This window comes from Cenococcum geophilum (assembly GCF_001692895.1).
Source record: "Cenococcum geophilum 1.58 unplaced genomic scaffold K441scaffold_22, whole genome shotgun sequence".
Taxonomy (NCBI): domain Eukaryota; kingdom Fungi; phylum Ascomycota; class Dothideomycetes; order Gloniales; family Gloniaceae; genus Cenococcum; species Cenococcum geophilum.
In genome coordinates this window covers 1,365,313-1,437,401 of record NW_027137580.1, presented here as the reverse complement: position 1 = coordinate 1,437,401, position 72,089 = coordinate 1,365,313, and the positions used below count along the sequence as shown (strand labels likewise).

At 38.0% G+C, this 72,089-nt stretch overlaps 6 protein-coding genes across 6 annotated transcripts; 3 read left to right on the top strand and 3 right to left on the bottom strand.

Annotated features, from left to right (window-relative positions):
* Positions 1–20,561: 20,561 nt before the first annotated feature.
* K441DRAFT_561201 (uncharacterized protein) lies at positions 20,562–20,735 on the top strand (the record flags this gene model as incomplete). Its single annotated transcript, XM_067643527.1, has 1 exon — positions 20,562–20,735. A coding segment is annotated over one exon (174 nt), but the record flags the coding sequence as incomplete, so codon positions are not given.
* A 21,384-nt stretch (positions 20,736–42,119) lies between these two features.
* K441DRAFT_687299 (FAS1 domain-containing protein) lies at positions 42,120–43,321 on the bottom strand (the record flags this gene model as incomplete). The annotated part of the gene is made up of 3 exons (XM_067652083.1): positions 42,120–42,227; positions 42,349–42,742; positions 42,798–43,321. 3 exons carry the CDS (start codon positions 43,319–43,321, stop codon positions 42,120–42,122), a joined length of 1,026 nt encoding a protein of 341 aa, XP_067503892.1.
* Positions 43,322–43,954: 633 nt separating this feature from the next.
* K441DRAFT_660255 (uncharacterized protein) lies at positions 43,955–46,130 on the top strand. Its single transcript, XM_067648678.1, has one exon. It carries the CDS (start codon positions 44,381–44,383, stop codon positions 46,124–46,126), a length of 1,746 nt encoding a protein of 581 aa, XP_067503891.1. The 5' UTR covers positions 43,955–44,380; the 3' UTR covers positions 46,127–46,130.
* Positions 46,131–46,579: 449 nt separating this feature from the next.
* K441DRAFT_677593 (uncharacterized protein) lies at positions 46,580–47,482 on the bottom strand (the record flags this gene model as incomplete). The annotated part of the gene is made up of 1 exon (XM_067651083.1): positions 46,580–47,482. One exon carries the CDS (start codon positions 47,480–47,482, stop codon positions 46,580–46,582), a length of 903 nt encoding a protein of 300 aa, XP_067503890.1.
* Positions 47,483–48,276: 794 nt separating this feature from the next.
* On the top strand, positions 48,277–50,877 carry K441DRAFT_660251 (uncharacterized protein). Its single transcript, XM_067648677.1, has one exon. The coding sequence runs from the start codon at positions 48,575–48,577 to the stop codon at positions 50,612–50,614; it is 2,040 nt and encodes a 679-aa protein (XP_067503889.1). The 5' UTR covers positions 48,277–48,574; the 3' UTR covers positions 50,615–50,877.
* An 18,921-nt stretch (positions 50,878–69,798) lies between these two features.
* On the bottom strand, positions 69,799–71,277 carry K441DRAFT_660247 (uncharacterized protein). Its single transcript, XM_067648676.1, has 4 exons — positions 70,839–71,277; positions 70,629–70,783; positions 70,276–70,571; positions 69,799–70,211 (listed from the first exon to the last, which is right to left on the bottom strand). Exons 1-4 carry the CDS (start codon positions 71,030–71,032, stop codon positions 70,026–70,028), a joined length of 831 nt encoding a protein of 276 aa, XP_067503888.1. The 5' UTR covers positions 71,033–71,277; the 3' UTR covers positions 69,799–70,025.
* Positions 71,278–72,089: the final 812 nt, after the last annotated feature.

The window sequence follows — 72,089 nt, the reverse complement described above, 5'->3', positions numbered from 1 at the left end:
TAAAAAATAAGGGGGCTACATAGGCAGAGACATGTGTAGACGCTATGGGAATATAGCGGGGACCCGATGCAGAGCTTCGTGTAGGCCTCCGTACGCAGAGCTTACGTAGAGCTTCGCGCAGAGCCTTGTGCAGAGCCTCTGTACGGTAGAGCTTTGTATAGAGCTTCGTGTAGAGCTTCGTGTAGAGCCTCCGTATGCAGAGCTTCGCGCAGAGCCTCGTGCAGAGCTTCGTGTAGAGCCTCCGTACGCAGAGCTTCGCGCAGAGCCTCGTGCAGAGCTTCGTGTAGAGCCTCCGTACGCAGAGCTTCGCGCAGAGCCTCGTGCAGAGCTTCGTGCAGAGCTTCGTGCAGAGCCTCCGTACGCCAGAGCCTCGCGCAGAGCCTCGTGCAGAGCCTCTGTACGTAGAGCTTCGTGCAGAGCTTCGTGCAGAGCTTCGTGCAGAGCCTCTATGCGCAGAGCTTCGTGCAGAGCCTCTATGCGCAGAGCTTCGTGCAGAGCCTCTGTACGCAGAGCTTCGTGTAGAGCTTTGTGTAGAGCCTCGTGCAGAGCCTATGCAGAGCCTTTAAGTAATAAGACTATATAAGATTGTATAAGATTATATTAGATAATATTAATAGTTAAATATATTAGCATATAACTTTACACCTTAATTATATGTTAAGAAATATACAGTTACCTTTAAAGTTGCTAAGTAGGTTAACTGCGTATTATTTAACTTTTAAATATATTAAGTTAGTTTAATTGCGTGTTAATTACGTGTTAAGTTAGTTAAATTGCGTGTTAAGTTAGTTAATTGCGTATTAAGTTGGTCGAATTACGTGTTAAGTTGGTTAATTACATATTAAATTAGTTAAATTGCGTGTTAAGTTAGTTAATTGCGTATTAAGTTAGTTGAATTATATATTAAGTTGGTCAATTGCGTATTAAGTTAGTTGAATTATGTGTTAAGTTAGTTAATTGCGTGTTAAGTTAGTTGAATTGCGTGTTAAGTTAGTTAATTGCGTATTAAGTTAGTCGAATTGCGTATTAAGTTAGTTAATTGCGTATTAAGTTGGTCGAATTGCGTATTAAGTTAGTTAATTGCGTGTTAAGTTAGTTAAATGCGTGTTAAGTTGGTTAATTGCGTGTCGAGTTAGTTAAATTGCATGTTAATTACGTGAAACGCGAAAATCAAAGTCTACTTAAATCTCATCCTGCGAATATTTTCCCGATGACGTAAGTAGGTAATAAGAGAGTTTAAGAAGTAGAAGAGTTTACTATAAGAAGGCTTATAAGAAGCTCGTTTAAATATATACCTGTCCTTTAACTTATAGACGTTACCGACTTATTTTGCTATTATTACGATAGTCGCCTATTATATTAATCGCAATGGAGCTCGCTAGACGAAGCTTCTTATATTATAGCAGCTTAAGGGAGAGTATAGTGGCGCTAATATAGTTAATAAGTATAGAATTAGAAGTTAAATTAGGCATTTTATACTTAATAACGTATTAAGTAATAATATAGCTATTAACTTAATTCTAAGAACATTTTACCCCTAAATAATAGAGAAGTAGCGGAAACGTTATTACTTTTAGTATCTTAGCTATATAGTTAACCTAGCTACCTAAGCCTATTACGGTATTAGCGGAATTTAGTAGAACTTAGTAGAACTTGGTAAAGAGATATAGTTACGTAACTAGAGAACCGCATAAAAGGACCCTACTTTAAATAGCACTACTCCTTTGTTTTTCCTTTCCTTTCCCTAGCTTTAGATCCTCATTTATAGATAATCTAATTGTATAGGCATATGTGCCTACCCTTGCCGCGCTTATGCCTTAATTAACTAAGTTACTAATATTATCTAAAGCTTAACTACCTTTTTTTCCTAAGAAGGAACTTAAATATATTTATAAAAAAGAATAGAATAAGAGCTAAACTAAGAATATAAACCCTAAGAACTGGATACGTATGGACTAAAAGCCCTAAAAGAACCTACTAAAAATTACCTAATATCCTTACTGCTGTACTAAGAAATATAATAGCCGGCAATGTAGCTATAGGACGCTCAAATACCTCTAATGGTAAACAATTAATATCTTAACCCCCTAGGTAGAGCTTATAGCAGCTAATACTAAAATTAAATAACTATAAGAGCTGGTTAAAACTGGAAATATTCCTATATCTAATTATAAGTTTTCCTTAAATACCTAAAGATTTACTATAGTCCTATAAGCCCTATTCTAGAGCCTTAATAGATTCTCTAAGGCCTATATAGTATAGTTGCAATTAATAAAGATCGCGGACCCCTATTATTTATAAATAGAATAAACCCTATATTTAATAACTAGAAGCTCTAATTATAGGATAAGCTTAAAGTTAATACTAACTACTTCTTTATACCCCAGGCTAGAATAGCTTATATCTTTAGCTATACTAGTAGAGATGCCTAGACGTATTTACGCCTATAATATACTAAGGACTTAATAAACCCCTTTATCTCTAAAGAAATAATTAACTATTTATCTTTTATTTATAAAGACCCCTTTAAGGTATAGAACGCCCGCCTTAGCTATAAAGGCCTAAATATAAAAATAGCGGAGACCTTCTAAGCCCTCTAGACTAGCTTTTTATACCTAGTAGGCTAGGCCTATATCTCCTAGAAAGACTTACTACTAAACCTCTTTAATAAGCTTACCCTAAACCTATAGTAGGCCTTACTACTAGTTCTTACTACTATATAGACATTAAAGGAACTTATAGACTAATATCTAGCTATTAACTAAGGCCTGTATTAAATTAAAGCATGCACTAATTAGCTAAGAACTAAAAACCTCTTAAACTAGGCCGTAAGTACTATAAAAACGGCCTATAGTGCCCTAATATAATCTATAGCTCCTATAATACCGGCCGAATAGCCTATAGTTAACCTAATAGGAAATTGTATAGCTAGTCCTACTCTAAATCTAGGGTATACTTAGCCTATATATAGAAGTCCCTATATATAGGCCCTAAGCCATTAAGGAGCTTATTTTTTATATAGTTTAAAAAGGCTATACTATAAAGAACTGCCCTATAGCAGTAAAGGCAGATAAGATTTTACTAATTTAGGAGAATATTATAGAGTTAATAAAAAAAAGAGGAACTTTAGGGGGAAAACTCCTCTTTAGGATTAAAAGGGATTAATATATTATAGATTAATCTAGGCTAGCTAGTTAGTAAAAGAAGCTATACTATTCCCTATACTTTATTCTATAATAGATATTAAGTTTTAACCTCTACTTTGGCTAACTTAAAAGTAAATACCTTTACCCTAATTAACACTAAGTATATATAAAACTTGCTAGCTTTTTAAATATACTTATAGAAGAACTACCTAAACTAATTCTTATTTATAGGTATAATAGATAGGTAGAATAACCTACTATAACTATCTTATAGATCTACCTTTATATTAATAGATATAGGTAGTATAATATCCCCTTTTTTATTATAGACCTCGGAAACTCTAATATAATTTTTAAAAAAAAATAGCCAGCCTATATAGACTTATAGCTTAATATATAAAATAGACGGCTTATTTAGTCTAAAACTATACGCCTAAAACCTTCCTTTATAAAAGAAATTAGGACTATAATAAAAACCTTATACAGCTACGGATATATACTACTTATTAGGTCAATGCTATATATAGAGACTAAGCTTTTAAGAAAGATATATAGCTTAACCTATAACAGATCTGTATATTATACTGCCCCTAGACTACCTATATTATACCACCTATACTAAAAATTAAGAAAGTTAAGAAAAGGCTAGCTAAACTACCTATAGGTAGCTTAGGCCCTATATAGCTATAAAAGATAGTAAGAAATATTAGATGCTATACTAAACTAATAAATTAAGAAGATAACTTATAGAATATAGAATATAAGCTAAGGATAATTATAAACCTAAGGCTATAAGTTATAGTTTAGTAAATAGCCGTAAAGAAATCTGTAAACCTTTTACTAGTTAATATTTACTGCCTTAACGCTATAGTATTTTACTAAAACTTAGTCTAGTCTAATACTATTGCCTTTGTAAGTAGCTTTATATAAAATTAATTAAATAATTAAGGATAAGGAACCTCTAGCCTATAGCTAGCTTAGTAGAAAGGAAAGTAAGCTTATAGATAAGATGCTAGTAGAATAGAAACTGCCTATTAATACTGGAAATTTAGGGATATATTCTTTAAGGTAGTATATAATATACTTCCGCCTTATTAACTATACAACTATAAGATCAAAATTAAACTAGATAAGGAAAACTTCCTTAACTATACCCCTATTTATAAGTAATCTACTACTAAATTATAGGCCACTAAATAGTAACTTATTAATAACCTGTATAAGGGATTTTTTGAGCCTAGTTAAGCCTCTTTTACTATACTAATTCTCTTTATTAAAAAGCTAAACCGGGGGCTTAATTTTTATATTAACTACTATAAGTTAAATAACATAACCTATAAGGACTACTATCTATTACCTCTACTTAATAAAACACTAACCCAAATTAATAGAGCTAAGGTTTTTATAGGGCTTAATATCTATTAGGCCTTTTACTATATTTAAGACCTATTACGGATTATATAAATATAAAGTACTTTCTTTTAAACTAGCTAACGGACTAGCTACGTACTAGCAATATATAAATAATATACTTAAGATCATATTATAATCTTATCCAATTGGAGAGAAAGGAGCTCTTGCTACACCTGGCCTAAAAAGACTAAAACTAACCAAAAGAACCCTGAAAAACACCCAGAGAATCCCCCTGAGATGCATGCATCGCAGGGGAGGCACACGTCAAACGACGGTGGCTCGCACTCGCGCGTGACCGCTAGAACTACGCCTAGTAATAGCCCTCCACAACAAAGATGGGCGAATACCACACTATAAAGTAGAAATACCTCTATTAAAAAGATATCTAATAAAATATAAAGCCTATTAGACGTATCTAGTATTTAAAATTATAGGGGAGTAACTATTAGCTATAACAAACTAATATAGCTAGTAGAATAGCTCCGCTAGTCTAGTAAACCTTAGGCGCCCCTTTAGTAAACCCTTAATTAAATCCTCTAACGGCTAAGCAAAATTAAAAATAAGTATAACCCCCCCTTACTAGTGAACCGCACCTAAGCCGCTATAGCTATACTTTTACAGCATAGGGAACCTACCCCCCTTAAGTTAATAACTAGGTATATAATTATAATATAACCAAATATAGAATAAGTAGAGGGGTTTAGGGGATAATTAGAAATAGAAGTCCTTATAGAGATACGTAAAGAGGTTTATAANNCTATTATAGTCTAATACCTTAAGAGCGGAAATATTAGAGTTACCCTAAAGAACTAATAGGTAAAGGAATAAGCCGTAAGGGTAGGGGATAGGCTAGGAGAACGTATTAGCATAAAAGTACTCTATAAGGATTACCTAGTTAAAGTCCTAGCGGTTCCTATAAGCCTTAGGGTAAAAAAGGNACNCTAGGTAGANAATANAGNAATTATATAGGANATAGTAAGANAAACGNAANNCCTTATANTANGACTNNAAATNACCTAAATCTAATAGCTTTAATAGGAAAATATAAACTAAGTATATAATGAAAATAATAAGAGGATATAAGGGTCGCCGGAGACTTACTAGGGAGACGCTAGATGAACGTATAGCTCCCTTATTGTTAGCATACATATACTAGGAATGTAAAAACTCCTTATCTAAAAAGGAATAATTATAAATGGCCTTATATATAATATAAGGCTCTATAACTATAGACTACGCCTAAAATAATACTATCGCTATATATAATAGGGACATACCTAATCTATATACGCAGTATAGGTGTGCTGCGGCCACTATATAGGCCCCTACAATACAAGATATTGCTTAAATTAAGACTAAATAAAATACGCGAACTGCCACCAAAGTGTATATAAGGCGTAGGAGAGAGAAGACTGTATTAAATACAGGAGATGGAAGGTAAGGGCTTAATAGCTGCGGGAATAACTATACGCTAGGTCATACAAATAGAAACAATAGGCGATAAGCTAGGGGGACGTAAGCGCCTTTCTAGCGTTTTCTACCTTTAATACTAAAGGGCTAGGCTAGCTATCCTAAGCCTTAACGGGCCAGAAGCGACGCCGTATGACATTACTAGACTAATTAGGGATATAAGGGTCACAGGGGATACAAGGGAGAGGATGCCCCGTAGGAAGACCCCTATAGACAGCGATAGTAGGCTTAAAACTAGAATAATTAAGAATTAGACTTAATGCGGCAAATATAATATTCGCAGCCAACCTATAAAGGGTATATAGCCGACTAGTAAGAATAGGGGAAGAACTAGTAATAATAATAGATTTAGATATAGAAGCGCTAATAGGAACACAAGATATAGGAATAGAAAGCTCTATATAAAATAAGTAGTAACTAGGGTATAGATATAAGAAACAGAAGCTCTAAATATTCTAGAGAAAGTAGAAATAGAAGAAGTAAGGAATAAAAAAGAGTTAAAGGACCCTCGCTGGGGGTCCGCCACCTATCCATTATATAGTATAACTACGGTAATATAAACTACTGCCTTATAAGGCCCCTACTAGACAGTTTAGACCTAGAAAAACACTATATCCTTGCTATATAAGAACCATATTATAATACCTTTATATAATTAATATACTACCCCTAAGGATTCCAGCTTCTATATAAACTAAAAGCAGCCATACACGTGTGCTTTATAATTAGCAAGGCTATTAGCCTGTCCTTATAGTTATAGCAGGCAGTTAACCTAGATATTGCAGTTATAATAATCTAAACATATAGGGGACCGGTATAAATTATTAATGTATATAACCCTAGGCTTAAAGGGGTCCTATAAACAGAGAATATTATATTAGTAATAAGCTTACTAGAAACCAAAGGTATAGAGTCTATCCTACTAGGAGATATAAACCTCTACTACCTACGGTAGGGGGGTATTTATATTGCTGTAAATTAACAGTTAAAGTGCCTACTAAGAGCTATGGATATCTAGGGCCTTAAGCTAACCACCCCCCTAGAAGCAATTATATGGTAATAAAGCACCGCTAGAAGCATAATTAACCTTATATTTATAGACGAAGGCCTATACTAGAAACTTAAAAGGTATAACCCTAAAGAAGAATGGGCACTTACCCTAGACTATATTCCTATCTAGATATAGCTAAACCTAGATACTAAAGCGTAACTAAATAGAAAAAGATATATAATAAGGAAGCTTAAGATAGATAGTTTCCTTAATATAGTTAAACAATAATTCTAAAACCTAGAAGAAATCTACCTAATACCAAACAAGCGAGGCTTATTGGCCACCCCTAAGGAAATCGACTAAAGACTAGAAAGGATCTAAGCAGTAATTAAAAATAGGCTAAAAGAGTACTGCCCAATCTTAAAACTGGGCCCCTATGCGTGATATGTATAGTCCATATAATACGCAGTTCTGGTTACCAGCTAATAATAAGCAAGAAGGAAATATATAAGCAGCTATAACCCTAAAGATAAGAGACGATATAAAGACATAAGAAACTAGCTAAAGAATACCCTAAAAAAAGAAGCAAGGAATAACTAGAGACGGTTTATAAATAAGTATACTTCTAACCTAAGCCTCCCCTATAATAAGGGCCTTTGGGCTATAGCAAAATGGGTAAAAAAAAAGGTAGGGCGTCTAGTAGAAGACTTATACCTACTACCCCTATAAAGAGCAGGAGAATTATAGGCTATAAATAATAACGATAAGAAGGTAAAGATCCTTATAGAAAGGTTCTTCCCCTAACCGGCTCCAGTAAACCTTAGTAATATTATAGGCAAAACACCGGTAACTCGCCTGCGGGTTAATAGCGATATAATAACAAAGGAAATGGCTAGAACTATTAGCCGCCTTTTAAATAATATAGTATTAGGACCAGATGGGATTTTAAATAAGGCCCTAAAAACCTATAGGCTATTTATAGCACCTTAGCTTATAGATATAGCTAGAGTATACTTTACTATAGGCTACTACCCGCGACTCGGAAGATCTATAATAACGGTTATCCTATAAAAAAAAGGTAAAGCAGATTACTTAATCCTAGGAAGCTACCGCCCTATTGCCTTAAAAAACACCCTTAGCAAGATCTTAGAAAGGGTAATAGCGGAATATATAGCAGATATAGTAGAGGAACACGCCCTACTACTATAAAGCTAAATAGGGGCAAGAAAGAACCGCTTAACACTATTAGCACTTACGCTACTCACTACTACTATTAAATCTGCATAGGCGATGCTAAAGGACTTTGTAGTATTAATGCTTAGCCTAGATATTAGTAGTGCCTACAATAATATACCCTATAAGCGTCTTCTATATATCCTTAGGGCAAAGGGCTTCCTAAAATGGATTATATAATTTGTTTAAGGGTTTACAGGCCAGAAAGAAATATTATTGGTCTTTAGCGGATACTAGAGCCCCCTTATTGTAGTTGTAACAGGAATACTATAAGGATTACCCCTCTTACCTATACTTTTCCTTTTCTTTATAAGCAACCTGCTTAACTTCTTTAAGGAAGGGGCAACCTAGGGGATAGGCTTTATTAATAATATAAACCTAATTATATACGGGCTAACAGCCGTAGAGAATTGCAGAATATTAGAGAAAGCCTATAATACTTATATAGAATGGGCAAAACGTTATAAAGTCCAATTCTTACTAGAGAAATACTAGCTAATCTATTTTATAAGAAAACGTAACTAATCTACAGATCTCTAGTATATAATTCGCATCTAAGGCTTTAGGGGTTAACTAGTTTAGGGCCTAAGGGTATTAGGAGTATGGGTAGATAGTAAGCTCTGGTGGAGCATATATACGGCGTAAGCGGCCTATAAAGGCCAAGTATAGTTTATCGCTTTATTTAGGATTATTAACTCTATATAGGGTCCATGCTTCTAGAGGTTACGCCTACTATATATAGCAGTTGTTTGGCTAACCATAATATATAGATCTAGTATTTAGGCCATTGGAGAAACTAAGAAGGGCCCCCCTAAATCACTCCTTAAACTACTTTAAAAGGTTTAAATAGCCTACCTCTAGAGTATTATAGGCGGGTATAAGCGAATAGCTACAGCACTGCTTAAGAAGGAATCTAATATTCCCCCCCTATAGTTATATATTAAAGCCGCTGTAATATAAAGAATGTAAAATAAACGCAACTCTAATATTATAAAGTATATTAAGATATACCTAAGTAAACTATAGAGGGACCCTAGGGTGCCCTATAGGAAAACAAACCAATAACCCTAAAGTAGGGAAGAGATATTAGAGAAACAGGTGAAGAAAGTAGAAGAAAAATAGTGCCGCTTTAGGGCCCAGGCCTATATAGAGGAGGAAGGGAGATATATAAGAGGTTAGTAAAAACAATAGCAAAATAGAGAAAGGAGCTAAAGTAGAATATATAAGAACGCTAAGAAACCATCTACCGTAATATAATACTGGTTGGACTAACGCTAGAGAGGTAAATAGGAGTTAAAGGTACAGAGGCTGACTTAGGTAAGACAAANCTAAGCTATAGCATAGTTAACGCTATAGGGGGTAAATACCTAAGGGCTCCGAGAAGGCCTAATAAAGGCAGAAAATATAATAGCAACACTCTTAAGAACAGGAATAATAGGACTAAAAGATTGGCTTTACTGGGTGGGTGTCCTAGTAGGTAACCCAAGATGTAAATATAGCTGGCTAAGATAGACACCAAAACACGTAATACTGCTATGCCCCCTACATACTAATTAAGAAATAATGCTCTTAGCAGCTGGTACAAAGAACTATAATACACTGCTCTTAATATAAAAAGGCCTTAAGGCGGTTACCTAGTGGCTTATTAGTTAAAATATACTAAATTAGTTCTGGGTTATAAGGGAAATGGTAATAGAAGGTAAGGGGGCGAGTAGCAGGTGCCCCCTAGTAACTCTATAGTAGTAGAGTAATAGTTTATAATACTAGCGCGTCCATAGGCTTGTTATAGCAGCAGTGGTTTTTAAGGAGGTTAAATAGTAAGGTAGTAGAGTACTATAGGCAACTTATAGGCGCTAAGTAGGCGAGTCCCAAAAGGCGGGGAGATGGATCACGGGGTTTTCTCATTTTTCTTAAATAGAGTTTTCTCCCTATATATAAATAAGGAGTAGTCCGCGTGGGCCTAATAGGGATCTAAATCGGACGTTAAGCAATGAATTATTATTATTATTATTAAATAATATACTTTTTAACTACCTTAATAATTTCTACACGGGCTATCTAGATAATATTATAATCTACACTAAAAATAAGTTGGAATATAAAAAGCATATCTATAAGGTTTTATAACGGCTCTATAAAACTAGCCTTTAGGCCAATATTAAGAATTTAGAATATAGTATTAAGCATATAAAGTATCTAGGGTTTGTTATTAATATAAACGGAATTAAGGTAGACCTAAAAAAGACAGCCATAATTAACTAGTAGGTGTAATGGCACTTGGGTACGTTATCTAAATAAGGACCTAGTTAGGGGTTCGTTAAAGGGCTTGGCGCCCTAACACGTATATAGTACGTCTCTCCCTCCTATACATACCTCTCCTTCTTCTCCTTGGCTTAATATCTTCGTAATACAGCATTTATTCGCTTTATCTTACAAGTGTTTATTTAATAGTTCGAGCTATTATAGTAGGTACTTCTAAGGACTATAAAGAGGGTATAATTATTTTTAGGTTTCTATAACTTCTACTAACGCTTTATTAAGAACTATAGTAAGATTACTTAGCCCCTTAACTACTTTACTAATAAGGACCAGCCTTTCTACTTTAACACTATATATAGATAGACTTTTAATAAGCTTAAGAAATAACTAGTCTCCGCTCCCTTGCTCGCCTACTTTAACCTAGAGTAGCCCTTAATACTAAAAACCGACGCCTTAAATAGTATTATAGCTAGCGTTTATTCCTAAAAGTAAATAGACGGAAAATAGCACCCTATTACTTATTATTTAAAGACTACAGGAGATACTAAGCCAAAATACTTAATTTATAATAAAGAAATTATAATAAAGTCTTATAGGAAATACTACAGTAGACTAATTAATAGGCTAGGTATATAGGAAAATATAAAGTTAATAATATAAATATAACTAATAGAGTAGATTGTCTAATAGATTAACTTTAATTATATTCTAAGATTTACTATAAAGAGAACTATCTAGGTAGGGACTGTAGTCCTTTAAATATATAATACTGCGCCTAAGAAATATACTAAGTAAGAGTATGCAGTATAAAAACTACATATAGGGAACTTTGATTTTCGCGATTTTCGCTAAGTCCTACTAAGGATACAAAAGGGGATACTATATTAGCGTTGTCCGTTAAAAGCAATATACAACTTTAAGATATAGGTAATAGGCCAACCGGCTCAGCCGTTATAGCCTTTTACCTAGATAGGCTTCTCTAGTTAGATAGCTTCTATATTTAGAAACTTAGCAATATTATTTATATAGGTAGTATTTATAAAAGTAAGGCTATTTACTCTAGTGTTAATAAGGGCGGTTATATTAACTCTATATCCATTTTAAGATACTATATATAAAACTATAAAATGCTTTCTACCTATTAACTAACTAAAATTAATCTCTTTAAAATTAATAGGGTACCCTAGGGGGAAGTCTTTCCCTAGGGTTCTTCTTTTCCTAACTTATCGGACGTTTCTCCTTCCTTTATCTCCTTAATATCGCCTAAATCCTTTAGCTCCGGGCAAGACAAGACAAAGTAACCCTCCTTATCGTAGTTATAGTACATAGCCGAGGTAAAGTTAATCGGAGTATTACGGCAAATACTAGTTAATAGTGTAGTACGTAGCTAGTCGGGCGAGGCTCGCCAGTGCGTAGTTATAACCGCTTTTAGTATAAAAGCAGTTATAGCTTATCTTCCTACTCTAGCTCCTATAGGTATAGCTAGTAAGTTTTAATTACCATAGAGTTGCTTTTACCGATTAGGGTAGGTATTAATCCGCTTTAGTTCTAAGTCTAATAATAGGCAATAAGCTATAAGTCTATTATAAGTCGGTAAGTTATCTAAAGTTATAGCGATCTTCTCTTATAGCTAAAGTATTAGCTTATTATATAGGTCTAATTGGTAGTTTTTAAGGGGAACCTAGCCTTCTTCTATAAGGTATAGGAATTAAGTCTAGAATTTAGTAAAGGGTTAGTTTAGTTTTTTTATTAGGCAATTATAGTTATACCAGGCGTCCTGTACTTTATTTAGGTTAATATAAATAGCCGCTAGGTGCCGTATTATCTTATTAATAGATATAAATTNGATAGNGGACTNGTCCTTAAACTTNGCTTAAAGGTACCGTTAGGCGTCCCNANTAGTTTNACTAAANAGGTAGAGNATTTTNGCTTCTTTAGAANGGAAATAGTTATAGTTAACGCGGAGCTTTCCTTATACTTAAATCCTCTAATTCTTAAAGGTAGGGTCTATCCTATTAGATAGTAGTAGGGGGTTAAGGAGCTTAACGGACTTTAATTACTTCGTTATTATATTTATACTCCCTAGTATATTACATTTAGTAAAGTAAACAGGTTGGCCAGGGCTTTAAAAAGGGGAAGCTAAGCTATTTTATAGGGCTGTAAGGCTTTCTAGAACCTCTTATAGGGTCTCTTATATATTTCTTACTTTAAGACAATTAGCTTTCTAGCTAGCTGCAAGGGCATAAATCTGCTCGCGTACGTCTATAACGTTATTATTATATTTAATTTCTAATCCTAATTAGATCTTAGGTTCCTCTTAAGTAGAGGCAGCTCTCTTAAATAAGCTTACTTTAGGTGCCATCGTTAGCTTTTTAAGGTTTATCGGTATTATATACTTTAGTTTTAATTCTGGGGGTATAGGTCCAGTCCTATTTAGCTTATAAGGTGGGATATTATTTAGGCCTTCTTAGGCAATATAGAGTTATTTTAGTGTCTAAGTATAGCGTATTAACACATTGTTGCAGACGAAGTTTCTTTTAGGGTGGGATATTATTAAGGCCTTCCCAGGCAGGGTAAGGTAAGCTTAGTATAATATTACGGCTTAAATAAATGCCTCTAAACCGAAGCTTAAACGAATGCTATATTATAAAGATACTAAGCTAAAGAGAAGGAAAAAGGGGTTGCTAGGACCGATATAAATAAATATATAGGGTAAGCCGCCAAGGCGCTAGCTTTGGGCGAGCTAATTATAGGTCGGCAGAATATAGCAGAATTTAGTAGGTAACGTGCGATAGCGCCGTTACAACTAAGGGGTTAGGTAATTATTTAGATCGTTACGGTGTAGTAGCCGGTTTAGGGTAAATAGCTATTATAGGTTTAGCGCTTACATTCCGTGTATTTATCTCTAGAGATAGTATTCGGTCTTAAGGCTCTAACGTAGGTATCTTAAGTATGCGGATTTCTTCTTAGAGGTCCTTAATTAATCGCTAGTACCATACTTCTTATTTAGCTTATCATTAATTTAAAGTAGCTTAATTTTATATAAGGGCGTCTATAAAAGACTTCTATATCTCTACTAGTTATTCTTAGAGTATAGATATAATACCAGCGGCCGTTACGGGAGCTTTAGGGTCGTTCTATATTTTGGAGGTTATATATAAAGTTAACGTAATGTAGTATTACGGAGTAAGTATAAGCGGCGGTAATATATAGCAAAGTAGATATTATTAAACTATGTATATAAACTGTGTAAGAAGTTAAAACGTTATATAAGGGAAGAAGGTAGGAAAATGGGAAGAAGGGGTATATATTATGGACTTAGTTACTTAGTTAATATATACACGGGGCAGAATAGGATTTAGGTAGTAGTCTTAGCGGGACTTAGTAGGATTTAGTGGAACTTAGTAAAACTTAGTGGAATATGGTAGAATATAGCAAGTTGCCGTTAGATTGCCGCAGATTACTATTAAATTGCCATCTTGTAGTCAGTCTCTAGTTGCTAAGTTGGTGGAAATAGGTGGATGTGTATAAGGTATTACGGGAATGTCCCGTAACAATTATATAGCTTATTATTAAATAAGGATTAGTTCTTTAATTAATCAATTAAGGCCTTAAATTTAGGTAAAGAATTAGTAAGCTTCTACTCTACTAACTATATTTTTAAATTATTTAGTTTTTAACCTAATATTTAAACTAACTTAATAAGGTAGTAGCAGTTTCTATATAGGTGTAGCATTCCGCATAGGCATAGCTTCATCTATTCCTTCTTATATATTCTTTTTAAAGAATCTACTTTTAGTTTAGTTTCTAATTTATTTTCTAATCTAGGTTTATTAATTAGCTTTTCTTTAAAGCTAGCCGTATAGGATCCTTACTAGCTCCTTGCCTTCTAAGCTAACTCTAAATAATAGTAATTTTTAGTAGACTTCGATAATATTATAAAGGGTAGGTAGACGTTCCTTTTTCTACTTAAGTTTCTATAGCTTATACCCCTAGTACTCTAACTAACTTAATAAGATAGATTTAATAGTATATATAAAGTCTTTAACTAGTTAATCGCTATCTACCTTAGGTAGATTAATCTTCTTATAATTTTTATATACCCTCTCCTATTTACGGAGCTACTTTTTAATATTTTAATTCTTTAGGGCCCTTCTTATTTTAAGATATTAGGTAGCTAGGTTAACCTTTTAAGTATTACCTATTAGAGTAACTGCCTGCTTAAATAATATAAGAATATTATAAACAGTATTGCCTTTAAAAATATAGTTAATATAGTTATAAGAGATTATACTAATAATATAGGTACGTAGAGATCTAACGGCGGCTTCCTCTTCCTTATACTGCTTATAGATATAGTTATAGTATTTCTATAGAGCTTAAAGCTCTTCCTTTTTATTCTTATTAAGAGTTAAGAACGTAGTCTTTTAAGGGTTAATAACTAATAGTAATAGCTCTAACGGGGCTCTATATTTAGGTAGATCCTACTTCCTATATATTCCTACCGTTAGCTCTATACTTAATAACTCTAATCTATTAGTCCTAATTATTTGGGCTTGTAAGGATTATAGTATAGGTGGTAATAAGCGTTTTAGGTTATTAAGAGGGCATATTTAAGGCCTCTACTATGCGGTTAATAATAAGGTGATTAAGGCTTCAAATTAAAGACAATGTAGTAGATGTCCCGGACTTATAACTGTTGGACGGACAAGTTACTTATAAGAACTCTGTCGATTGAAGCTGGCTCTAGAAGCTCTCTATATACATAAGGAAAGGGTAGTAGACTAAGTCGGTGACCGAGATGGTGACCGTGTTGATGACCGAGTCGATGACCGAGTCAAAGGGTATGTAAGATAGCAAGAAACAGGGTGGTAAGTCATAAGGTGGTACCTGACAGTGACCTCGACGGTCGACAGTTTCCAAATAAACCACCGGGTAGGAGGAAAGATCGGAACTCCCCAGAAATAGCAGATTAAATTTTCTAAATTCTCGTAAAGGGCGAGTATGCCTAATATTCCATTTAATGAGTTGATGTCGTAAGTCATGGGTCGTTTTGGATAGGCTTTTACCGTCTCCCACACTTTCCATGGATCAATTTCGCGTTCAACGGGCTGAAAGAGTCCAGAGTGGAATTCAGGGCGTAATCGCTAATTGTTCGCAGAAGGTGGTATTCCGGCGGCAGCGAAATTGCTTCGCTGCATTGCATGGCTTGGCACTGGAAGTAAACCTGTCAACCTATAAAATACGTCCTATTTGGCTTCGCCGAAAGGACCGGCTTTTTTGGGTCAATTGGGCGTCGACAAAACCTGACTTTCTGTGAAGAAAATAAGCCGCCTTGAGAGCATCGCTTCTTTCCCCGAGACATCCATTTGGATCTCGAGATGGCAAACTTCGGATCTGGAGGCGTTGAGCACAAGGTGTGCCGTTTGACGATAACGTTCGGCTGCCACTGACGATTGCGAAATCCAGCTCCCGGGAGACCAAAGTTTGAATCGATTCCTGCTGCCACAACTATGGTGGCTTGGGCATTTTATATACGGACCCCCATTAGCCGAATTTGGACATGCTTTTCGTCATGATTGTCTTGTGTGGAACAACAACGATCGACCCACAAGTATCGATACTGAAGTTTCCGTGTCATTTCGATAGCGTCATTGATGACCTGGGGGATATTATCTGGTAGGGTGGAGTCGACCTAATAACTGGGTTCGCCAGACAACATAGAGCCCCATACGTAGCTCAACGCCAGATATTCCAGGTTTTCTGCTGCGTAGGCAATACGTCTTGTTTCGCAATCGGTGACTTGCAATCCTGGTAGAGGTGCCGGCTTTTGTAACCCACATAGTCGCGTGTGATTTCTTCGACAGAATTCCAACCAAGCCTTAATGAGGCCAAAGTCAGCAACTTCGGGTTTGTCGGACACAGGGTTTGAAATGTAGTTGATCCGAATCATTCAGCCAAGAAATGATGCATGTCTTTCTGAGTCTTCTGTAAATCTCTTCGGGTGGTGGCGAAGATGCTATTGTCTTTGGACTACAGCTAGAAATACCCTATCGCGTAGACCGAGGCCGAATTTATCTGCCAATACTTTATAACCCTTAACTTGGAAAAACCTGCTCGAGTATGCGTTGAGATCAAAGGCCCAGCTGAACCAAGTCGTACTTCCTCCAAAAGGCGGCATAATACGCATGATGACCTTGCCTAGGTCTCGTTAAAGTATCCCAGTTTAGTGATCAAGGAACCGTAACTTTTCTCGATTAGAGCATTAAATGAAGAATCGAGATCGATTGCCAGACATTTGGAATAAACATAGTCGCCATTACGGCACTCCAAGTAAAACTGTTTCGGGGGCCTGGAGTAGTATTATCGATATCGCTTATTAATAAGATCGATATCAATTAAATTTATTATTAATAATTCTTGGCACCCACACAAATTTTAAAACCACTTTAAAAATCTACCTTTTTCCGGCATTATATGAAATATAGATTCTGAAATTAATTTATCTTCTCTTACCCCTTTAACTACTTAAGACTTAATTAAAACTATATTAAAGAGTAAAAAACGCACGACTACGGCTACTAAGACTTGGGCCTATATACGCAAGCTAAAGAATAGAGAGCTAAAAAAATAAGAAAAAAACCGCATTTTTTACTACAAATACTGTTTAGATCTACTATATACTACTCTCGTTAGTAATAGCTTCTAAGCTTACCTTAATAGTAAATATAAAATTAAGGCTAAATTAACTCTAGGCCGCGTTTAATCAGTAACTCTTAATTAATTATAATAGCTATATATTAGAGTAATATCTATAGGCTAAATATAACAGCTTAATATCCAAGTTCTTTAGAAAGTTTTAGATAAAGATATTATTAATAAGGCGCTAGTCACTATAATTATTATAGGAAATCTTCCGTTTTGTATTATTAAACGGCCGGAGTTTTATGCCTTTTATTAAGTTCTTAACCCTAAAGTAAAAGGTAATATTATAACTACACACTCTAAAGTTATAAAGAAAATTAGAAAATTATAGTTATTCTATAAAAACTTTATATAAAAGAAGCTTTAGTTAGCAATAATAAGCGTTTATCTTTTACTTAATATCTAGACCTCTCTAAATAAACTTCTTCTTCTTAGGATTTACGTCCACTTTATTAAAGCAATTAGTAAAAAAGCTGTTAAATATTCTTATTACGCTTTATTTAGTTATAAATTATAGTAAAAATAAGTAATTCTCTACTCTTCTTTTAGTCCTTTAAGAGTATAGAATTATATAAAAAATTAGTGCTATTATTTCTAATAACGCTTCTTTAAATAATACTGTTGGACTCATAAGGGGATATTACGTAGCTACGGTTCGTAGATAGTATGATAATTGTTCTTCTTGTTTTAATGATATTATAGGAATAAGGAAAGGGGTAAGGAACTAAAGGTTCCTTACCGCGCTAGGGCCACGTTAACACGTAACAACCGCTTGCCTTATTCCCAACACTAGCAACTCTTCTTTTATAGTTGCTATCTATATACACTTATAGATTGCCACTATATAAAGATATAGAGCTAAAGAAAAGAAGAAGATAAAGAAGGACGTTAGGTTTAATAAGAATATAAAGGGAGTCGCTAAGACGTTAGTAGTAAGCGAGCTAATAGCGATTTTCCATACCGGGCATAGAAAATCCTAATTAGCTAGTAGAAGTTAGGGTCGGCAGAGTATAGTAGGAATTTGGCAGGTAGTACGCCCTAGGAAACTGTGTTATTAAAATAGGGTTGTGGAGCTAGCGGAGCGTAACTAGATATGGCTAGCTTGAGTAAATGGGAACGATAGTTAACTAATAGGAATGCTCTTAAATTGCCTTTGTTATCGTATCTGCCGGGTTGTCTTAGCCACTAATCTATTAAATCCTAAAGAGTTTTTAATACTCTATGAGGACCTCTATGAGGACCTCCATAAGGACCTCTATGAGAATCTCCACGAGGATCTCTACGAGGACCTCTACGAGAATCTCTACGAGGATCTCCACTAGGACCTCTACGAGGACCTCTATAAGGACCTCCACGATTGCTTTATAGTTGATATTGATTGTACCCTCTGCCGTATTCTAATTCCTCGCTGAACTTCTTCTTCTAATCTTGCTGTGGTAGGGTTTGGAGGTTATTAGATCTTGAAGTAAGGGGATCTTGCGCTTGCTTACGTTGCGGGGGTTGTTGTGGAGGTTGCTGCGGATGTTGCCGCGGAGGTTGCTGCGGATATTGCTGCGGAGGTTGTTGCGGATATTGCTGCGGATCTTGCTGCGGATATTGCTGCGGAGGTTGTTGCGGATATTGCTGCGGATCTTGCTGTGGAGGTTTTTGCGGAGCTTGAGGTATAGGTTGAGATGCGGCAGCCTGAGGAACTTAAGGTGTTTAATAGCCTGAGGTTATCTATGGTGTTGCTTGTAGCTATCCGTTATTAAGATTCCCTTAAGAGTTAAACTTCTTTTGGTGCTTAATCTCTTGTAGAGTCCATTTGTGCTCTTCTTCTACGTTAAGGACTTGCTAAATATTATCTCTAATAGTACCCCCATCTATAGGTATAAATACTCCTTTCTCCTATAGGAAGTCTCGGAAATCCTAAATAATATTAATATTACTAAGTGCCTAGGTGTTGGCGGTCTATTCTATAAAATCCTCCCTAAAATATTCCTATAGTTGTATATTAGCGTAGTGTCTACTTTAGTAGAATAAAATACGGTATAGGAGAAAGCTATTAACTTGTTTTGCGGTATAAGTTGCTATATTAATGGTAAATTCGTCCTAATCTTTATTAATAAGTTTCGCGTATGCAGCTACTTCTAGTAGTAAGGAGTCTTCCCAGTTGTTTAGAGTGGCCATAGTTATATCTTTGGAGGGAGGGAGATGTTATTAGTAATATTATAGTGGCTATATTATATGTTTATCGTTTAGTACGCGTTTATAATGTATATTTATTATTTGGTACGCGTTCGTCGTTTAGTACGCGTTTAGATATATATTTGCGATTATAGGGCTTAGGACTAGTTCTAGCCTTAAATTACAAAGACTTATAAAGCGTATTATTCTGCGTAATAGACGCAAGAATCCGTAATCTTGGAAAGGCTTAGGACTAGTTCTGGCCTTTAGATCCTTAGATTTGTGGAAGAGTTCTATTTAAGGTTTAGGACTAGTTCTAACCTTAAAAGACAGCTTTCTTTAGCACGAGTAGCACTGGTATAGTGGCTCGTCTCTTCTTGGTGAAATACCTAGCTGTTCTATAGTATAACAGTGAAGTTAACTACTAATTAGTGTTGAACTCATAAGGGGATATCACGTAGCTACGGTTCGTAGATAGTATGATGATTGTTCTTCTTGTTTTGATGATGTTGTAGGAATAAGGAAAGGGGTGAGGAACTAAAGGTTCCTCACTGCGCTAGGGCCACGTTGACACGTGACGACCGCTTGCCTCATTCCCGACAAATACTCTTTGCTAATAATTTAGTATTTACCTCTAGGACAAAGAGGTAATTAAGTAGGATGCTTTATATCAACGGATTTAATATATTAGGTATATTATTAACTTAGCTATATAAGCCTTTTTATTTTAAAATCTAATTAAAATAAAGTAAGGTAAATAGTATAATAAATAAGAAAGAATAGGAGAAGTTAGAGATAAAGAAAAGAAGCGGGTAACCTTTTAAGTAATAAGTCCACTTAGAAAACTTTATAATATTATTATATATATCCGCAGTTCCGCTAATTATATAAAGGAGTTTAAAGCTTTAGTAGAAAGGTTAATTCCCCTTAATAATTAGATAAGATAGAATAGCTAGTATTTAATACTACTTATAGCAATTAAAAAAGCAGGAGCCATTAACACCTATTTAAAGAATAACTTTGCTATACTTAAAAAGGACTATCTTTCTCTAAGCAACTAGAATTAACTTTAGAAAATTAAGGCCTTTCTTTAACTATTCTATTAAGCAATACTTAAAACTTAAAGATATAACGCAATAATTAATCGTATGCTATTTACAATAAATATCCTTACTTAATACTTTAAAAAGGCTGTCTCTAACTATGCTAATAATAAAGAGTTTAGCTCCCAAATTAAAAAGGGATGGGAGGTCTTTAATAAGTACTATACTAAAATAGACGACTGTCCTCTTTATACGGCCGCTCTTATTCTTTATCCAAACCGACGTATAAAGTACATTCGCGCGAATTAGAAGGTAAAGTAGTAAAAGCCGGTTCTTAAGAAGGTAAAAGAGCTTTAGGAGTCCTATTAGGAAAAAGCCCTTTCCCTTTTATATCTTTATATAAAAGGAAGTCTATTTAAAATAAATATCTTAATATATTTAATTAGATTGCTTAGGACCTAGGAAAGTATACTTAACTAATAAGTTAGGATAAGTATAAAGACTATTCTAATAGATATTAAACGGACGATTAGGAATAAGAACTCTGTTTATTAAAGAGGGCTCTAGAAGCTCTCTTATATATATTAGGTAGGTCTAAATACAATAACGACAACGTTATTATGTAGTAGGTTATAGTTAAGAGAAATAGGTAATAAGACGTTTAATAAGACATATAAGCTTAAGATATAAGACAACTAAGATATAGTTTATATAGACAATCTAGGTCGTCAGATAGTATTACAATAGTAGTAAGAAACTTCGATTTAGGTTAATATACCCCCCTAGCTACATAGAGCCTTCTAGGCTGCTATAGAAATACTAAAAAGTTATAATACCAATTTGGTGTTAAGTTAAGGGAAATCCTTTATATATTTACCCTGCCCAAATATTATTTAAATTAAATTAATTAGATCCTTAATATTAATAAGATTTAATTACTAAACAAACGTCTTATACTTTTAATAAGGCAGAGCCTTTATTAAGCCGTCTACTATTATATCCGCAGTAGGGACCTATTTAATATTAATCTTTTCTTTATAAACTTCCTAGCGGAGCTAGTAGTAATAAATATTAACGTGTTAGAGCTTAGTGTTAAGCTCCGCGTTGCTTTTAGTAAGTAGTTAAATTGTCTATATATTATCGTAGTATATTACCTACTTCTTATTAGTGTTAAATCCGACTTCTTTAAAGAATCGCTGCCACTAAATTAACTCAGTAGCCGTATGCGACAGGGCTAGGAGCTCTGCTTTAATGCTTAATTTAGTTACTAATTTTTGCTTAGTTAATCGCCAGTTAATTAGTCCTCCAAATAAGGTAAATAAATAGCCTTCTGTGCTCTTCCTACTGACTAAATCGTCTCTATATAATGCGTCGCTTACCCTTACGAAGATCTAGTTCATTATACTCTCCTTTAAGTACTTAATTACAAGAGTTTTGGTTTAATTAAGGTAGGTAATTACCCTTATAGCAACTGCGTTGTGAATTAGTAACGGATTTTATGAGAATTCTAATAGCTTACTTACTATTTTCGCTATATCTAAATAAGTAATATTAGCTATATAGAGTATAGATCCGACTTTCCTTTAATAGGCGTAGGTATCCTACTTAGAGGCTTGCTTCGGATTAGGCTTAAGTTCCTTAATACCTATTAGTATATATATCTTACGATAATCTTTAACTTTAAAGCTTATTATAATTTTATTAATATAGGAGTCCTAGCTAAGCTAGAGCTTCCTATTCTTTCTATTATAGATAATTTAAAATTTTAAGAACTAGGTAAAATCACCTAGGTCCTTTATCTTATACTTTCTTATAAAGTGCTCCTTAAAGGTTTAGAGCTTAAGTAGGTCTTTCTTCCTAAATATAGCTATAATATCATTAACATAGAAGAAGACTATTAGCTAATTATTTTAATATAGGTAAGGCTCCTCCGCCACTGGCTTTAAGCCTTCCTTTTTTAGCGTTATTATTAAGTTACCATGCTATAGCAGAGGTGATCGCCTTAATCCATAGAGCGCTCTTTAAAGTAGTAGGCACTTGCCCTTAATTAAAAATCTATTTAAACATTTAATATACACGACCTTATTAATTACGCTATTTGTAAATATATTAACAGTATTACCTTGCTAGCAGTCCAGGTTAAATACTGCGACTATTACTATTAAGGCTCTAAACGATCTTACTACTAAAGTTACGGTATAGGTATCCTTATAAACTAACTCTTACAGATTACCTTATGCGTAAAGACGAGCTTTAAATCTTATTAGATATCCGTTAATATTAGTCTTATATATAAATACCCAGATAATAGGCACTGTTTTAGTATAGATCGTCTTATTAATAACTTAAAACGTTCCTTAATTTTAAAGATCCGTATATTCCTTTCGGGCAGCAGCCGCAAACTCTTCCTTATATTAATGTCTTTAAAGCTCCTTCCAATTTCTAGGCGGCGGTGGGAGCTAATTATAGTATAGCTTTTTTGTAAAATATAAGCCCTATATTAAAGGCTAATCTTTAAGCTAGAAGGCTTTAGTTGGTAATGTTAGCAAGAAAGCCTATATAGATCTTTAATTATCCTTTAAGTCTCTTTCCTTTAACTATATTTTACTCTCCTACATCGCTATTAATCTTCTTCTTTAGCTTAGCTTTATTAGTTAGAACTAGGATATAGTGCGGCTTCTTTACTAAGGTATTTAAGGACGGTAGTAGAGGCTCCGGTAAGTCAGGTTCTAGTATTTTATTTAGGGTAGGAAGCCCTAAAGCTAAGTCGTCTTTAAAGCTTAAATCTTATTACTTACTGTTGGTCACACAGGGTGACTCACCAATAACGACTACTCGAGTAGCTTACAGTGATGTTGGTTAATAAAGCTTATTCATTAGAATGAGGAAGGGCGAGGAGCTTAAGACTCCTCGCCACGCTAGTGCCGCGGCGTCACGTGACGACCGCTTGCCTCATTCCCAACACTGGCAACTCTTCTTTTGTGGTTGCCATCTATATACAAATACTGCTTAACTAGTATAACGAATATCAATCCTCCTTACTTACTATTGCCATTGCAATATAAGTCTCGCTGTCCCAAAATTTGCTAAAGAAATAGTGGTTAACCAAGTGGTAAATCTTAAACTGTTATGACCTTAAATTGCCTTATAGATAGCCTCAGCTCGTTACGTGATGGATAGAAATAGTAGAGAATCGTAAAGCTTATCTATTGGTCGGTTAGCTGCTGATAAAGCAGCAAGGGTTGGTCAACTGTAGGCAGGGCAGCGGGGTCTATTATAATAGCAGTACGGTGCCAGCGACGGGTCGGTTCCCTAGGCAGATCGGCACGGAGTCTTGTTACAGGGTTGGTTCGCAGGCATATCGGCGCGAGATCTTATTAGGTTCATAGGCGTATCGGCATGAGACTTGTCGGGTCGCGGGGCATATTAGTTGCAATAGTTATCGGGTTCGTAGCTGCCGTAGATACTAGCAGTTCTTTCTTTTGTGGGTTGCCCATCCTTCACGGTATCCTCCACGAGAACTTCCTGTCTAGATCACGCTGGTAGCCACCTCTGTAGCTACCTTGGGAACCACAGGTGTCTTGGAATTCCCCTCCACACTGAATCTTCTGAAGCTTGTTGAATGTTTGTGGAGAAATGGATGACTGTTGCTGCTGATCAAAGATGCTGTTCGCAGAGCTGGGTTGTTGCGGAGGTTGTTGCGGAGGTTGCTGCGGATATTGCTGCGGATATTGCTGCAGAGATTGCTGCGGAGGTTCTTGCGGAGGTTGCTGGTGGGTTGGGATATCGTTCACAGATCTGGCTTGTTGTGCCGGTTGTCCAGGCGCGGTAGGGGTCAGAGGAGACGTCTCGGCGCTTGAGTTGAACGGAGCTTGCGCGGACGGAGCTTGTGTAGACGGAGCTTGTGGAGACGGAGCTTGTGGAGACGGAGCTTGTACGGACGGAGCTTGCGCTAGTGTAGCTTGTGGCTGTCCGTTATTGGGATTCCCTCAAGAGTTAAACTTCTTTATAGCGCGTATTTGGTGCTCAATCTCAATCTCTTGTGGAGTCCATTCGTGCTCTTCTTCTGCGTCAATAACCTGCTCCTGAATGTTGTCTCTAATAGTACCCCCGTCCATAGGTACAAACACTCCATACTCCCGCAAGAAGTTAAGGAAGTCTCGTACAATATCCTTCTTCACAGGAGTCCATGTTCCCTTTGTCCATCCAACAAAGTCCTCCCTTACACAGTACCATAACATAGTGTCGTTGTATTCGCTATCTTTATAGTGTGCCATACGGTGTAATAAGAATCCGTTTAAGTCTTGCTGGTTCGCATCTTTAAGGTTAGTTATGTCGGTATTCCATGTCTCTAGGTTAATGTCGTCCTCGTACTTCTTCGGGTAGGTTAACGCCATGATGGCGGACGTGCGTAGGTGGATTTGGGTATTAATCGTGATCCTGAGATCTGCGAAGGTACACGGAGGGTGTTGAGGTAGTTGTTTGACGCGTTTCGGACGTTGACTTGGGACCCTAGGTTCAGTGACACTTCTGACCTAAAGTACTCGACCAAATCTTCGTAAACGTGGTTGTTCGACGCGTTTCGGTCATCGACTTGGGACCTTAGGTTCAGTGATACTTCTGACCTAAAGTACTCGACCAAATCTTTGTAAACGCGGTTGTTCTACATAATAGACGCAACTTAGTATCTCCTAGTACTCAGTAACACTTCTGTTACTAGTTTTCCGCAAGTCTAAGGTAGCACAGTATCGCCGGGATCCATTCCATATGAGCGCATATAGCACCCCTACACGAGACTGTCTCTTCTGTTCGAAAACCTAGCTGCTCTATAGTTAACTATATATTCAACCACTAATCAGTGTTGGTTACATAGGGTGACTTACCAATAACGACTACTCGAGTAGGTTATAGTGATGTTGGTTGATAAAGCTTATTCATTGGAATGAGGAAGGGCGAGGAGCTTAAGACTCCTCGCCACGCTAGTGCCGCGGCGTCACGTGACGACCGCTTGCCTCATTCCCGACACTTACTACTCTTAATATTAGGCTCTTCCTTATTTCCACCAGATTCCACCTATTATCTCCCTTTAGTGTTAACTTAAATCTTATCTTAAGTCTTATCGCTTTTATTAGATAACAATTCCAATTTATTTTAGAGATCCTATATTTAATAGACATTAATAATTTCTAATATTTAGTTAGTTCTTACTTAAAGTATATTCGCCAGATCTAGCTATAAGTCATTATAGAGTAACTGCTTATTAAACTTTATATCTCTTATTCTAATAACCCTTTTCTAACTAGGAATATAGATTTGGAATATATTCGTTAAATTATACCCTACTAAATATCCTATATAGGCCCTTAGCGCAAGCTTATTTAGACGTAGAATATTATATTTAAGAGGGTAGGCCCTATAGCCGTAGACTTATAGGTGGCCTGTATTTAGTTTTAGTGATAATATACCTATAGCTAACTAGATTCTCTTAAGCGGTGTCTTCCACCTAAGTCTTCTACTAGGCGTTTAATTAAGTAAGTAGGCAGCTACTTTATAAACTTTAGAATATAGCTCCTCTAGTAGATAAGCCTTAATTCTTATACACTAAGCCTTCTATATAATTACCCCCCCAAATTATTCCGCTGGACCGTTCTATGATTAAGTATTAAGTGCTAATTTTTTAAGAGTAATTCCTTATTTAGCTACCCATTCCTTAAATTCGCCTATAAAAGACGTCTCTTTATTTATATGGATAATAGCTACCTTAAAGCCATATCGTCGTTTAATAACATTGCAATATTTAATAATAATTTAGGTAAGGGACGACTTCTTAGCCATCGTCTTTACCTTATTTATTCGCGTTACGTCATTAAAAAAGTATACCGCGTACTTATTGCTATTAAATGCGACTATTCCGGGTATTAAATTAAGGTAGATTCTATAGAAAGGAACTAGCAACTAAGTTAGTAGTCTTCTTAATATTACCTTATAAGCTTTACTCACTCTATATAATTTATATTCTACTATTGTCGGGCTTTTTATAATCGCGCCTGTTACTAACTAAGGTAGTTACTTAATTACGCCTTTTTCTGCATGGCCTAATTGCTAGTACTATATATAGCCTTCTGCCTAATTTAGCAAAGGCTTTAATAAATGCTTTATTGGCTTTAATTAAGTCGCAAATAAAGCCTTAAGTAAGTCACTTTTTAGCTTATTATATTCAATAGTGTTTTAACTATAGTAGCGGCCATAGTAGGCGTATATCTTGTTGTCGCCATAAATAAAAGTGTTCTCTTTATTGTTCTAATAGACTCCCTTATTATTAAGCTTATTAAGATATACTAAGTTAGTATAAAAGCCTAGTATAAAGGCTACTCCTAAGAGCTATATCTGTCTCTTCCCTTTAGGGTTATCTATTGTAACTACAGCTATACTATAGCCTACGATTTCTTCTATATGCGAGCCCGTATAGACGTATTCTAATATAGGCTTAATATCGCTAATAAATCTGGCTCTATTGTTAAAGACGTATAGGCTAGTTCCTAAGTTAAGAATTACACTATTACAAAGCTTATAGTCGGAAGCTATATTATTAGCTCCTATATAATAAACTGTAAAGTTTCTATAGGGCTGTTAAGGGCTCTACTAGTTGCTATCCTTTAGCTTTTTATTAGCTCGATCGTCCTTCTTATTAGCTTAATTGTCCTTTTTAATTTGCTTAATATAAGCCTTAATTTTAGGCGTTATATTAGTAATTTTCTTATCTACCTTCTTCTAAATTTTATTACTTGGTTTTGTCACGGAACCCCACCGCAGGGGCCTCCATAGGAGAGCCCCGTGCTCTCGCGTACACCTCGCGTACAGCTTATGTCAGCTACGCGTAGGTATATCACCTCCTTACGCCCTCGACCCTTACGATCGATCGCGCAACGTCTTATAGACTCCTCGAATATATACGCTTTGTAGCCACTGCCCCCGTCCTATAACATTACGTTGCGCCTTTTTTTACCACTGACGCTTAGCCTACGACTAATTTTACATCTCTGTAATACTGCAGGCGCTGCTAAAAGCAGCGTGTCTATAAATTACCTCACTTTATACTCCTAAGAAACCTATAATAGTAAGACAATATTCTTTACTAGCTACTATATTAAACCTAAAGAACAATCCAATACCTATACTTAACCTATAACGCTAATTAATCCTAGGAGAATTTAATTTATTAGCCCTAGCCTTAACCCCTAAAGAGACGGACGCTAATAATGTTTTATTTCTTATTAACTATATAACTACGGATAAGTAAACGGAAGGGCTATTACCTATTAAAATTAAAATACGAGACGTCGAGATATTTATAAAAATGGTAGTATCCCTTGACCCGTCAGGGCGAGCAGAGGGGAAGGCCTGTGCGCGAACACCAGAATCAGAACAACGTGTAGAATTCAACCATTAAATACACCACCACCATGCCTTCTAATCACGCTAGAATTAATGCAAATCTTGTTCAGAAGACCTAATATAAGATTCCCCCAAATAAGTTCTTAATACATTTTTTAATACCTTTGAATATTAATAACGTCTTAAACTACCTACTAATTAACGGTAAACCCCAAGAAACCAACCAAATAATAGCGCCGATACGCCTGCTATTACAACTTTAATAATAACCGTATAAGTTTATCAATAATTAACTACCTCCCTTACTAATTCAATCGTCTTCTTCTCCACCTACAGTAATCCTTTTTAACTAACACTAAGCTACGCATACTAAGAAATAACTATAGCTAATACTAAGTTATACAAGCTTTATCTTAAGTATTTATATACTTTAATAACGAGGTTAATACTAAGCTATATAAGCTTTAACAATAAAATTAATTTAGATAAACTAAACTAATAATAGCGCCGGTATACCTACTATCTTAACCTAATAATAACTATACTACTCCTATAGTCTAACCAACAGACCAATTGCGCTGTTACGCCTATAATCTAAATGCGATTTAAACGCAACCTAAACGTAATTTAAATATAAACCAACTAACTAATCGTGCCGTTATACCTATAATCCACCAACTAAATAACCGCGCTAGTATGCCTATAATTAATCAACCAACAATAGCGCCGATACGCCTACTATCGCGAACAACAACAATTACGTTAATGCACCTATAATCTACCAGCTAACTAATAGATCAAACTCCGGACGTTCAACCTACTATTACCACCTAACGCTTACACCATACTGCTATTATAATACTATTGCTACTCTACCTACAGCCGATTAACCCTCGCTACTTTATTAGCAGCCAACTACCCTTACTACTCTACCTGTAGCTAATTAACTATTTACTACCCTACCTATAGCTAACTAACTTCTACTACCCCGCTTATAGTAACAACTATATATAAAGTGGATCTTTGCCCCTTATATAACCCTACCGCTTACACTATACTGCTACCCTAAATAGACAACGGCTATGCTAATACGCCTACTGTCTACCATCTAACGCTAGCACCGCACTGCTACCTAACCTCTGCAATATACCTCTCGCAGTTAAACTAATACCTTACTGCCCTACTATAGTATTATAATTAACTTCTACTGCTTCGCCTGCAGCTAAACCCATACTTACTACTCCGCCTATAGCTGTACGAATAGACCCTAGCTGCTCTGCCTGTAGCTAATCCTAATTCAACCATCGCTGCTCTGCCTGCAGCACTACTACCAACTTCTACTGCTCCGCCTGTAGTAATAACTATACATAAGGAAGAGCTTTGTCCCTTAGGATACGACCCCGCCGCTAGCACTATACTACTACCTAAATTAATAAGCTTCGCGCCAATATGCCTGTAGATCTACAACCTATTAATAGACGAGCTCTATACTTAACCTACTATTACTACCTAACGCTAGCACCGCACTACTATAAGAACTGATACCTTGCTGCTCTGCCTATAGCTAACTAACTAAACAATTGCGCTAATACGACTGTAATTTACTAACTAACTAATAGACCGAGCTCTATGTTTGACCACTATCACAACCCAATGCTTATACTGTACTACTACCCAAATCTAACAAGTACTTACGCTAATACGCCTACGAGCCAAACCACGAACCAAACAATAATAGCGCCAATATGCCTGCTATTCCAATAGACCCTTGCTACTCTACCTACAGCCAACTAACTTTTACTACTCTGCCTACAGTAACACCTATATATAAGATAGAGCTTTGCTCCCTAAAATACGGCCCGTTATTAGCACCGTACTGCTATAATCCCAATAAGTCACCGTGCCAATATACTTGCGGAACTATACCCTAACAACCCGTTGTGTTAATACACTTGCGACCTAAACAGGACTAGGTAGAGCTTTACTCCCTAGAATACGACCCCATTACTAGCATTATACTACCACCCAAACGACCTATTGCTGGCACTATACTACTACTAAATAGACAAGAACTCGTGCTAATATATATACAAGTAACTCCCTAACCCTTCTACCCTTATTAAACCTTCACGCCTACTTTTTTAAGAGGGGGACTAAAGGGGCTTTTTTTATGGCTTAGGGCGCGCCATAATAAAAGGGGGGATAGTAGAGCTAGGAGGTACTAGAGTTCTAGGAGGAGGGAGAAGGAACGACAACTAACGGAGGGCTCCTAGCGATATACCCCTCGCAGCAGCAGGAGCTATAGGACGGCTACCTACCCCACGTTAACTAGGTATAGTAATATACCCCCGCAGCAGCAGGAGCTGCAGGACTACTGCAAGTCCTATATTAACCGGCATTATAATCAAGCGCCAGATGCTAAATTATTTTTTCTTTTCTTTCTCTTTCTTTTCTATAAGGGGGTAAAGCCTAAGGGCAGGCTTTCTTAAAGGAGGGGGTGATGTCACGGCACTGTTACAGACCCTAGTTAGGGGCTCACTTAAAGACTTGGCGCCTATATATAGACGTGTTCTTTCCTTAACCTTCTCTGCTCCTTAGCTTAGTATCTTTATAATACAGCATTCTACAAGCTTCGGTTCAGAGGTATTTATACAAGCCATAACACTTACTAACTACCGCAACCTTAAGTACTTTATAACTACGAAGTAGCTAAACTAATACTAAGTACGTTAGAACGAGTTTCTCTCTAGTTTTAACTTTAAAATTATATATAGACTAGGAGTATAAGGTACTAAACCTAATAGCCTAATACGCCGCTTATAAGACCTTCCTTAGTTTAAAAATAACCCTTATAATTAGTTCTAATAATAAATAATCCTAAAAGTATAAAATTTAGCCCTAGGTATACTACTTATAATAGAGCTAATTATACCTTAGCTTTATACTATAGAACTAGAGTTACCTCCTAAAATTAGTAAGCTTATTACTATGGTATATAATACCTCTGTTAACCTATTACTATATTAACTTATTACCGTAAAGACTGCCAGCGCCCGTATACTATCTACTAACCTCTAAAGCTTAGGCTAGATTAATATAACAGCCTTAAAAGTAAAAGAGAACAGGCTCTATTATAGAGGTTACCTATTTATCCCTAACTTAAAAAATCTATAACGGTAACTAATCTAAATAGCCTATAACCTTTAATTAAGCAGCTACCTAAGCAAAGGAGGAACCTATAAGCTTCTTAGCCGATACTACTTCTGGCTAAAAATAATAGACTTAGTTAAACGCTTTATAGGCGCCTATTATAGTTATAAGCGCGCTAAGGCCTTTAATACAAAGTATTAAGGACTACTATATCCTCTACTAGTACCTATATAATAATAGGCAGATATCGCTATAGATTTCGTTATTAACCTACTACCCTATAAATGATATGGCCGTACCTATAAGAACATCCTTATAATAATATGCCGACTTATAAAAGAGCGCCACTACGTCCTAACTAAAGGCGTAGCCGTTAGTAACGTTACTAACGCCTTTCTTTATAAAGTTTACTAACTATATAGGTTATCTAACTCAATTACGTCCGATTAAGGTATATAATTTAACTCTAATATATAGAGACAAATCTACTAACGCCTTAGTATCTCTATTAAAATGTCTATATCCTTTTACTATAAAACTACTAGGTAACCGGAAAACGCTAATACTAGTATAAAAGCGTACCTATAATAGGTAGTTGCCTATAGTTAAGATAACTAGGTATATTACCTCCTATTAGGTAAATTTATAGTGAATAACTACGTCTTAACTACTATAGGACTTACCTTGTTCTTTATAAATAAGGGTTATTACCCCCGATTTAGTATAAAGCTACTAGAACCTATTAATAAGAAACTACTATATAGAAAACGTCTTAAGATACTACTTACTAACCAGTATGCAGACCGTATAAAAAATTTACTTAACTACTATAAGGGAAAAATGGCTTAGGCTTAAGTAAAGTAAGCCTACTTCGCTAACTGCTATAGAAAGCCACTACTAGAGATACGTATTGGTGACTGGGTATAGCTAGATATACGTAATATCTCTATATAGAGGCCTATAAAGTTACTTAATTATAAGAACCTTGGCCCTTATTTAATTAAACGAGTTATTAATAGGGGAGCCGTATATAAGCTAGAACTCCTATTTACCCTAACTACTTATGGGATATAGCCTATATTTTACCTATAGCTACTATACCTCTATTAGCCTAACCCCTTACTAGGGTAGATATAGCCTAAACCCCTACTAGTACTAATCCGAGATAAGAACAAAGATAAGAACTATAAGGAGTGGACTATTAAACAAATTATTAACTCTAAATACTTTAGTAAAGGTAGAGGACGACGGCTCTACTATAGAGCTATATATATAGGATTTGATATAAATTAGCTAAAATGGTAACTATAAGAAGACTTTAAAAATGCAAAGGATCTAATTAGCGACTTTTACTACGCGAACCTATAGAAACTGGGCCTAAGCAGAGATTTTATACCTAATCCTCTATAGGAGCCCTTATAGAGTTAAACCATTATACATTACTACGTAAGAGTAAATTGCCGTTAGATTGCGGTAAAGTATAATTATATAACTGAAATATTGTTAAAATGTCTAGGAACTTTAACCAGCAGTTAAAGTTATCTAATTAGTTAGATTCTTAGATGCCAAGCCTTATTATATAACGTTGTTTTAAACCTTTAGTAATACCCCCCTTTCTTCTCTTTTATACCTTAAGTGTCCCTTTTATATATATATAGTAACCACAGCGTCGCCGGAGCTTCGCCTCTATAGGAGGGGGGGTAGTATTACAGAACCCTACCGCAGGGGCCTCTATAGGAGAGCCCCGTGCTCTCGCGTATACTTTGCGTACAGCTTATATCAGCTACGCGTAGGTATATCACCTCCTTATACCCTTAACCCTTATAATCGATCGCGTAACGTCTTATAAACTCCTTAAATACATACGCTTTGTAGCTACTGCCCCCGTCCTATAATAGGTTTAAACCATAATAGGTATTATAAGACGGGGCAGTGGCTACAAGACGTATGTATTCGAGGAGTCTATAAGACGTTACGCAATCGATCGTAAGGGTCAAGGGCGTAAGGAGGTAATATACCTACGCGTAGCTGATATAAGCTATACGCGAGGTGTACGTAAGAGCACGGGGCTCTCCTATNGAGGCCCCTNNNGTNGGGTTCCGTAANACTACCCCCCCTNCTATAGAGGCGGAGCTCCGGCGACGCTATGGTTACTATATATATATAAAAGGGACACTTAGGGTATAAAAAAGAAGAAAAGGGGGGTATTACTAAAGGCTTAAAACAACGTTATGTAATAAGGCTTAGCATCTAAAAATCTAACCAATTAGACAACTTTAACCGCCGGTTAAAGTTCCTAAATATCTCAACAATATTCCGGTCACGTAATCGCACTTTACCACAATCTAACGGCAATCTGATGGTAATTTGCCCCTACATAGCAATATATAACGGTTTAACTCTATAAGGGCTCCCATAGAGGATTAGGTATAAAATCTCTACTTAGGCCCGGTTTCTGTAGGTTCGCGTAGTAAAAGTCACTAATTAAATCCTTTACATTTTCAAAGTCTTCCTATAGTTACCATTCTGGCTAGTCTATATCAAATCCTATATATATAGCTCTGTAGTAGAGCCGTCGTCCTCTACCTTTGCTAAAGTATTTAGAGTTAATAATTCGTTTAATGGTCCACTCCTTATGGTTCTCGTCTTCGTTCTTATCTTAGATTAGTACTAGTAGGGGTTCGGGCTATATCTGCCCTAGTAGGGGGTTAGGCTAGTAAAGGTGTAGTAGCCATAGGTAAAATACAGGCTATATCCCGCGGGTGGCTAGGGTAGGCGGGAGCTCTAGCTCGTATACGGCTCCCCTATTAATAACTTATTTAATTAGGTAGGGGCCGAGGTTCTTATAATTAAGTGACTTTATAGGCCTCTGCGTAGAGATATTACGTATATCTAGCCATACCTAGTCGCCAACACGCATCTCCAATAGTGGCGTTCTATAACAGTCGGCGAAGTAGACCTACTTTACTTAAGCCTAGGCCATTTCTCCCTTACAGTAGTTAAGTAGATTTTTTATACGGTCTGCATGCTGGTCGGCAAGTAGCATCTTAAGGCGTTTTCTATATAGCAGTTTCTTATTAATAGGTTCTGGTGGTTCTATGCTAGATTAGGGGTAATATCTCTTGTTCGCGAAGAATGGGGTAAGTCCTATAGTAGTTAAGACGTAGTTATTCGCTACAAATTTACCTAATAGGAGGTAATCTACCCAGTTATCTTAACTATAGGCAACTACCTATTATAGGTACGCTTTTATACTAGCATTAGTGTTTTCTAGTTGCCTAGCAGTTTTATAGTAAAAGGATATAAACATCTTAATAGAGATGCCAAGGCGTTAGCAGATTCGTCTCTATATATTAGAGCCAAACTATATACCTTAGTCGGACGTAATTAAGTTAGGTAACCCATATAATCGGTAAATTTCGTAAAGGAAGGCGTTAGTAACGTCGCTAATAGCTACGCCTTCGGTTAGGACATAGTGGCGCTCTTTTATAAGTCGGCATATTATTATAAGGATGTTCTTATAGGTACGGCCATATCGCTTATAGGGTAGTAGGTTAACAACGAAATCTATGGCGATATCTACCCATTATTATATAGGTACTAGTAGAGGGTGTAGTAGTCCTTAGTACTTTATATTAAAGGCCTTAGCGCACTTATAACTATAGCAGGCGCCTATAAAGTGTTTAACTAAGTCTATTATTTTAGGCTAGAAGTAGTATTGGCTAAGAAGCTTATAGGTTCCTCCTCTACCTAGGTAGCCACTTAATCGGAGGTTATAGGCCATTTAGATTAGTTGCTGTTGTAGATTTTCTAAGTTAGGGACAAATAAACGGCCTCTATAATAAAGCCTATTTTCTTTTACTTCTAAGGCTGCTATATTAATTTAGCCTAAGCTTTAGAGTTTAGTCGGCAGCGTATAGGCGCTAGCGGTCTTTACGGTAATAAGTTAATACAGTAATAGGTTAACAGAGGTGTTATATACCATAGTAATAAGCTTATTAATTTCAGGAAGTAATTCTAGTTCTATAGTGTAGAGCTAAGGTACAGTTGGCTCTATTATAGGTAGTATACCTAGGGCTAAATTCTATGCTTTTAGGATTGTCTATTATTGGAACTAGTTATAGGGGTCATCTTTAGACTAAGGAAGGTCTTATAAGCGGCGTGTTAGGCTATTAGGCTTAGTACCTTATACTCCTAGCCTATATACAATTTTAAAGTTAAAACTAGAGAGGAACTCATTCTAGCGTACTTAGCATCGGTTTAGCTGTTTTATAGTTATAAAGTACTCAAGATTGCAATAATCCGTAAGGACTTCAGTTAGCTAGTTAGGTTCTACTAAGAAAAGTTCTAGTTGGAATTCCTTAAACGCTTATATAATCGCGAGAAGTTTCTTATTATAGATCTCGTAGTTATATTCTTATAGTATAAGCTTAGATAAATAGAATGCGACTAGGTAGAGGAGACCGTTATTACCCATCTAGGAGAGGACGCCTGCGTTAACGTAGTCTAAGAAGTTAGTCTTAAAATAGAGTTATCATCCTGGTATAAAGTAAGCTAGGATAGGTGCTTTAGTAAAAGCATTTTTAAGGTCTTAGAACGCTTTCTTATATTTAGGCGTCTAGATAAAATATAAATATATTTTTCTTCCTTTCGCAGAAAGGCCCTTCGTTTACATTATTGCTATAAGTAGTGCTATAACACCCGAGAAGTTATATATAAATTTTTAATAGAAGTTAGCNAANCNAAGGAANGCTTATANNTCTTTAATGCAGTTAGGGGTTTACTATTTAGTAATTATGCGTACCTTCTTAGGGTCTATACAGACACCCTTAGTAGTAACAATTAGTCTAAGGTATTTTACTTCTATAACTAAGAATTCGCACTTCTTTAAATTAATATAAAGTCCTACGTCCCTAAGGCGCTATAGGACCTTTTAAACGTGCTTAGTATGCTTAGAAGGGTTATTACTATAAATAAGTATATCGTCTAGGTACGCAGAGCAGAAGTTATTAAGATAGTCCCATAAGGCGTTATTAATATAGCTTTAGAAGCTGCCTGGGCCGTTATATACGCCAAAGGGCATAATAGTATATTTAAATTGGCTAAAGCGCAATACGAATGCGGTTTTCTATTCGTTACCTTCTCATATTTAGAGGCGGTTAAAGGCGGCGATAATATCGAGCTTAGTATAGATTTTAGCTTAGCTAAGCCGCTTAAGAGTCTTATATATAAGCGGTATAGGGTATTAGTTCTTAATTATAATAGCGTTAAGTCCTCTATAGTTAACGCAGAATCAAATACCTCCTCTTAGCTTCTTAGTAAGGAGGATAGGGGCAGCTACTAGGGACATACTGGGGCGAATAAACCCTTTATTAAGGTATTTGTTAATATACTTTTTAATAACTAGAAGTTCGTCTTTTAATATTAGGTAGGGTCTCTTATAGGGTAGCGTTTTTCCTTATTTAATATTAATAGTATAGTTATTAGGTTAATATAAGGGGAGTATATCTACGCTTTTTTATAAGTATATGTTAATAAAGTTATAGTACCTCTTAGGGAGGAGCTTACGGAGTTCCTTATTAGTAAGTCCTTTTTTAAGCTTTATAAACTTCTTAAAGTCTAAAGGTAAAAGTCCNTAGAGTTNTANNGGGGCATNNTTTTCTANNAGGTNNACTATNTCTATCCTATTACTATAGAGGANNTNGTCCTATTCTTTATTAAGCTTATATAGTTATAATCGGGAGGCTACAGTAACGGTCCAGCCTTTCCTATATACTATGCGGTAGAAGGCCGCGGCACTTATATAGTAGCAGTTGGTCGTAGGTAGGGTAATAAGGGGTTCCTTAGGTTGGTATCCTGGGGAGTAAATAAAGGCGGCTAGGCTATATCCTAGGCAGGTCTCTCTATAGTATTTAGAGTTAAAGGTTACTTCTCTCTTTTTCTAGTTAATAGCGGGGTTATATTATTTAAGCCAGTTTATTCTAAGAATAATAGGGTAGTTAGTAAGTAGTATAATATAGGCCTAGAGTTCTTCTAGTGCCCATTTATGTCTAGGTAGAGTTATACTATATAGGTAATCTTCTATGCGGTACAACTACCGTCGGCGAGTTGTAGGGCGCGGGCTTTAGTAAGGGGTAAGGTAGGTAGGTTATAAGTGCGCACAAATTAGGTATCTATAAATTTATTAGTAGCTCCGCAATTAATTATAGAACGGCTTTTATATTATTTTTTAGCAGTAGTTCCTATTACGGGTAAAACTATCTATTTCCGTCTATTTATCTTTACTAAATTATCTATTAAGTAGGCCGATATATAGATCCCTTTATTATTAGGGCGTCCTAACCTACGACTTAGGGCTAGGACTTAGCGTTTTCCGTTTCCGTATCCAACTCTACCGCTATTACTGCGTCTTCGTCTTGTACAGTAATAGTATATAGCGACGTATTTAGTGTTTAAGGTACTAGGTTAGGTATTAGGCGGCGGCTGCTAAACCTAGCTATTAGGCAGTTTAGGCTATAGCTATAACAGCCTTCTTAACAATATTTATAGCAACGCTTTAGCTTCCGGAGTAGCTCGCGTTCTCCATCTAGTAGCTTTTACAAAAAGGTTAGTATAGAAAGGTCGATATTAGGACCAGTAGTATTACTTAGGGTAGTAGGCGTTAGTAGTTTAGTAGGTCCGGAGGGCTTTTATAGGGAGGTCTTTGGGCGGGGGTTTATAGTAGCAATCTAATTTAGTTATCGTTTAATCTTCTATATAGCTGCTACCATATTATAAACATTATTATAGTTATGGCTGGCGGCTGCATAACTAAGGCGATAAGTAACTTTTTTAAGGAGATCTTTTTAGTCTTTAGTATTGTCTTAGGCGAGGGCTCTAGTATATTCCTGGAATTTAATATAAAACTTATCAAATAATTTAGTAGGGCTTATCTTTAGGGCATATAGTTTAGCTTAGTTAGTGGCCAGTAGGTTATAGTCGCGGTATATTAGGTTAAGATTATTAAGGACTTCTTAGTAGGACTACCACTTCCAGGGGCTATTGGTCTCCTATTAGGCGAAGAGTCTGTTAAATAGTATACCCTTTATTCGCCCGATAATATAGCTAATCTTAGTATCTTTTATAGGAAAAAGGCAGGCGCTCTAAATTAGTTTCTCGCGGATTTGCATCTTCTAGTGGCTATATTCTTTACAGTCTCCCTAGAAAACTAGGGGATTAGGGTAACGTATATTAAACCCTACGATAGCAGCTTAGGTTCGGTCGTTATAGCTTTTATTATCGCTTTAGTAGGGGTTCCTATTAGGTAAGGCTGCTCGGCGCTAACTCTCCGTTAAATGTTAAGTAGGTAAAGTTGCCGGGGGCATAGAGACTTAAGTAGCGTTATATGCAGTAAAGAGGTATTTAGCGTTATTATAAATATGCTTATTAAGCTAAGATTATAGGTATTTAATTATACCTTCTCTTTTAGTAACCGTAGCAATAAGTGCGATTTTAGCCTTCTTTAACTGTTAAACATCGCGTTTAGACACATAGAGGTCGTCTTTAGTTTCTTAACGCGTGTTATCGGCGAGCGCCTCGCGAGCTTATAGGTCTTAAATAATATCGCGATCTTAAGCAGTACGCATCTCGGCTCGTATAAGCTTTAGGTAGTAGTTCTATAGAAGGCAGTAATATTTATTAGGTTCTTATGCTACCATTTTTACAAACGTCTCAGCGTCTCATATTTCGATTTTAATAGGTAGTAGCCCTTCCGCTTACTTATCCGTAGTTATATAGTTAATAAAAAATAAGATATTATTAGTGTCCATCTCCTTAGGGGTTAAGGCTAGGGCTAATAAATTAAATTCTTCTAGGATTAATTGGCGTTGTAGGTTAAGTATAGGTATTAAATTATTCTTTAGGTTTAATATAGTGGCTAGTAAGGAATATTGTCTTACTATTATAGGTTCCTTAGAAGTATAAAGTAAGGTAACTTATAGGCACGCTACTTCTGGCAGCGCCTGTAGTATTACAGAGACGTAGAATTGGTTGTAGGCTAGGTGTCGGTGGTAAAAAGGCGCAACGTAATGTCATGGGACGGGGCAGTAGCTACAAAACGTATGTATTCGAGGAGTCTACAAGACGTTGCGCGATCGATCGTAAGGGTCGAGGGCGTAAGGAGGTAATATACCTACGCGTAGCTGACATAAGCTGTACGCGAGGTGTACGCAAGAGCACGGGGCTCTCCTATGGAGGCCCCTGCGGTGGGGTTCCGTGACAATAGGTAAGGAATTAACTTTATAATATACCAGCACTTATTAAAGTAGTGACGTTTTCCGCATAGGCACTTTAGCGGCAGTTGCCTTTCCTTTTTCTACTTATCTGCTAATAATTAAGGCTTTAATTTAGGCTTTAAATTCGGTAACTTATCCTTAAAAGTAACTCCGAAGGATCCTTATAAGGTTTTGCCCTTTTAGGCAAGCTCTATATAACGGTGGTTATAGTATATTTTGACCAGTTTAAAGAAGGTAGAAAGCGTCTTTTTCTCCCACTTACGCTTATTAAGCTCGTTCTTCTAATATTCTAACTAGCTTAGTATAATTAATTTAACCATATATATAAAGTCTTTTACTAAAACAATTACTATCTACCTTAGGTAGAGCTTGCTCTTTATACTTTATATACCTTCTCCTACTCTTATAACTAAACCTTAAAGTTCTAGTTCTAAGGCGCCTTCTTAAGCCTTATATATTAAGTAGCTATTTAAAGCTTTTAGGCGTAGTTAGTTAGAGCAATTCTCTTCTTAAGAGATACCAAGACGTTATAGGTAGTAGTGCATTTAAATATGTAGATAAGGTAGGTACGTAAGATAAAGCTTAGGATGTGGCTGCGTAATATACTAAAAGCTAATAGCTGTTTTCTGTATAGCTTTATATTGTCTCTATAGTCGGCTTTAAGCATATAGTGCTCCTCCTTCTCCTTATCTAGGTCCGCAATCTTCGTCTTCCCCCAGCTATTAGCATCCTTAGGTAAGGCATAAACAGGTTCTTTAAGCTGTGGCAGATTAGTCTTAGGTATTAATAGGTCAACATACTTCTAGAGACGATTATTATTTACTTTTAACTTAATAACCTTAATCCATTCGTCCCAATTGTTTAGGCTTATAAGAATAACGGATAATATAATAACAGAAGGGGTTTCTTATTAAGAAGTCATTATAGGTAGTTATCTATAATTAAGATAATAATTAAAATTAATAGGAATAAAGGCTTTGGAATTAAAGATAATATAGTAGACGGCCTAGGCTNATAACTATTAAACGGACGATTAGGAATAAGAACTCTGTTTATTAAAGAGGGTTCTAGAAGCTCTCTTATATACATTATATAGGTCCAAATACAATAACAACGACGTCGTCATATAGTAGGTCATAGTTAAGAGAAATAGGTAATAAGACGTTCGATAAGACATACGAGCTTAAGATACAAGACAACTGAAACATAGTTCGTATAGACGATCTAGGTCATCAGACAGTATTACGATGGTAGTAAGGAACTTCGATTCAGGTCGACAATAGAGAACCATATAATATTAGAAAAATTTCTACTTTTAAATAGTGGTATTAAGATTAATAAAGAAAGCGTTAGCTAAGGTTATCGTTTATAGCAATTAATATTTTATTAATTCTAGCTATAAGCGATATACCAAAGCGATCCTTTTTAAAAAGGCGTCATACGATTTTATAGGAAAGGGCTTAGCTAGGGGCTGAAAATATTAAGAGAGTAGAGTATTTAAAGCATTATAAATGGAGTGGTATTGTGAAGGATAAGCTTAAGATAGAGCCTAAGGCATAAGCTAATTAATACTGTTATAGCACAGGCGGAAAACGGCGGATTATAGTGGAACTTGGTGGACAGTCGCGGTGGAACTTGGTGGACGGTTGCGGTGGAACCTGGTAGACAGTTGTGGTGGAACTAGTGGAACTCGGTGGACAGTTACGGTGAAATTCGGTGTACAGTTGCGGTGGAATTTAGTAGACAGTTACGGTGGAATTTGGTGGACAGTTGCGGTAGAATTTAGTAGAGAGTTGTAGTGGAATTTAGTGGAGAGTTGCAGTAGAACTTAGCAGATAGCTATAGTCATATAACTAGAAGATTGTATAAAACTTTAAGCGGCGCTACTTATATTTTTCTCCTTTCCTTTCTTTAGCTTTAGATCTTCGTTAATAAACAATCTAATTATACGGGCTTGTATGCATTCTTTTTACTATACTCATGCCTTAATTAACTAAGTCGCTAACAAATACTAAGCATTATTGGTAATAAGTAAGCTAATTAGGCTTGGGACTAAGCTTAAAGCCGTGCAAGTGCTATATAGTGGTAAAAGCTTAAGTGCAAGGTTATTAATATGGTCTATGGTATTATGCAAGGTACATATATTAACCCGTGCACGGCTTTAAGCTTAGTCCCAAGCCGCTTAGCTTTTTTATTATTAACTCTAATTATTAATAGGAAAAGTTATTAATATTAATTGGTATTGCAAAGAATAAGCTTAAGATAGAGTCCGAAGCGCAATGCGGTAAATACTAAGCATTATTGACAAGCGTTATCAATATTGATTGATATCGACGTTCAATAAGCAATATCGATTGAAACCTTATCGACTTATTGAAAACCACACTGGCCTGGAGAGGCGAGAGGAAAGTGCCGTGTCTTCAATAGAAAGCGGATCAGTCATACTGAAATGCTCGGTGTCTAGCGACGGGGATGATATCTCACGGCGATACCGATTTTAGGCACCTGGCTTGGCTTAAATTTACGTAAGGGAGGTGAGGCAGCCACGGCCTTGCCATGAGAAACTGGTTAGGCACCTCTACATGCCTCAAGCTGACAGGTCAAGCACCTTACCTGTCTCGGGCTACTCAGTGTACCTCAGCTCAAGGCTATAAATTTCAAGGTAGCATAAAATCACAGGCAAAAAAACCAAACACCGGAGAAAAAAATAGATTAAAAATTATCTCTCCTATAAGAAGAGCTTTAGAAGTGTAATGCCAACCCCAGCCAACCCACCCATCCCACTCCTAAACATAACTTCATGCGTTTGTCTGCGTACAGCATCGAAGGCTCGTTAGGATCATGCCACATACCCAACCCTTCACCTTCGCTCTCTCTATACAAGCTGCACCAGCAACGCCGCAACAACAGCAGCCGCAACACCATACCCCGGCCGCAGCGCCCACCCAGCTCCCGTAAACACCGCTGGCCCCGGTGTGAGGATCTGTCACGATAAAAGCGTCAGTAAAGCACGCACACTAGTCTGAAACACCGCAACAAAGACCGCGAAACAGCGAAGGAAAGGAAAATAAAAAATAAAAGAAAAAGAAAAAGGGAAAACCTACCCCATTAATAACATGCGCAACTCCATTCGCAGTAATCGTATTCGTTGAGATGATCTGCACGCCATTGACGAAATACGCCTTATTCTTGACGGAGATGGTTAGGGTGTTGCCAGACAGAGTGGTATAAGAGGCACCGTCGACGAGGTCGGGCAGGTAGCCGACGAAATTAGAGATGGCGTGGTTCTGCAACACTTTCTGCAGTACAGCGGGCGACGTTGTGCTGTTGATGGTGTTGGCTGCGGCAGCCAAGGCGGCGTTGCTGGGCGTGAAGAGCGTGAAGGAGTTGGCGTTGTTGAAGGTGCTGGAAAGGTTGGCTTGGCTGAGCAGGCCTTGGAGCGAGCTGAGGCCTGTCGAACTGATGGTCTCGGAGAGGGAGACTGGGACCGTGAACAAACTTTTGGGGTATGTCAGTCTATTGTGAGTTCGCGTGTTGTGGAGACCGCACTTACTCATCGACGATGTGGATCAGTCCCCCATCGTAGGCGATATCACCGCTAACGACGTTCACAGTGTTTCCTAGCCCGGAAGCGAATGATACTGGAGTTGAGGGAAGCGTGCCACCAGTGCTGCGACGGTGTGAAGAAACAGACGTGTTGGTCGAAATTCCGCTCTGAGAAACCACAGCTTGGGATTGTTGGAGTTGTGGGGACGGCAACTTGGACTGTGATACATGACCGGGAAAGGCGTTCAGTGTTTCCAGACGGGTCAACTGTCCCGAGGCATGGAGAGCTAACTGCTGAGGATTTGCTGTCGCTCGCAACCGGAGAGTGCCGTTCCCAATGGAGGTATCGGGAACAGCGTAAACTGTTTGCACGGATGGTGAAGTGTATAGGGCAAGGATATCGGGGTTGGCTTGGATCTGTTTTGCAAACGAGGTGGCACCATTTGCATTCAGGGCGTCTATTAACGATACAGCATAAGTGATGGCTGGAAACGCGAGGATAGAGAACGAAGAGATGATTGAAAGCTTCATGATGGTCCAATTGCAACAGCAACGAGCGTTTGCGATGTGAGCAGATGCTTTGGCGTAGGAGCGAGAGTAAAGCAGGTCGACGCAAGAATGAATGGGTTTGTAGTGCCGTGAAGGAGGGCGTGCCCGTTCCTGATATATAGCTGAGATCCGTTGGTCGAAATGACCGCATCTCCTGCACTGTCCACTGCCATGGCTGTTTGCACTGTGCAGCCGGCTCGGGAAATAGGTTCATTCTCCGTAATGCGCCCGACCAGGGTGATTCCGCTAATTAGAGGATCAGGAATCAGATCAGCGTCAAAGTGTGGTGGTTAGGCTGACCTGGGTGTATTGATATCGAATAGATGTACACAAATTGCATCTTGGCTTGACGGTTGACCAATCAGGCCGTGCGGCGGTTAAAGTTGCTTGTTGTCACACTTTTTCCTAATCCGGCGAAGGAAACTTTCCATTTCAGCCCATGGCTTGCAGCTGGCAGCCTGACATCCTGACAGGAAAAGCCTTCTGCAGCTAGATGGCGTCCAAAGCCTAGTCATGGCCATGTGCCAGACAGTAGAGTACTTTTGTTACGCCCGATGGCTGGCCTAACTCCCCGCGCCCAGCCTGCTGGGGATTCGCTCTCCCCTCCACCATCACTTTATCCGTCTAGGTCGAGCGACTGGGGTTTAACACAACATACTGTCCGTCGGGGCCGTCTGCGGGCGTGGTGTGACCACGTCTAAAGGCTAGCCTAGTAGTCGGCGCCTACAACGCTGCCGGATTCGCTTTATGTTCGCTTGACCATGAAGCTGTGATATCCCGCGCAAATCTGATAGGGTTGATCGGTGGTTGCTAGTGTCTTTCGAGTGTCTGCCTTGGGCAATGCGGCTCCTCTCAAGCATGGCGAACAGTAATTCAGCTCCCCCCGTTCACCGGAGCACTTAACACGGGATTCAGATCTCGCCGTCTCCTTTGGTCAATCGAGGAATATAATTACCTTGCGGTTCCGGAAGAAAATATACCGTCCATTTTAAATTCTATCCCAATCCCAGATCTTCGACACACCAACGTCCACGTGCAGTCATGTCGGTGAGGCAGCAGATCCAGGACCTGACTTCGCGAGAAGAAAGTTATGTGCTCCTGCAGAGATTCTCCATGCCGACCAAGGATGGCTCCAAGGACGCCATTGCGGTAACATTCGAAGTCAGCAAGATCCTGCTGTCCTTCTACACGCTCCTGGTGGGCGTCATCATGCTGCAGCTTTGGTATCTAGTCGTCCTCGTCGGCATCGCCCGCGCTGCTAGAAGCCCTAAGCTCACGCGCAACAAGGGCGTGGCTAATGTCGCTATCTGGAACTGTCAAGCGTCCCCCCTCGCCGTCATCAAGGCTATGTTCGACTACCGCTCGCACATCCCTCTGTACGCCCTGATGTGGGCTGCCGCCGCCGCCCTGGCGTGGGCGGGGTCCTTCACCATGTCTCTGCTCGTCACGCCCGAGCTGATCATTGGCGCCGCAGCTCCCGCAAACCTGAAAGCCATCTACGTCCCCGAAACCCCCTCCAGTGAGCTAAGCTCCGTCTACCTGCGCTGGCAGTCTCTGCACACGCCATCGAACCTGCGCGCCGTCGAAGTCCTGGGCGCGGTGGACCCGAAAAAAGGGCAGGCCACCAACACGTCCAGCTTCAACGTGGTCGTGCAAGACCCGCAGACCTCGACCGACTCCGAGGGGCGAGATGTCTACCGCATCGACTACTCGTACAACCTCGACGGCGTCGACTTCGGGCTGCAGCACGTCCCGCACCTCGGCCTCGCCGTCATCGGCTCCTGCGTAACCGAGTACGGCTGGTACAACTCCTCCGTCTTCGACGACATCGCTAATGTCACCTACGACACCTACTTCGCCTACAACAACGAATCGAGCCCTGTGCAGGTCTCGCTCGCGGACGGCAAACCCCCGGTCGCCTGGGTCGTCGCGCCGGAAGACCAACCCGGCGGCGCCAATCTCACTTTCGCTTTCATCATCTCCTCCATCGAACGCCGCAGCTTCACCCCGGGGACGGACCCGTGGTACCTGACGGAGGCTATCGAGGGCGAGGAAAACGGCGCCGCCTACCGAGTGCAGTCGCAGCGCCCGGCCCTCTCGTGCTGGCAGCAGGACACCTGGACCTACAAGGGGCAAGCTAGACCGATCCTCCAAATCGACGAGCTCAAAGCGCTACCCCCCGCCCTCGTCGACGTCTTCCAGGCTACGCTCGCAACCCCGCGCATCATCAACCTCGCGCAGACCCTTGGCACCTTGGCGCTAAAGTCCGCCGCGACGTCGCAGGGCTACTATTTCGACGCCGCGGTGAGCAGTATTCGCGCGGATTTGGAGCGGCTGGTGTTGGGCGCGTATATCGCGACCAAGAATACGCTGCAGGAGACGACCATGTTTAGTCATCCGTACGACGACATCGCGAATTTGGCGTATGACTCTGCGACGAAGCAGTTCAAGGACGGGGCTGCAGACTTCGTGCTGTATGGGAGCGGGTTTGCGGCGCTGCGGGTTAAGTTTTTGATTATTGTACCGGTGATTGCGTTTGTATTGTGGCTGCTGGTGTATCTGCTGACGGATAACCCGTGCGTGGTGCTGCCGTGGGCGTATGTGAATGCGCTGAAGGCGCCGGTGTTGTATACCGCAGTGGATACGGAGACGTTCCGGGATGATAACGCGAGTAAGTGGGATCGGACGTCACAGGCGCCGCATTATCCGGAGAAGAAAGCGCCGGCGAGTGTGAGGCCGGCGCACCATGGGAGGACGTTCAGCTGGGACAGCGAGCAGCAGAGGTGAGTTTTTTATTCTTCCTTCATTTCTTAAGCCGTGTGGTGATGGTGCTGAGGCTGATGGGAAACGCTTTAGGCGGGAGAACTCGAATAGACCGCTTGACCTGGAAGCGGCTAGCCCGACTCAAAGTCCGACCGAAAATAGAGACGGATGAGCTGAAGACAGATACGTCGCCACCGCCCGGAGCTTGAATTGTCGCCGGTGCTCTGGTGTTGGTACAGCGGTTATGGCACGGCGATTATCGGGCGGCGGTTATGGCAGGGGCTGATAGGCCTCAATAATTCGGATCGATCCTACATTGCGATGCGATGGACTATGGAAAGATGAGTATCTAATGCTGCCGTTTGGGTTCTCAATAATATTCACGTTTCGAGCCATTATAATTCACTACCAAATCCTCATAACGAACCACGAACCATTACCCCAAGATAGATTCGCATATCAAAATAAACTGTAGCATTAAATCTTACGCGTTGAGCTTCGCACAGACTTAAGCCGGTCTAAGTCATGCTGATTGATAAGATCTTTCCAAAACGAGACGTACGCGAGAAACACAAGCACGGTAAGGGCGCCAACCACAATGGTAAGAAGCTCGTACCAAGCAAAACCGGCCCAGGCACTTGAACTGGGGATGATGGTCGATCCGGTAGTCTCGACGGCCGCCACCTGCAGCGCGCTGGCGGTGGGGATGGCACACACGCTGGCGTACCAGGAAACGATTGTCAGATTGTCCTGCATGGTGCAGTCGGTATTGCAGCCGAACAGGTTCTTGTGGGAGCAAAAGCAATTCTTCTGGTAGGTGATGCAACCGTAGTTGAAGACGCGTTCCTCGAAGCAGGGTCTGGCGCAGGGTGGCACAGGCTTGAAGTCGACTGGTAGGACCTGGGGACATGTGGCGTTGAACCAATTCTCCGCGAGCATCCAGTCGAACCAGTCGCAGCTCCGGGCACAGAAGAGGGGGTTTGGGAGGGCGCAGTAGCACGTGGTGGGAACGCCAACGCCAGCGCACCTGCCGTTTGCGGTCGCCGAAGCTGAACAGCTCGTTGAAAAGGTCGGGCACGGCAGTGCGAGATGGCTGGAGGCGACGCAGAACTCGGAGGCGCAAGTTGGCATCGAGTCGAAGTTGACAAGCTCGTCTGCAGCGGTGGAGGATGTGACCGAGGCCCGCCGGGCGGAAAGAGGATTATCCGCAGGCGTCGCTAGAGTGGGGACTCCGAGAGGCTCTTCGATGTTTTCGGTCAGCATGGTTGTCGCGGTCTTCATGGCTGTGATTGTAATATCCGTATGGATCGCGGCGAGTCCGAATGAAGAATGAAGAATACAACCAAGTACACGTTTCGTGTCGCAAGCGACCGGAGCCATCTCCACTTTAAACGGCCATTGCCATCAATTGATGCTCCGGAAAGAGCACAAGAGCAGCCATGCGCGAATTTTTCCCGACGCCTGGCTGGCGTCAGGCTGCAGTTTTTATCAGATTATTGGCGGAGGGTCTAGGGCGTGGAGGGAGCTGATTGAAAAGATTGGTAAAGGGAAGCGAAGGTGCATCATTATTAATGATGGGAAAGGCTTGGGGGCCAAAGATGCGGCTCTGTCAGCATGTCCATGTACAAGGGCGGAAGTGGATTTTCCTTTCTTGGGCGAAGATGAGTGTCAATGGACGGATTTCGCAATCCTTGCAAAATCGGCTTTAAGCCGCCTGAGCAGGAAGTTGAAGCTGTCGATTCAAGGCTGAACGCCTGGTACGCACCCTCGCTTACCAAAATTCCCAAGTCCTATCTTATTAATAAAGTAATAATCTTAAAACCATAAGATGCTTTAGATAATAAATTTAGAGCTTTAATATACTCCAAAGGTATATACAAAACTTCGTTTTTTATAACTCGGCGACAGCTACTGCATAAACTAAGCATGGCTCCCTGGCTTAGTCTCTTACTTAAGTCGGCATCACCTAGACTATATTCAAGCTATCTGCAGGCCTCCCAAATTCGCGGAGGTTCAGTGGGTTGCCGGCAAGGGTCGGGGTGCTTTTTCAGCTGGCGCCATCACCTTGGCAGCCTGTACGTCGTGCTGCCGGAACCAACCCCGCGTTTTAAGCCTTTAAGCCTCCAAGCCCCCAGGCTTCGGCCAGCTCCCGCCCCGCAGCAAATCCTCCGTATTGTCCCAGCCGACAACTCCAGCCGCCCCACGCCCATTGCGGGTGCCAAGAAGACGCCCCCCAGCGCCATCCCTTCCCATTTCTCAGCTGGCAGGACCCAACACCCAGGTAGCCGACCACTCGAAAGCGACGACCTACATGCACTGCACACCACAACCACATAGCCAAAAATCACCTGGATTTCAGTAGATGTGGCGCATCTCTATTTCTTCTCCCTTTGCAGGCGATGCGCTCGGACAGAGCAAATTCTCACCTTCAACCAGGCTGAACCGCTACACGAGTCAGCAATGAGCTCTCCCATGGCTTACCGCAGACGCCTCTATACCGCCAGCCTCGTAATATGTATTGCCTCGCTCATCGTCCCCGCGTGTGCCTCGGCCGACTTTGGGCGGTGCTGCATGCAGAGCGCCCGCGAGCAGCTCACGACGTTGCAGGTGCTCCCCTGGATCGCCTGCGGCATCAACCGGACCTCTCAGGATGAGCCCAATCCGTTCGTTAACTCGACGATGGCCTGGTGCTTCCAGAATTGCCCTGGGTTTCAGTTGAGCAATTTTAACCAGTGGTCTGACTTGCTGACAACCTTCATCGTCCCGGCTTTTGCTCAGCTGCTTCTCTGTCCCGTTGGCTCGGGCGGCGAGGATGAAGATGAGCAAGAGGAGGGCGAGGAGGTCGACGAGCGGAGAGGAGAGAAGGAGAAGGTGGAGGTATCGCAGGATAAGCTATCCACCACCACGTCAGGAGCCAAGGAGGTCTCTGGACAGAACTCTGGATCCGTGAAATCCGTCAAGGACACCACGAAGAAAAAGCGAGTGCGACACACTATAACTTACCTTGTCAGTGAATACATTAACCTGCTTGGTGACCCTGCCAGCGCAATATCAGCCTGCTTCTACCAGCTGTGGAGGGACTTTATATATGTCTGGCAGATGACTAGGAAGGAACCGCTGGGGACATTTAAAGAGCACGTTAGAGGATTCGCCATCCTGGCCGGCCAAACCACGCTGCAGCGAACCAAGGGAGACCTCAAGAAGCTAGACGTGATCATTTCCGAAGTCGATGCCATGGTCAGTCTTGTCAGAGGTGCCATCTTAACAACTCCGAAGAGCCTCGGTGAAAAGGCCACAAATACCACACCAACAACCCCGAAGACTCTGAGTGAAAAGCCCGCAGATACCGCAGTAAACACCAGCACAAGTCAACCGGCTGGCAGTGGAGAGATATCCCCAGCCCCCGCCGACAAGACGACGACATCAGCGCAGCCCCCTGATGTCGAGAAGCGTGCAACGACGCCAAACAGCCCCGGCACAAAGAAGCTAGAAGACGTCCAAACCGCCTACGACAACAGCCAGCTCCGGCACGAACTCGAGTCCACAATCGAAATGCTCCTAAAAGCCAAAACCGACTTCGTAAACGGCATCGTCATCCCCGTCGTCCTCACCTTCGCCGGCACAGCCGCCGGCTTCTACAACGCGTACACCGTCCTCGGCGACCGCGACAAAGGCTACAGCCTAGCCTTCGGCGTCTTCTTCGCCTGGCTGCTCGTCCTCTCCGTCGTCAGCAACTGCTACGCGACGACGGTAAACCCCACCCTCCTCGAGGGCTCCCTCAACTCCCTCCTCCTCTTCTGCTCCCGCGCCCACCCCGCGCCCCCCCGGGCCGCAGCTAACTTCCGCCTCCGCGTCATCCCCTTCCGCAAGCGCATCCCCGCCTTTGCGATGTGGAACCACTGGGTCAAGGGCATGACAGCCGACGCCCCGCCGCCCGACTCGACCCCTCTGCCGTCTTTTAACGTCGCCTTCTTCGCCAAGTTCCTTGCGCTGCAGACCGCCGGCTGGCTCTGCGTGTCTGTCTTCACGGCCTGCGCGGCGCTGATCGCGTATAACACCCCGACCATCGGCATGGGCTGCCGCGCGTTTACGTTCCTGCTGTATACGTTCCTCTCGCTGGTGCTGGCGGTGTTGCTGGTGGTTCGTGAAGCAGCCGCGCACGTACAGGCGCCCGCGCACCCGCGCGCCCTGCACGTCCTGTGCCACACGCTGCGCTACCTATACGCCTTCCTCTCCCTCGCGAACGCGCTGGTACTGGTCGGCGGGACGACCTTCCATCTTGTTGGGCTGTTCCGGAGCTGTAGGTGTCAGTTGCTTTTTGGCGGGAAGGAGAGTCTGGTGGTGTTGAGTACGGGGACGGCACTGGATGTAGAGAGGGCCAGGACGTATTGGATTAGTGTGGGCTATGTAGCGTTTACGGTGGCATGGGGGTTTTGTGCGGTTGCGGTTGCTGGGAGGGAATTTATTTCGCTACATTTGACCAATCATTTTTTGGGGGCTGGTGGGGGGTAGGGTGTTAAGGGTAAGGGGTGAAGGTAGAGACGGGGATGGGGGAGATAGGATAGGTTAGTGGGGGGGTGCGGTTGGGTAGATTTAAGAGTAGGTGGTATTTTTATCTATTATACTAGAACATAGGTATAGTGGTATATAAAAGACTCCATAAGGTAGAAGGAAGGATCGTATATATAATATCTACTAGCGGCCGCTAGGCCATAGGACTAATGGGGTTAAGCTTTGTCTTTCCAAGCTAGTCTTAGGTTATTTTATACTTGCCCTTTTAGGTCAGCTCTTTGCTATTTTGTTAGATCTTATACGTCCTTATGCTATTAAGTCCCTTATTATTTTATTAAAAAAAGGAGCTCTTACTATACCCGGCCTGAAAAAGACCAAACTAACTAAAAGAACCCCAAAAAACACCTAGAGAATCCCCCTAAGATGCATATATCGCAGGGGAGGCATATATTAAACGATAGTGGTACGCACTCGCGCGTAACCGCCAGAACCACGCCTAATAATGGCCCTCCATAATAAGAAGGATAGGTAAATACTATACTATAAAGTAAAAAGACCTCTATTAAGAAGGCATCTAATAAAATAAATAGCCTAAGATCTTTACTATAATCCTAAATGGTTCTAGTCTAATATAGTTTAATTTCTTACTTAGTCGTTAACTTTTAAAAAATTTATATAGTAGCTATACTTTATCTCCCTTCTTAAGATCTAGTCCCTTAGATCTCCTAGTATTATAGTACTTTTTTATTCTTTATTATACAATCTTTTCTAATTCTATAAGGTCTATATAAAGATCTATTAACCTCTTTATTATTTATCTTTTATACTTAATATGGCGATAAGGATATTCTTAGCTTATATCTATAATTTGCCTTAAATAGTAATATCCTAATTCCTTTATATAGTATCGCGTTATATAAACTATATAACTAGCGGTAATAATACCTAATTATTCTATTCGTAATTAATATAATGTCTTAAATACTATTCTAGTATCTAGTTTAATCTTTTTCTTTAACTATCTATCTATAGGTAATACGCTGTTAATATTACTACGCAAACTTCTTCTTCCGCCAAAAATACCTTCTAAAATACTACTATAAATCCTAGATCTCTATATAATATAATCTTTATTAATACTCTATATCTTATAAATACTTTAATATAGATTCTAGCTATATCTTCTACTAAGATTTCTTTTATATATACTATAAAGTAGCCTTATTTAATTAGCTTATTTACTATTATAAGTATTATATTATAATCCTATCTAGTAATAGGGTCTTTTAACTTTAGTAACTTTATAATAAAGTTTTATAACATTATTTCCTAGGTGTTACGGACGCTTTAAGTACGATATTACGACTACTTTAAGAAGAGTCGGAAGAAGCTAGTTGGTTAATTTAGGCACAGTCTAGGATAGAGCCAATAGAGCTATGTGACGAGGAATGGTAACTAAGGTTACGTGGGGTAATCTATATAATCTATAGGATCTATAGGATCTGTAATAGAGTAGATAGAGCATACGTATATTACGTATAAGAAGGATTTTATAGGAGTACGGTTGTGTATTTAAGGACCCTTAATCCCTACCTAGATAGTTCCTTCCTTATAGTAATTCTTAGAATACAATTAGAGTTAATCTATTAGGCAACCACTCTACTAGTTATTATTATTTGTTGACTTTAATTCCTTTACCTATACACCTAGCCCATTAACGAGCCCACTATAGTACTTGCTACAAGGTTCCGTTATATAATCACTACCTAGTTACGGTATTAAATATAGAAAGTCGAACAACATGCTACCAAAAGTAGCCACTATAACGCCATTAACGGCGGCAACTATATCGAGGTTAGGTAACGATACTAGTATAGCAGATACTAACTTATAGCAACCTATAACGGTTGGACAGTTATAAGAAGTAATCGACCAGTTAATAGCGAATAATGCAGCGTTAGAAGAAAGGGTTAATGGGATTAGAGCGGCAAAGGTTAAGTTACCATCTATTAAGAGATTCTTAGGAGAAAGATTAAAGCTTAAAGGATTTCTTATGTAAATGCACTTTAAAGTTTTATAGGAAGGGGTAAAGCTACTAACACCTATAGATCGAATAGCCTATACGGGACTATTCTTATTAGGAAGAGCACTAGAGTGGTTTAAACCTTATTTTATGGAGATATAAACGAACGGAATGACGACCACTAACCAAGATATATAATTTATATTCTTAAGCTGGGAATAGTTTGTAGAGCGACTTATATAGATATTTAGAGACTCGGAATTAATAACTACGGTAGAAAAAAAACTCTAAGATATTACGCAACGGACTTTAGTAATTAAGTATATAATATAGTTCTAGACGCTAGCTATATAAGTTAAGTGGAATAATAGGGCGCTTATGGCACAGTATAAATAGGGACTTAAGGCTAAAGTCTAGGACGTAATTATCCTAATAGAAGATGCGGACACCCTAAGGGAACTAATAGATTAGGTAATTAAGATTAATAATTAGATCTACTAAAGGGAATAAACTAAGAGGGGTTAGAATAAAGTTCTATAGTTATATAAGGCGTAGAGTACGCAACAACCTAAGCTAAGTTAAAAACTATGGTATAGCGTAGAGCTAATAGACCTAAGTAGTACTAAAAAAGCCTATAAGAGATAAAGTAAAAAACTATAAAAACCTAGAGGTTAAGGATCTAGTAATTATAGGACTAGGAAGTAAAGGCTAAACTAGGGATCTTAATAGCAGAAGACGTTTAGGCGGACTCTATAGCAAAGTTAATAGTTTAAAAAAGGAGCTTATATAAATTGCGGGAAATAAGGTTACTTTATAAGGGATTATAAAGATAGTTAGAAGTACTATGCAATAAAGGGAACTAGACTAATAGTAGACGACACACACGTATAAAGGGACGATAGTATACTGCAAGGAATAAAGAAGTGTTTAATTAAAAGTTTTATATTTTGTTACAATAATATATACCAAATTTATAAAAACGCTAAGTATAGCGTAAGCTATTGGCTATAGGAGCCAAAATCTATAGAGTATAGAGGAATTAATAAACTAGTTTATAGACTAGATATTAAGGACAATAATTTTAATAAAGGCAAAACATTTTATAATAATAAGGTAACGAGAGCAGCTTACTAGGAGTATGTAGACCTCTAAGATATTATACTAGAAGTAGAGGATGATTCCATTACAGAATAGGGAATATTAGTAGGGATTAAGACCCCACTAGATACGATGTCTATTGCTTTATAAAACGTAAGAGAAGTAGGACAGCGAACCACTTCGGCACTTAATAAAGGCAAAAGGCCAAAGGCTTAAAATTCTTAAGATGAGATAAGAGACAACTAAGATTTTTAAGATAAGATAAGGTAAGCTTAAGGACCTATAATAGACGAAAACCGATAGAGCAGAGCAGTAGCTTAATTTAAAGATATACGAATATACTCGGGATAGAGATTCCTATAGGTATAAGACTCTTAAGACGAGATAAGTAAGATTTAAGACTCTTAAGATAAGATAAGAACACTAAGCAAGCCTAATTGGACTAAGGCTGGAGTAAAGCTTAAGTTAAAAGCAAGCTTAGGATTAAGAATTCTATAGGACTAAGATTTTAAGACATAAATAAGGACTATTAATAAGATTAAAGAATCTGTAGTATAAATAGCGACTAGATTAGGAGACAGATATATAGACCTAGAAGACTTACTAGTAAAATAAAGCGTTTAAACTAAAGATCGAAAAATTAATATTAAAATTAAGAAGTAAGACGACTTTAAGGATCTACTCGTAAGACGCGAAAGGAAAGAAACTATAGAGAAATTTAGAGTAAGAATTACCTTATAGCAAGAACAGAAACTAGATAAGAGATCTAGCATATTAGGACGTATAAGGGATAGAGTACTAGTATAAAGAATTACTAATAGGCTGAGAATAGGCATATTAAGAGCTAAGTGGCTTACCGAACTAGAAAATAAAGAGGATTTAGGAATTCCTACTAGGTTCGAAGAACAACATATAAAAGGCTGTTATAACGCAGTAATAAAAAGATACTTCCTTACGGATAAGCCGTATATACTCCAGCAGCTATACTAAAAGTAGTATAGGTAGAGGTATAATAATAAGTGGGAAGATTTCTATATATAGTTAGACGAAAAAGTTATTTAAGACTACCTAATTATAGAGAAGGCTATAAATTACATTAAAGGAGCCTTAATTATAACGTTAAAGGATCTAAAGGAATAATTAGAGGACTAGAGAAGCGAAAGGCGTATCTTAGTACCTACGAATAAAGTTATAACGTTTAGATTAGCATAATAGAGGTTTAAACTTAGGGATAAAGATAAGCTAAGAGTTAACCTAAAGCACCTAGTATACTATACGCTATTATGGATTATATACGTGGATAATATATATAATATACACAAGAGTCTAAAGGAAAAGAATCAGAAATATCTAATAAGGATATATTGGATAATAGATAAGCAGTAATATAAGAATGCTAAATATATATATAGCTAGCACCCAGTAAAAGTTTAGAAGTTAGGCGACTTAATACTTTAGCTAAGAAGATTCCTTATAGAAGAATGCTTAGACGGATAATAGTAGTAGGAATGCCTAGAGAATACGTGTCTATAGTATATTAAAGATAAGAAGCAAACTAAGTATTAGCCTAAGTTAGACTAAGTATAAATAGGATTAAGCAGCTAATAGTTAGGAAAAGTAGAGGGAACTAGTAGTAGAGCCTTAGACCCTTAAAGGAATTTAAGGACAACATCTAAATTTACGAGTTAAGTGGCAAGATTAATAGTTTAAGGCATTAATAGATAGTGGAGCAATAAGGAACTATATCTTACTAGCAGTAGTTAAAAGGATAGGTTTACTATATAGGAAAAAGGAGCACCCTTACCTATTAGTGATAATTTTAGGAGATCTAATAACCTATAGAGGAGGCATTATTAATCTTAAAATAAGACCTATTTAGTTAACTATTAAAGGGAGATAAATTAAGATGTCTTTTAATATATTACCATTAGGGAATAATAAGGCAGTATTAGGAATGCCTTGGTTATAGGAATATAATCTAAAGATTGATTAGGTTATAGGTTAGGTTAATATTAGAGATACTTAACGCCGTAAGATGGTATAGTACTAAGTAGGAGTAACCTATAAGGAAACAGAAAGAGGACTAAGTTACGTACTAAAGAGATACCATAAATACGGCAAAAAACTATAGTTACTAGAAAGTAAAAAGTTATTAGAGTATATAGTATAGAACTATAAGATAGAATTAGAACTAGGGATAAGTCTAAGGTTTTTTCTAATCTATAAGCTTACTAAAGAAGAAGGGAGAGCATTAAAAGAGTTTGTTTAAGAAAACCTATAAAAGGGATACATTAGACCATCGCAGTTATTAGTAGGTTATCTAGTACTATTTATACCAAAAAAGAACGGTAAACTAAGGCTGTATATTAACTATAGATAGTTAAACAGTATTACTCGGAAGGATAGGTATCCTTTACCCTTAATTAGTAAGATTTAAGATAGGATAGGCAACGCGTAAATCTTTAAGAGATAGATCTGAGATGGGTATATTATTAGATTAGAATTAAGGAAGGTGACGAATAAAAGGTAGCCTTTAGGTTAAAAAAAGGACTATATAAACTATTAGTTATATAATTCGGGCTTATAAATATACTAGTAACATTCTAAAAGCGTATTAATAATATATTAGGAGAATACTTAAATAAATTTGTTATAGTATACCTTAATAATATTATTATCTACTTAATAACTAAGAAAGAATATAGGGAATACGTTAAATGGGTTTTAAAGAGACTGCAAGAAGAATAGATATTAGTAGTAATTAAGAAATGCGAGTTCTTTACTAGGAAGACCAATTTTGTTAGATTTATTATTAAACTAGGCTAACTTAGTATAGATCTAAAGAAGATTAAGGCTATAGTAAATTAGTAAGAACTAGAGAACGTTATATAACTAAAATCGTTCCTAGGGTTTTATAATTACTATAGGAGGTTTATAGCGCAATGGTTAAAGGATATTAAGCTATTTACGGGATTAATAAAGAAAAAAGAACTATAGGCATAGGGAGAGGAATAAAGGGAACTCTTTAAAAAAGTTAAAGAGTTGTTTACCTAGGAGCTAGTTCTTAAGATCTATTAACTAGGTCTAAAAACAGTTATAGAAATAGATATATTAGATTATATACTAGGGGCGTGCTTTATATAGAAATATTAAAATAGATGGCACCTAATAGTATATTATAGTTAAAAGATAAGGCCGTCGAAATCGGACTCTGCACCTGTACGCGGTGACGGCTACAAACCTGGGTCTTCAAAAATCAGACTCAGAGCCAACGCAGAGACGTCGCACAGCGTGCTAGTGGGCCTGGTGGTAGTTGTACGCGTCGTGGGGCGTAGTGAAAAGTTTTCATATGGGATAGTGAGATCTCAAAAACCACTACTAATAGTACCCCTTCACAATACAGCCGCTACTGTTCCCCTACTAAGCACCTATACAATCCAACATAGATGCACAGCATTTAATAATATCCCCCTAACCTACAACGGAAAGCATTAATAACCTTATATTAACAAACAAACGAACGCAAATAAACGAACAAGCAAATATACGGCCCCTCCTAACCCCTAGGCCGATTGCCCGCGGAGCATACAGTCACTCGCCATACTGCCATAACACTACTAAAACCAGCAGCTGGATAACCCCCCATGGTTTTCCTTATCTCCTCTTAACGGAGTAGTACCCGTAAAGAGGGCCTAGCGACTAGGGCCTAGGCACAAAAGATACCCAGATACACACACACACACATCCCGCTTTTGTTTTTAGTATTAAAATAGTAGAACGGATGAATCCCCCTTACGCCTTCAATAGGCCTTAGGGGGGGGGAGGCAAGGCGTATATAGCAATAGTTAACAAGAGATAGTACACAGGGGGTGGTCAAGATATAGGAAACAACAGTACAGCAATCAAATAGCAAGGCCTAGCTAGGACGTAGTAAACCCTAGCTTTAGATAAGCTAGAGAAGGAAGCAGTGGTTCCCAAGGAGTTCAAACATCTAAGGAGGACAGGACGTAGCCGTAGGCCCGCAGGGCCGCCGCTACGGACGGACATGGCAAAACAGGGGTTTTTTATCCTACTAAGGTGGCTCATAGGGTTTTTCCGTCCCCTACATCAACAAGGGTTTTCTTCTTATTAATTTATAAGTTTCCCTTATATACGGAGTAGTCTGCGTAGGCCTAGATAGGATCCGTATCAGACATTAATTAAAGAACTTACTACTAGTTAAAAGATAATATTACTAGAGTTAAACTATAACATTTATAATAAGGAGTTATTAGGTATAGTTATAGCACTAAAGAAATAAAGAGTGTTCTTATAAGGTATAGAAAAACTATTTATAGTTAAGACGGATTATAAGAACCTAATAGGATTCCTAATAATAAAGGAACTTAACTAAAGATAGGTTAGATGGGCAGAGATGCTTATAGAATACTATTTTAAGATTTAGTATACTAAGGGTATAGATAATATAAGAGCGGATGCTCTAAGCTAAAAAGCTAAACTATAAAATAACGAGAAGCCATTAGGGGCTTTACTATAAAAAGGTATAGACAGATTAATCAGATATAATTATCTAAAAATTATAATAACTTAAGAGAGTAACGAACTAGAGAGAGTTTATAAATTATTAGAGAACTTTTAGGTATAAAGAATTCTAGAAGCGTAACTAGAAGATCTATAAATAGATATATACAAGAATTAAGAAGTAACGTATATCCTAAAGAGTATAGCGGAGCAATTTATAGAAGATTTCTATAAGGGATTAACTTAAGGACATAATAGAGCCATAGGCTTAGTATTAAGACTCTAAAAGGAGTATATTATTAATGGAATCTAAGGCTTAGTAAGAAAAGTTATAAAGAAATATCTAGATTGCTAAAGGAATAATCTAATAAGGTATAAGCTATATAGAGGGCTATAACCTATTAAAATACTAGAGAGATTATAGGAGGTTATATTATAGGACTTTATTATTAAGTTACTAAAGTTAAGAGATTCTATTACTAGACAAGATTATAACATGATTTTAGTAATAGTAGATAAGCTTATAAAGTGGGGATACTTTATAGCCTATACAGAAGAAATATTAGTAGAAGATATTACTAGAATTTATATTAAAGAAGTATTTATAAGATATAGAGCACTAAGTAAAATTATATTAAATAGAGATCTAAGATTTATAGTAGTATTCTAGGAGGTATTCTTAGCGGAATAAGGAGTTAGAGCAGTAACTTCTACCGCATATTATCCATAGATAGATAGTTAAACGGAAAGACTAAATTAGACACTAGAGCAGTACCTAAGGCACTATATTAATTACGCGTAGAATAATTAGGTATCGCTATTACTAGTTATATAATTTACATACAATGCGACACCTTAAGAAGGAATAGGCATATTACTATTTAAGGCAAACTATAGATATAAGCTATGAATATCGTTATCGCTATAGTAAGTAAAGAAAATAAGTAGTATAGCTAAAGAAAGAATAAAGATACTAATAAATCTTTATATAGACCTTATAGAATTAGTAAAGAAAGTATAAGAAAGAATAAAAAGGTAATATAATGCTAAGAGATCTAAGGGACTAGATCTTAAGGAGGGAGATAAAGTATAGCTACTATACAAAAATTTTAAGAGTTAATAACTAAGTAAAAAGTTAGACTATATCAGACTAGGACCTTTTAAAATTAAGTAAAGGATTTTACTAGTTACGTTTAAGTTAAATCTACCAGCTAAAATAAAGATCTACCCTATATAGTATATTGCGATACTAGAGCTAGTATATAGGAATATTAAGCTATTAGTTTATAAAGTAGATATATATAGAGGATAAGAGGAAGATAAATAGCAAGTTTTGAAGATTATTAATTATAAGGATATTGATAACGAAATATAGTATAAGGTTAAGTAGATAGGCTATACTAAGACTACCTAGGAACTACTAGAGAATTTAAAGAACGCTATAGGAAAGGTATAGGAGTATTAGAAGAGATTAGGTTAGGAAGTATTAATAAAGAAAGATTGCTAAAAAAATAAGTTACCTAAGGGGGACCTAAGAAGAGCAGTTACCGAGCTACTTAAATCTATTTCCTTCTCTATTAGAAAAAAATCCGTTCTTTTATTACCTAGTTCCTATAAACCTTATTCTATAAGTTTCTACTCCTTAAAATAACCCTTTTTACGCACCTTTTTAAGACGGATTAACTAAGTAGACGCCGTAAGATAAGACTTAAGGGCCCGTTACTAAGTATCGGCAGCCTCCCGTTTAGCGTCCTAAGAATAGTATAATTTAGCAAGAGTAACAAATAGTTTATTATCTAGCTATGTAGTAATAGATTAAATATAAGACCCTAAAATAAATTAATTAGGGAACTAGATAACTATTAAGAGTAATAAGCTATGTATATTTAGCGTTAGAGATAGAGTAAACATTATAGGACGAACGAATATTTGCTTTAGTATACTTTAAGTAAGAGGATGGTTGTTACAAAGATAAGTTCGCTAACGTAATATAAACTAGCCCCTCTTTTAAACAGCAAGAATATAGAGACGGTATAATCTTACTAAGAGATAATATTGTAGCAATAGTGCGAATATAACGAGCAGTTAAGGAAGAAGAAATTGCTTTAGGTATAATAAGCAATAATATTAACTAAATTAATTAGACGGATATTATACCTCTAGTAAATAACTTAGAGATATTAGGAATCTTTAAGGACGAAGATAAAGAAAAGGGAGATAGTATTACGGACGCTTTAAGTACAATATTATAACTACTTTAAGAAGAGTTAGAAGAAGCTAGTTAGTTAATTTAAGCACGGTTTAGAATAGAGCCAATAGAGCTATATAATGAGGAATAGTAATTAAGGTTATATAGGGTAATCTATATAATCTGTAGGATCTATAGGATCTGTAATAGAGTAGATAGAGTACACGTATATTATATATAAGAAGGATTTTATAGGAGTACGGTTGTATATTTAAGGACCCTTAGTCCCTACCTAGATAGTTTCTTCCTTATAGTGATTCTTAGAATATAATTAGAGTTAATCTATTAGGTAACCACTCCACCAGTTATTATTATTTGTTAACTTTAATTCCTTTACCTATATACCTAGCCTATTAACGAGCCTACTATAGTACTTGCTATAAGGTTCCGTTATACTATAGACGTTTTAATATCTTAATAGGTTATAGCCCTCTATATAGCTTATATCTTATTAGTTTATTCCTTTAGTAATTTAAATATTCTTTTATAACTTATTTTACTAAGCCTATAGCTCCGTTATATTCTTATATTATTCCCTTATAAAAGTCAGTGATAAATTCTTCTATAATACTTCCTAGTATATATAATACGTTTCAATTTTAATATTCTTTTATGTTTAGATCCTTATCCTATACTTCTTAAACCTTTTAAAACTATATGCTCTTTAGTACCTTATAGGTCTATTCTTCTTAAGTTGCTATAATTTTTAAATAATTATATTTAATTAACTCGTTATTATCTTTTTATAATATAGCCCCTAATAGCTTCTTATTATTTTATAGTTTAGCTTTTCTACTTAGTATATCTACTCTTATATTTTCTATACCCTTAGTATACTAGATTTTAAAATGGTATTTTATAAGTATCTCTACCTATTTAACCTATTTATAATTTAGCTCTTTTGTTATTAGAAATCCTATCAAGTTTTTATAATCTATCTTAACTATAAATGGTTTCTTTATACCTTATAAAAATACTCTTTATTTTTTAAGCGCTATAGCTATATCTAAGAACTCCTTATTATAGATATTATAGATTAACTCTAGTAGTATTATTTTCTAACTATAATATATTATTAAATACTATGCGTTATAATACTTCTATAGTAAATATACTCCTAGTGTGAAGTTTAATATATCTATTTCTATAACCGTCTTTAGCTTTAGTTAGTAGATCTTAAGGATTAGTTTCTACGTAAATAACTCTTTAAGTTCTTAGAATAGCTTTTTTACTTACTTTTCTAAACCTATTATTTTTCTTTCTTTATAAGCCTTATAAATAGTTTAATATTTTTTAACTACTATATAATTGTATAATTACAGCACCTAGTGTACGAACGCGTAAATACGCGTTCGTGGACCAACTACCTACGTGCTGACTAATTAGGGGGGGGGGCGCGTCAGTATATAGACTACGTAGTCTACCTTAATAGAATTGACAGTTACCATCCAAACAAGCATATGATACTACATGTATTTTGTGCCCGTGGATACGACTCACTTATGCTATTAAGTTAGTACGAACACTGATTAGTGAGCGCGCACAGATCAGCAATTACTCGATACCTCCCCCGAGCGATACTCGACAGCGACCACCCGTTTAGACTCCTAGTACGACCTGCTAGAAGGTCGGAAGTCGGGGATTACGGACTTATCTCCAACTCTGTATACTTATTTAAGTCTTAGTACGGTTTACCGGAAGTTATAGACGCGAATACAGACCTATACAGAACCCCTATCCTTAACCCCCTTAAACCCTAAACCTCTTTGGACCTTTTGCGGAAACCCCTTACCCTCCTGCGAACCATTATAGACCTATTAATTGATTTTACGGACTGTTATAAGACCTCCCCCACCCGTTATAAGCTGCTACTACCCGCTACGCACTACACTATACTGTAGTATGGCAGATATTAGCAAGCAAGTTAGCGAAGGTTAAAAGAAGTGGAGATAAGGCGTCGACGTTACGTCTATAAACGACGTTAACAACTATATTAGCTTTAAAATCCTTAAATATAGATACTTTAAGCTTATAAATGACGACCTGTGGGAGCAATATAAGGAAGACTTTGCGGACTTTACGGAAGCTATTTTTAAGGCTTGCAACCCTACTGCCATCCATAACCTACGAACCCTTTTACGTTACTAAGGCGTATGGGTTAAAAGGGACAGACGAGTCACTATTGCACGGTCTCTATATAATATACTATGTGAGGAGGACTAAATGGAATAGACTAAAGAGTAGATTTTAGATTATATTAAAACCAGCGACCTTTTTACCTCCTTTAAACTTAATAGAATCTTTGGCCTTATAGCTGACCTATTTAACTAAATTTGTTCCATAAACCTAAGTGGTATTAGAATTAATCTTACTAGCTAAAGTATACCTAATACTTAAGTTACAGACCACAATACCCCCGTAACCTAAATTACGGACTATAATACCTCTATAAACTAAAATACGGACCAAATTACCCCTATTGTTTAAGTTATAGATCTATAAGCTATATATCTGCAAGCCATAGATCTATAAATTACAGATCCGTAACCTACCTAAGTAAAGACCTACGGTAAGGAGCTAGCTAACTTAGCTAAGCTCTATACCGACGAATCCAAGTATAGTAGTAAAAACGATAACTTTAACTTTAAACTTACTATCTTTACAGACCTCTGTCGGAAGGCTAATATTCCTAAATAGGAATTTAGCTAAGCCTACTCCACTATGCTGCGCGGCCTAGCACTTAATTACTACTACACTAACCTTAAGAGTAACCCCCTTGGTGTTCCCTTTGATAAGCTATGTAAAGCTACGCGTAACTACTTTAAAGGACCGGAATATAAGCGTGATATTCTTACCTAATAGAATGCGACTAAGCTACGGACCGTAATTAACAAGAATACTGAAAAATCGACTATAGAGTGCCTGTAAATTCTTATTAAAGACCTTCAGCACTTATAGCACGGCCTTAATACTAAGCTTTAAATAGATGACTTCCTGTATAATAAACTTATTACAGCCTGCCAGGAAGTAGAGCCTTATAAGTACGCCTACTATAAGCCTATAGATACCTTAGCTGGCCTTATTAATGACCTACGCTCCTCTATTATAACGTATAAAGTCTTAAACCCACTAAGTAGCACTTAAGCCTTTGTTGCGGATATTTAATATCCGTAAATAGACTTAGACGTCTACTTTATAGACCGCCGCTACCGCTAGCAGTACCTATACCGACTAAGTCCCACCTGTAACCCCTGTAGCAACCCCCGTATAAAAATATACCCCCGTAGATAAACTAGCCAGAAGTGCTTTATATGCGGTAAGGAAGAATGTTAGTCTATAAGGTATACCCGGGAAGAACGTAATAAGTTTAGGAAGAGACTTAATAGCCGTATTAACTAGTTTATTTTAGAATATAAAGGAAAGGAAGTAGAAGAGCCCCCTAATGAGTTAATAGAAGCCCTTATAATTAACTTTAACTTAGATGCTTAGGAATAAAAGACCTTAGAGATATTCTTAACCACTTTCGGACCTTTTACGGACAGCTAAGCCTTTAATATTACGACCGTATTAGCCGACCGTTTCTTTATATACTTAGTTGCGCCCAAAAATTATTCCGTAAGTACCCCCGTTATAGATGTTATAGATTATAAGTAGGACCTATTTGCATATATTACTACAGAACGCTATACCCCTAAGGAATTCTACGGTATTATAATCAACATAGGTGCCTCTAAGAAGTCTACTATAGGCTACGGACAATACCTCGTATATAAGACTACCATAAATAATAATACGGACATTAATATTACGTAAACTGGGGCTGTAAACGTCTAATTCGGCATCAGCTTAACCGCATTAATTGGATTAGTTAAAGTTAAGACTTTAATTAGCCTAGTTAACTTCCATGTGGTAAAAGCGGACACCCCCTTCCTACTCTATCTTATAGACATAGATAGGTTATAAGTGTACTATAATAATATTATGGACACCCTAATTGGCCCTATAACTGCCCTAGGAAGCAAGTATATTACCCTACTAATTACATAATAATTTGGATACCCGTTCCTTATATAGGGAGAGACTTTATAGACCTATATTTAGGAATCTTTTGACTATAACCCGTGCTACCTTACCAGTATAGAGATCTACCGCCTATACCGCCGTTTCGGCCACCTGTTAGCCGAAAAGCTGTATAGAGTTCTTAAACGCTTTGGATATAACGATGTTAATAGGAAGGCAATTAACCACCTAACCAAATACTGCTCCTTTTGCTAGAAATACGGACGTTCCCTAGGCCAATTTAAGTTCACCCTTTATAAGGACCTTGACTTTAACTACTTAGTATATGTAGATATTATATATATTAACGGCAGTCTAGTATTATATATAATTGACGAGGTAACCCGCTATTAAGCCGCCCGTTAGTTATAAAATATATCCGTAAAATATACTTGGGATATTTTATGGACCTGCTGGATTAATACATATATTGGACCTCCGCAGTATATCACCTACAACGCTAGTAGGAACTTTATTAGCAAGGAATTCCAGCAGTATGCTACGGCCATGGCTATATTAACAAAAGCTATTTTAGTTAAGGCGTACTAGTCCGTTAGGCTTATTAAGTAAGCTTACCTAGCCTTACGGAGAGCTTACTAGATTATTACGGACGAGTATAAGGATATCTAAAAGGAACTGGCTTTACAGATGGCTGTAAAAGCTATTAATGACACCACTGGCCCTAACGGACTAGTACCTACCCTCTTAGTTTATGGAGCCTACCTAAGGATAAGCAACCTAGGCCCTCCTGCCCCGTCTATTACGGAACGAGCAGCTATAATACGGAAGGTAATGACTGAAATAGTTAAGCTATGGGCTAAGTAAGCTATTAATAACGCCTTATACTACCGTAACGGACCTAATACGACCCTAGTACACGACCTCCCGCTTAACTCTGAAGTCCTTGTATGGCGTAAAAGCGGTAGTTGGAATGGACCTTATCGTCTACTAGCCGTAGAAAATGAGACGTGCTGCGTATAGCTTCCTAGTAGGCTAACTAGCTTCAGAAGCACGTCTGTAAAACCCTACTTTCGGCCCAAAAACACCCATGACGTTGAACTAGACGAACTAGAAGCACCCGTTAAACTAGACGAACCGGAAGCACCCGCCGAATTAGACGAACTGGAAGCACCCTTACCTACCCTAAAAGTCCCCTAGAAACCCACTAAACCTACTAAACCTACCGTAAAGCGTAGTTAAGGACGCCCCTAAAAGCACCCCATAACTAAGAATACCGTAATAGAAAATTACCTAACCTCCGTAGGAATATCCGCAAGGCAATCTCCGCCTATGGATATATTAGTTCTAGTATAGGAAACCCCGTTTACGGACTTATGATATAAAGAGATTAATGGACTACTTAAAAAGGGTGTCTTTGTGGTTATAATAGAGAAAGACGTCCCGCAAGGCGTCCGTATATTTAACTTATGCTTTATTAACGAGATTAAGCACCCTAGTACTAATAAAGCCTTTAAGAAATTAAGGCTTATTATATAAGCTTATAATAATAAGGGAAAGGACTTAATCCTTACGTAATCGCCTATAATTTAATAAGTTAGCTAACGAATTATACTTATATTTGCGCTAGGACTACAGTAAACTAAACCCGTAGCCCTATACTTACGGGACATTTTATAAGCCTACGTGTAGTCTAACACCTACTTAAGTAGGGATATCTTTATACGACTACCCTATAAGCTTAACCTATAATTAGGAACAATTTTATAGGTTATAAAACCTCTTTACGGAGTACTAGAAGCCGGAAACCATTGGTTTAAGATATACTACTAGCACTATATTAGTAAACTTAAAATGGAACAGTTAACCTACGACCCCTACCTCTTATACAGCCTATTAAACGGCCTTAGTATTGTTGGACTCTAAACAGATAATACCCTCTTCTTAGCAGACCGGATATTTATAGACGCTAAAGAGACTAAACTATAAGAAGCTAAGTTCCTGGCAAAGCTGTAAGAGTAGTTAACTAAGTAGACTCTAATTAAGTTTAACAGAGGCTTAATTATATAAAAGGGCAACTTAATTTAGCTGACCTAGGAACGCTAAGCTTAAAACCTAAAGCTTATTATAGTAAAGCCTACGGACCTTACTAGCTTCTATAAAGAGACCTATAAGACCGTAAATATAAAGGACTAATACGCTGTATAGCGTGTAAGAGGCGCCTATATTGCCATAGTCTGCCAACCCAAATCTGCCTATAACTTATCCTTTATGGCCCAGATAGTAGATCTATAAGAAGAAAATATTAAGCAGCTTAATAAGCGTATTTAGTGGTAAATTAATAATGCAGTAAGGGGACTTACTTTCGTACCACTAGACCTAAGTTCCTTTAGCTTACTAGCATTTATAAACGCCTCCTTTACTAATAATAAAGACCTATTATTATAAATTGGCTTTATAATTGTACTTATAGACCATAATTAGGACGTAAATATACTATATTGGTCTTTAATTAAGTGTAAATAAGTAACCCGTAGTATACTAGCTTCTAAACTATATATATTAGCTTATGGCTTTAATATAGCAGCCGCAATTAAATTAACGGTCTAGAAGATTCTATAACTAGAGTAGTTACCCCTAGTTTTATGCACTAATTTAAAGTCCCTTTATAACAGCCTAGTTAAACTAGGTATAATATAAGAGAAGAGGCTTATGGTTGACCTAATGTGCTTATATTAGGCCTATAAACGATATAAGATTACGGAGGTTAAATAGATCAGCAGCGGAGATAACCTAGTGGACGCTATGACTAAGGTAAAGCCGTGTTAAGCCCTTAAAACCCTAATTAACACGAATAAGCTTAACCTAAAAGTTATAGAATAGGTAGAATGGGACTAATGGAGTACCTACGGTACGCCTACGGCCCGTTGGAAGGCCGTATGGCTTATTATACGGCCTATTCTACGGACCGTAAGCTATTAGGTGGAAAAACGGTGGAAAGCTGTAATAGAACTTAGTGGACTCACGTAACCTGCCGAATTCTGCCATATTCTGCCACAGTGGTTAAATCCACCAATTACAATTTTCCATGNCGGGCACGGAAAATCGCTATTGGCTCGCTTAACACTAGCGTCTTGGCGGCCCTTAAGATCTGACTTATAGCTCGTCTACTGCCCGTCGAAAGGCCGTACGGTTTATTTTACGGACCGTAAGCAGGACTTACGGCCAGCTTGGGGTACCGTTTGGAAGGCAGCCTAGAAGGCACCTCGGGAGGAGTTTCCTATGTATTTTCTTATGTGTTTTATGGTTCTATTGAGGCAATTACGGAGGCTGTACATAAGTGGTTTCATTTTCCAAGTACCGCTAGTGTATAATTACAGCACCTGGTATACGAACGCGTAAATACGCGTTCGTGCACCAACTACCTACGTGCTGACTAATCAGGGGGGGGGGCGCGTCAGTATATAGACCACGTAGTCTACCTCAATAGAATCGACAGTCACCATCCAAACAAGCATACGATACTACATGTATTTTATGCCCGTGGATACGACTCACTCGTGCTATTAAGTTAGTACGAACAATAATAAACCCTTTATAATAGTTATAAAACCCTAAAAATAATTTTAACTATATTACATTCTTTAGTTTCTACTAACTTACTATAGCTTTAATCTTCTTTAAGTCTATATTAATATAAACTAGTTTAATAATAAATCTAATAAAATTGGTCTTTCTTATAAAGAACTTGTATTTTTTTAATTACTTAATTAATATTTAGATATCTTTAAATAATTAGCTTTTTCTTATAATCTGCGCTTACTTTATAGATAACTAAAAGAGCTAAGAAAAACTCTTTTTACTCTTTATATAGTTTTAGGCTATAGTAGAGATAACTAATAGAATACTTTTTTTTGTTTTTTAGAAATATAGGATTATATATAAACTTAGAGCTCTTATTACGGATAATTTTAGAATAAATAATACTCTCTATTATACAATCTCCAATTTTATAGCGCTTTTAAATATTAATTAGGATTTATTTAACGAATTTATTATTAGGGGTATATTATTAACCTTACCATTTAGGACTTTCTTTTCTAAGAAGTTATTAATACTTCTATAATTAAGTTATATAAATAAAATAAAATAAACGGAATAGATCTTAATAAGAAGTTTAAAAAAAAGTAGACTATTTAAGTAAGAAAAGTACTTAGAAAGCTCTATAATATTATTATCTATAACCGTACTTTTACGGGTTATACAGCTAAGTTAAAGTAAAGTATTAGAAAGATAACTCCGTTAAACAATTATATAAAATAGAATTTCTAGTTTAACCCTTTTAATATAGCGCTTAAAGTAGAGTTAAAAGTTAATAAGTATATAAAGAAGAACCTAAAAGCTCTTAAGGATACTATACTCTTAATATAGAACTAGGTAAACCTTTATATAATTTATTATTTTCTATCACTTTTTTATTAAGCAAACTAAAAGAAGGTATAGCAAATACTAGCCTTATAAAAGGTTAAAGAGACGTACTAAGCCTAAATATTATATAATTATATTAAAAGTAATCCTCTTTAAGAATAGGAGCCTCTTAATAAGTATAATCGGATTTTAAAAGGGCTTAGAAGTAACGTTAGAGCAGATAAATATAAGTATAATAATTACTATTTTAAAGCATTATATAATATTTAAAGCCAGCTAGCACTTTAGTAGCAGTGCTAGGATTAGCAATAAAAGATATAGCTCCTTCTTTTATAATTTGCAATTAAAATTCTTTTAATTCCTATTATAAGTAATAAGCTAGAGAGGGTATTTTTTTAAAGGACGTTATATGATTATTTAGGAAAGAATATTAAAAGAACTAAGCGTTTAAAAAGCCGGTATAAAAGTAGTATTTTAAAAGGGTAGAATAAAACTCTAGCTTACTGTAACGTGGCCCGCCTCCACGTCGCCATACGGCCAAAAAGACTGAGAGTGCTTGCGAACTTGTCGCAAGCGCGGCGGGACCTAATATATATACTCTTACACTTACACAAGAGCAGTATATAAGGTAATATTTAGGAAGGCTTCTAAAAATAGTCCTTACGGCTTAGAGTTGCTAGTAAGCAACTTTTAACGCTAGGGACGGCAGAAAATAGTAGGATAGGTAGAAATAAGGTGTTATGGGTAAGTTCTGTAATAGCTGTATATATACAGATTAGCGTAAATGCTTAGGCGAGGGTCTTATTAATAAAATAGCTATGGCTTAACGATTATCGCGATTCTACGCACCATTCTTAACGATTACGGTTATTTTATTGATAAGAATCCCGGGATCGTTAAGACCCCTGGTTGCTATATTGTTACCGGCATTTGGCTCCAAATCCCCTGTCGATGTTGGGGCTTGAATCTATTTCATACAAAGCTAACCCATGCCCCATTTTATTTCGCTTCCTTTAGCACTAACCGCAAACTCCTTTTCGCTCCTCCCGACCACATTTCGGACCAGCAGCTGCCGATCAAACAGGTATCAAATTCATCCTTTGTGCCCCTATATCAGCACGACGGCGGAAGATCGAAACATCGAGACTATAGATATCTCCAAGGGTTTGTCCTGGTCCAAGAGGTAGCGAATTCCCAAAGAGGTCTTGCCTCGTGAATGCAATCCGATCGTCGGCGAGATTCTGTGGCGCTGGGAAGATTTCCTAGGACAGTTAGATGGTGATCATTTAGATACAATGGAATAAGAATGATCAAGAGTATACGTGCCTTTCTATTAATTGTAGTGTCGTTGTTGGTATGGAAGGCAACATAGCCTGCGACCCTTGAATTTTGTCTTTTATAGAATTTTGCTTCGATAGCAAGGAGAACTCCATATGCAGTTCCAACCAGCCACTTAGTGATGTCACGATCTAGGGAGGGTCTGCTTTCCGAATAGCCAGTTTCATTCACCCAGATTGGGCAGTACACTGGAGCACCAGGCGCCGGTAGTCGTTCGTCGACGTCCACTTGAAAATCGGGCTCTTTGACTGTTCCGGCATATTCGCCAACGAACTCATAAAACGCTACATATCAGTGATTAGTATATAAGGTTTAGAGCGGTAGACAGGGAGGAAACTTACTGGTCCCGGCGGAGGCGCTGAGTCGAAGCCATTGGTTCTGTGAGATAAAATTATTGATGAACATATCCTTAATGATATCACCGATCGCATGCTGAATGGAATCGTGTAGTCTGGTTGGCATGAAGGCGAGGAGTTTCTCGTCCTCGTAGTTGAATCTGCATAACACTATTCAGTATTGGCATTAATTGTTCACCTTAGGATATTCCATACCGATATTTGAATTCAGAACCCAAAACCGGATCAGAGTGGAGACCCTCGATTAATGGCAGTGCAAAATCCTCAGGCACGTCTGTCAGAACCAAGCAATCACCTTCCAGAAGTTGCTTCTTTGCCTCTCGAAAAAACTTGTGATCTGATTTGGGGCCGTCGGGGATGGAAAGTTTGGATCGAGTGGATGCAGCCATGACTGTAAAGTGAAGCGGTGAAGTTGCAAATTGAGGAGGAAGTTGAATTGTAAACAAGCTGGCCGACAAAGGCAAGAACTCAATGCCGCGAAATCCCGCCAACCGAACTGTTAAGATTCTGGAAGTGAAAACTTCGCAGCTACGCTAAGTGATCTGTTTGCGGTAGTTCTAACAGGTCGCAGACAAATTTGGGTATTATGTGGCTCTTTATATTTCGTGGTCGAAATTAATGAGTCTGACTTTTTCGTCGCCAGCGTGACAAGCTTCAGCCTGGCGATAGTTTGGAGGCTGGTAAAATACGCCTTACCCGTTTAGGCAGCTGCCGGGGCTAGCAAAGGCTCTTCACACCACTCATCTAGGGACCGTACAGTCGCTTCAGAAAAGGATGGTAAAATGTCAGAAACTGTAACCGACTACCGGTACCAAAGCTTGCGCTACCTTATGACTCACCACCCTATTTCCTGCCATCGCATGTCTCACTACTTATTTCCATTACCCTATTTCTATTACCTATCACCGACTAGCGACGTTGTCTACAGTGGCGATTGTGGATCATTGTCGTTATCTTCTTGCCACCTACGTCGTGTATATATAGAGACTTTAGAGCTACATTTACAATGAAGTCGCTCGTTCAATTCCCCACACTGCAAAAGCTTACAGAAACCATAACCGACTACAAATTTACCGAATCCTTACCTGTTTAAACCACTTTTCTGTACTCACGCATGACACCACCCATCCTCCATACTAATAGCTTATATAAATATTTCAAACAAAACTACCCACATTTCTGCTTGTCTCCAAGACCAGGCCGCCTGGCAGAGCGTTAAGCCTGGGGCATTCACTGCTAACCCTGTGGCGTTAAGCGGAGGTAAGCCACCTGCAGAGCTTAATTCCGCACTGTCGCTTGGGGTGTGGCCAACTCTGCTCCGCTCAAAGTAACCGGCGTCGGACCTTGTCAACAGCATCCCCTGGACGTTATGCGGAGTAACCGTCAGTTATCTCCGGCCCAAGAAACAGCTTTCCCTTTCGTACCTACCTTATCACCATGGATGGG

Coding starts and splice junctions, on each gene's coding strand:
- K441DRAFT_660255 (XM_067648678.1), top strand. CDS start 44,381: ATGTCGGTGAGGCAGCAGATCCAGGACCTGACTTCGCGAGAAGAAAGT.
- K441DRAFT_660251 (XM_067648677.1), top strand. CDS start 48,575: ATGGCTTACCGCAGACGCCTCTATACCGCCAGCCTCGTAATATGTATT.
- K441DRAFT_660247 (XM_067648676.1), bottom strand. CDS start 71,032: ATGGCTGCATCCACTCGATCCAAACTTTCCATCCCCGACGGCCCCAAA. Junction 70,784..70,838: donor GGTTCTGAATTCAAATATCG/GTATGGAATATC, acceptor AGTGTTATGCAG/ATTCAACTACGAGGACGAGA. Junction 70,572..70,628: donor CAGCGCCTCCGCCGGGACCA/GTAAGTTTCCTC, acceptor ACTGATATGTAG/CGTTTTATGAGTTCGTTGGC.